This window comes from Tiliqua scincoides, chromosome 3, assembly GCF_035046505.1.
Source record: "Tiliqua scincoides isolate rTilSci1 chromosome 3, rTilSci1.hap2, whole genome shotgun sequence".
NCBI classification, from domain to species: Eukaryota; Metazoa; Chordata; class Lepidosauria; order Squamata; family Scincidae; genus Tiliqua; species Tiliqua scincoides.
Window position 1 is genome coordinate 177,721,012 of NC_089823.1, and position 72,089 is coordinate 177,793,100.

At 42.2% G+C, this 72,089-nt stretch overlaps 1 protein-coding gene across 4 annotated transcripts; it reads left to right on the forward strand.

Annotated features, from left to right (window-relative positions):
* Positions 1-3,405: 3,405 nt before the first annotated feature.
* Positions 3,406-58,862, forward strand: RAB11FIP2 (RAB11 family interacting protein 2). 4 transcript variants are annotated; one of them, XM_066622133.1, is made up of 5 exons: positions 3,406-4,279; positions 19,037-19,479; positions 25,273-25,735; positions 35,996-36,041; positions 58,411-58,862. In XM_066622133.1, the coding sequence occupies exons 1-5, from the start codon at positions 3,930-3,932 to the stop codon at positions 58,456-58,458; spliced, it is 1,350 nt and encodes a 449-aa protein (XP_066478230.1). In that variant the 5' UTR covers positions 3,406-3,929; the 3' UTR covers positions 58,459-58,862. The 4 variants fall into 4 exon arrangements, with proteins under 4 accessions (XP_066478230.1, XP_066478229.1, XP_066478228.1 ...); XM_066622132.1 differs by lacking the exon at positions 58,411-58,862 and adding an exon at positions 47,491-48,190; XM_066622131.1 differs by lacking the exon at positions 58,411-58,862 and adding an exon at positions 43,545-45,131.
* The last annotated feature ends 13,227 nt before the right edge of the window (positions 58,863-72,089 follow it).

Here is a 72,089-nt window from a genome sequence, read left to right on the forward strand (position 1 = left end):
ATCATGCTGTACAAGAACAAAGGCGACAGGGGTGACTGCAACAACTACCGTGGCATCTCTCTCCTTAGCGTTGTAGGAAAGTTGTTTGCCCGAGTTGCACTAAAGAGGCTCCAGGTACTTGCTGAGAGCGTTTATCCAGAATCACAGTGCGGATTCCGAGCCAACAGGTCCACCACTGATATGGTATTCTCCCTTAGACAACTGCAGGAGAAATGCAGGGAACAACGACAGCCACTCTTTATAGCCTTCATAGATCTCACGAAGGCTTTCAACCTGGTCAGCAGGGATGGCCTCTTCAAGATTCTCCCCAAGATTGGATGTCCACCCACGCTCCTCAGCATCATCAGATCCTTTCACAAGGACATGAAGGGCACTGTTGTCTTTGATGGCTCCACATCAGACCCCTTCGACATCCAAAGCGGCGTGAAGCAGGGCTGTGTTCTTGCACCAACCTTGTTTGGGATCTTCTTCGCTGTCCTGCTGAAGCAGGCCTTTGGAACTACAACAGAAGGCATCTATCTCCGGACCAGATCAGATGGAAAGCTCTTCAACCTCTCCAGACTGAGAGCAAAGTCCAAAGTCCAGCTAAAATGTCTGCGTGACTTCCTCTTTGCCGACGATGCAGCTATCACTACCCACTCTGCCAAAGATCTCCAGCAGCTCATGGATCGTTTTAGCAAGGCCTGCCAAGATTTTGGACTGACAATCAGCCTGAAGAAAACACAGGTCATGGTTCAGGATGTGGACTCACCTCCCTGCATTACAATCTCTGCACATGAACTGGAGGTTGTCCATGACTTTGTGTACCTTGGCTCAACGATCTCCGACACTCTTTCTCTCGATACCGAGCTAAACAAATGCATCGGTAAAGCAGCTACCACGTTTTCCAGACTCACAAAGAGAGTCTGGTCCAACAAGAAGCTGACAGAACATACCAAGATCCAGGTCTACAGAGCTTGCGTCCTGAGTACACTTCTGTACTGCAGCGAGTCATGGACTCTTCACTCACAACAGGAGAGGAAACTGAATGCTTTCCACATGTGCTGCCTCCGACGCATTCTCTGCATCACCTGGCAGGACAAAGTTCCAAACAACACAGTCCTGGAACGTGCTGGAATCCCTAGCATGTATGCACTACTGAAACAGAGACGCCTGTGTTGGCTCGGTCATGTTGTGAGAATGGATGATGGCCGGATCCCAAAGGATCTCCTCTATGGAGAACTCGTGCAAGGAAGGCGCCCTACAGGTAGACCACAGCTGCGATACAAGGACATCTGCAAGAGGGATCTGAAGGCCTTAGGAGTGGACCTCAACAAGTGGGAAACCCTGGCCTCTGAGCGGCCCGCTTGAAGGCAGGCTGTGCAACATGGCCTTTCCCAGTTTGAAGAGACACTTGGCCAACAGTCTGAGGCTAAGAGGCAAAGAAGGAAGGCCCATAGCCAGGGAGACAGGCCAGGGACAGACTGCACTTGCTCCCAGTGTGGAAGGGATTGTCACTCCCGAATCGGCCTTTTCAGCCACACTAGACGCTGTTCCAGAACCACCTTTCAGAGCGCGATACCATAGTCTTTCGAGACTGAAGGTTGCCAACTAAACTATATTCCCTTACCGAAGGGCTGCATTGCAGCTGCACCGGTGCTGGAATGTTATAGGATTGGGCCCTAAGGCTGCTGCAATCCTAACCACACTTTCCTGGGAGTAAGCCCCATTTAATATCATGGGACTTACTTCTGAGTAGACAGGCATAGGATTGGGCTGTCAGTCAGCTATTTTCAACCAGTGTGCCGTGAATGGTCCACAGGTGTGCTGCAGGAGTTTGGGGAAGGGCAATTTGTCAGTAGGGCTGTTGGGGATGTGAGTCCCTTTCCAGCAGTGTGGTGTGCCTTGACAATTGTCTAAAAATGGTGGTGTGCCATGAGATGAAAAAGGCTGAAAATCACTACACTAAGCAAAGAGGCATCTTTTAAGTCAGGGTTCTCTTATAATTAGCAGAAGGGGCAACTGGCTGGATTCATCTTACCTCTTTTCCAGTGGCTTTTTGCTAATTGTGTTTAAAACAGTTTGACCTCTGTAGGGACCCTTTTGTAAACTGTTGTTGATGAAAAGCAGTGCAGTATGTCAATATTCTGGATATGTAGGCCTGGGCCAGCGCCCTTACTAGGGAGTCAGAGCCCAAGCCTATGCATGTCTACTCAGAAGTAAGTCCCATCCTAGTCAATGGGGCTTCCTCCCAGGTAAGTGCGGATGGGGTTGCAGGCTCACAGCCCCAGCCTGGGCATGTCTACTCAGAAGCAAGCCTATCATAGTCAATGGGGCTTACTCCCAGGTAAGTGTGGATGGGGTTGCAGGCTCGCAGCCCAAGCCAAGGCATGTCTACTCAGAAGCAAGGCCCATCCTAGTCAATGGGGCTTCTTCCGAGGTAAGAGTGGATGGGGCTGCAGCTCAGCCCACTGGAACTCAGTGGGGTGACGTCGCAACGGAGGCGCAGAGACGGATCGTGCCCACTGGGGAGCCAGTGCCGGGGCGCCTGAGGAAGGGCTGGAGGGAGCTGCTGCCCATCGCAGACACCGCGTGAGCGCAGCCCCTGGCGGGCGGGTGGGCGGGCGAGCAGTCCGCAGATGCCTTCGCCGCGCCGAAGCCCCGCTGGCTTTCGGGGGACACAGCCGCTGCCTCTCCTCCGGCGAGGCCGGTCGCGGGCTCCGTGGCGGCAGGGCCGGGCCGGGCCGGGCAAGCGCGGCGTGAACCCTCCCCTCCGCCCTCTGACCGCCTCACGAAAGAGGCGGCGCCGCGCCTTCGCTCCCACTCAGCAGCGCCGGCTCGGGCAACATGGGGAAGGCGGAAGTGGTCGCCTCGGCGCGGCCGCTCTGCTGACTCTGCCCGGGAGGCGCTGGGCAGCCCCGAGTCCCCTCGCTCGCTCGCTCGGCAGGCCCCGCGGTAGGAGACCGCGCTGGTTCCTCCCCGCTTCCTTTCTCCCTCGGCCGCTCTAGTGAAGGGAGAGGCCTGGCGGAGGAGCCCCCCGGAGCAGGGACGCCCCTTCCCACCCTGAGGTGGCCTGAACTCCCCCCACCCTTTTTCTCACTCCCCCTCTAAGGGGGACACTGGAGCAGGGGGTGGGTTGACTCAGCAGGGACCCCCACCCTGAGGTGGCCTGAACTCCCCCCACCCATTTTCTTAACCCCCTTCCACGGGACCCACTCTAAGCAGGGACCCCCCAACCTGAGGAGGCCTGCTGCCCCCTCCCATTTTCTCACCACCCCTCTAAGGGGGTCCCTGGAGCAGGGGGTGGGTTCCCTTTGCAGGGACACCCCTTCCCACCCTGAGGTGGCCTGAACTCCCTCACTCATTTTGTCACCCTCGCCCCTGGGATGCTGGGTGGGTTACCTCAGTGGGTTACCTCATGCCCCTTCCCACTGTGAGGTGGCTTGAACTCTAGATCCCCTCCACTCAGTCTCACCCCCCCCCCCAAGGTACTCTGTGAGTGGTTGTCTCAAAGGATGTGGGGAAGACTGTGGGTGTTTACCAGAAATCAGGGGCAGCAATTTCTGGTGGTTTCCTTTATGATTTAAAGCTGATAATAATCTCTGCCATTCCTACCCCCCTAGTTTAGTGTGGGGAAATGAAAGTAGAGTCAGAGGCTTGGGGTTGAAAGCATTCTCTTTCTCTCTCTCTTCTGAGCAGAAGGGTAACATTGTAGGTCTGTGGCAGAAAAGTGAAAAAGGGGTTTTTTTGTGGTTAAATTTGAGCAAGATTAAGAAATCTGGCATGCTTTAGGCAGATGGCCAAGGAATAGCTGGGACCCCTGCACTTATATATACACGGGTTCTGCAAGGCTTTTTGGTGAGAGTCATCAGTGTTAAGTGTTTCCTGTAGCCCCAAACTTTTTCAGGCTTTGAGTTTGTTGCTGCCTGAACCCCTTTCCAGCCAAGACTATGTTGGCAGAGCAAGCCCAGAAGTGGTTTCCAACTCATGTGCAGGTCACAGTCGTCCAAGCCAGAAACCTGAAGCCCAAAGGCAAAAGTGGCACCAATGACACATACACTATCATACAACTGGGGAAGGAGAAGTACTCCACCTCGGTGGCAGAGAAGACCCTGGACCCTGTGTGGAAAGAAGAGGCCTCATTTGAGTTACCTGGATTGCTGATGGAAGGGAATCCAGAGAAGTACATCCTCTACCTGATAGTCATGCACAGGTCTCTGGTTGGGCTTGATAAATTTCTGGGACAAGTGGCAATAAATCTGAATGATATCTTTGAGGACAAGCTCAGAAGGAAAACAGAGTAAGTGTTGTTTTAATTGTTGTGTGCCAGAGATTTAAAATGTAACTTTCTTGTCTTGTAAGTTTATGCAAGTTGTCTGAATGTTTTACAGCGCTAGTTTGCAAGCAGGTGCATAATAAATGCTTGTAAGCGTGCATCATTTGTTCTTCTCTGTGGGCTTCTGGCTTGTAGTGAGCTCCAAGTGATGTGTATTTTGTAGGGTTCTGAGAGGTCACATGTAGAGTTCACTCCTGATATGCAGTTGTTTGTATAACTATTGCTTAGTGATATGGGTGATAACTATTACTTAGTGATAACTATTGCTTAGAGTCTGTTGTAGAAGATATTGGGACAAATGCAGAACAAGCTGTATGAGGAATTTCAATTTTAGTGTGGTGGTTGGAACTAATATGTAAAACCTAAATGAAGAATGAACTTCTTTTGGTGTATCCACATAGTTAAAAAAAAATAATTGTGATTCGCTGAATATATTGTGATTCTGAGAATAATAGTCGATTTGAAGAAACCATCAGTCTTTAAAATTTAATAGGTTTAGGTCTGGTGTGTAGGCTTTCTACTCCTTTCCTGTTACAAGGTATCTGATCTTCTGCTTCTCCATAATATGAAATACCTCAGAGTGTATGGCTTGTTGTATGCATCTGCACTGTAATCTTCTATGCACTGTTTCAGGAAATCTATTAATTTCACTACCAGTACAAATTAAACATGTGATCTTATAGCAAGCACAGTATGTTTGTTGTAACTACTTTTGCACCGCACACATCTTCTACTTCACTGGGATGATCTGAAATCTCAGTTTCTGATTTTCCTTGGTTTGGTAACCATGACCCCCAGACTGCAAAGTACAAGCAATGCTCAGAAGTATTACCATTTCAGATGTGTGCACTTATTTTACTAATATTGGAGCCATATATTCAAAAGTCGTTTCTGTCTAGCATCATCCTCATCCAATATTTGAAAGTAATAAAATTCCCTTGTATAGTACAGTAGTGTGTTTAAATTGAGACAACTGCATTCTTATTCGTTGATCTCTGCACAGTATAGTTAATGAAGGACAATGGAATGAAATATTCAAGAATATGTAACATATAATAAAGTAAATGAAAATGATTATGAAAAGTACTTCATTAAGGAAGGTCGTGCTATTTTTGTGAAGTGAAATTGCAACATTTTTCTGATCTATATTGAAAAGAAATGATAAGTAAAGCACCGAGAGTCCCACTTTACAATGTTTTACCTCATTACCATCCCACCTATGAAAAACAGGTATGAATTTCAAAATGGTGTTTGAACTTCAAGTGGAGAATTATGTCTTAAGTGTATTCTAAGTTTCATTTTGATTTTTCAGTGTTCCAGTGAGAGACGGAAAAATTGCATCTTTTTTGGGCCCCTGAAAATAAATGGATAGGTCATCTTGGTGTTTTAAACTGAAACATAGAATTGTGTTCTGAAAATATAGTGCAGACTGAACTTCACTATGTATTCCAGCATCTCAGTATTCAAGGGAGATCTCTTTCTCACACACACACAAACACAAACACACAAAATACCAAAACCTAAAGGCCTCACTGCACTTGGCCAATAAGCTTAGTATTCATGATTTTCAAACTGTGTTTCAGGAATCCCTGGGGTCCTTTAGAAGCTTTTCAAGGGTTCCTAATCAAAAAAAGATTGGTAGTAGTATGCAAGCTTTTAAAAAAGATAACTTGCCTACCACTACTGATCTTCCTCTGCTAAATTTAGCCACAGAAGATTACTATATATTGGTTATGTTGTAATTGCACTCACTGTTCACGTGTTGCAATGTGTGGTGCCTAACAGGCTTTCTCAGTGCCCTGTATGAGTGTTCCTGTTCAAGACATTGGGCTTCTGTGGCAGATGTGCAGGGGCTCCTCAACAGGGGCAGATGTTGCAGGGGCTCAGGAAAACTCCTGTGCAGGGGCAGATGTGCAGGGGCTCAGGAAAATCTATGTGAGAAGAATTCTCTGAAGGTAGAAAACATTACAATTTGTTTTTTTCTCCAGAAGTGTGTTACCACCTTGATATTCACAATTGCATGCTCTGAAATAATTTAATGGCTTAGAGTAATGTTTGAACTATTTTATTTATTTTTCACATTTTTATACCATCCTTCCGCCAAGGAGCTCAGGGTGGTGTACGTAGTTCCTTCTCTACTTTTTTTTTCTCACAACAACTTGGTGAGGTAGGTTAGGCTGAGAGATAGTGACTGGCCCAACATCATCCAGGAAGCTACATGTCTGAGCTGGGATTTAAACCTGAGTCTTCCAAGTCCAGAACCAGTGCATGTTAGCTTATGGTTAACATGCTGACAGATTTTTTTGCCTGCTAATCTCTTAGGAACTACAGATCCAGTCTTCCTATTTTAACTAGCCAAGTTGGTTGTTGCGACCATAACACTTTCAGTTGTGTTTGTCAATGAATGTGAAATTATTGCTAGTTGCTGTATCTGGAACCAAAATATCTTCTACCTCATTTACTGAACAGAAACAATACTTTCCAAACAGTATTTTGTTGTGAAAAAATGTAATCTGTCATCTCCCTAATAGGTTCATTGAAGTCTAGAATGCTGTTTGTTTAATGGCTGCCTTTCTTCATACCCAAAAAGACATCCCAAGTAAAAACCAACAAGGCTACTTACCCTTGTCATGCAACTATTTTGTGACTCCCTCGCTCCCCTTTTTAAATTCTTTCTCTGCATTGGAATACTTGTGTGTTTTGTTCAATGAAAGAAAGGGAGAGAAATTAAAAAAAGTAGTCTCAGAGGAAGGCTATTTGCTTTGGGATAGCCCAGTGGTACTCAAATGTTTCCAGCCAGTGGCTCCCTTGACCCCTGTGGCTGTTGGCCATGACTCCCCATCGTGTTCCTGAGGGCTGGAAGTGACATCATGAAACAGGAAGTGGCCAGAAATATTAACTATATTAATATTAATTATGTTAATCATATCATTAATTAAATTCAGATCTTAAAAATATATTAATACACAGCAATATACATGCTTTATAAATGATCAGCTGCTGATCACTGTTGGAGACAGGATGCTGGAGTAGGTAGATTTTGTCTGGTCCAGGAAGACTCATTTTTTAACTTTGTAAGCATACCAATAGAATTGTTTTTTCAAATGAACTTTGTGAACAACCAGTTTGACCAACATTACACACACACACACACACACACACACACACACCCTATGGACCCCAATCCAACTAGTCATTTCTCCCATTCTCCTTGGATAGGATTGAACCCTTTATTAATTTAATGAAATTAAATTTTTCCAGCAGCTGGTGGGGAAAACAAAAATAGACCATGAAAATATATCAGAGCTGATAAGGGTTTGGTTAGGAAGCTGATTTGTCTCCTATACTAGGAGATGCACCGCTCAAGCCTATGCATGTCCACTCAGAAGTAAGTCCCATTAGAGTCAATGGCTAGGATTGGGCTGGCAATCACTTCATCAATGGCTGATAAGTATTCCTTTCAAATAGCAAGATTCATCACTTTAACATTACAGCCTTTCCTCTTCAGTCAATCAACAAGATTAAGAAATCACTTTAAAAACAGTACCCTTTTTCTGCTCCTGGCCAAGTAAAGTGTGTGCTTGCCTCTCCCCTCCCCCTTTGCCAACTGCATGAAAACAACTTTAAGACCCCTGGGAAGTGTTTTATTTGGGGAGGGGGAGGAAAGCGGGAAGTTTGAAAGGGGAAAGCGGGAGGAAAGGGGAGATTGAAAGGGGTGAGTGGAAGAGGGAGGGGGTTGAAAAGAGAGATTTCACTTTGATGAGAAGCAATCCCAGGCTGGGAACTAGGAACCAACCAGAAAAGGATCAAGGAGGTTTTCTTTCTGATGGTCAGCAAGGGCAAGGATTGCAAAATGACATGCTTGGTACTTGCCGGGTGGGGGTTGGAGTCAAAGAGCTTTGGAAACAACATGCAGCGAACACAGAAAGCGGCAGCCTTGGAGTAGAGAGAGAAGAGGGCGGGGCGGCAGTCACTCTAGGAGGGAGCAGCTGAGGAACTCCCGTTTCTTCTGCTTTAAAAAAAGCGCAGAAGATGGGCTCGTATTCTGCCCAGTGGTGTGACTGTATCGCTGCGAGAGGACATCCTGTGCCTCCCCTTTGGGTTCCTGGCGCCTCCCTAAAGAGCAGCACCTCATAGTTTGAATAACACTGGGATAACCTGTGATCATTTACCATTTTTATATTAGACTTAACATTTATTATTAGTATTTATATACTGCTTTTCAGCAAAAAATAGTTAACAAAGTGGTTCATTTAGAAAAATTAAGTCAAGGTCTACAACCACCAGTGTTTGTAGGCTCAATATGTTTGTCATGCTTTCATGGTGTACCATTGAACAGTTACCTATGTACTATATCCTCTACATCAGTGGTTCTCAAGCTCTTATCACCAGGACCCACTTTTTAGACTGTGAATCCTGAAGCCTCCAATGTATACGTAATTAAGTTTTGTCTACATATTGCTATATGCATGATCTGTAACTACAGTGGACTACTATGATAATACTTCTGCAGTGCTTAGACGTATTGTAATTGTGACATATTTAATGGTTGTGCTTTTAAACATTTATAGTGCACACAAGAGAAAACTATGTGCTAGAATTCTGTGTAGTGGCCAACAATGACACAGCCCAGTGGTTTCTGAAAGCCTCTGCAGTTGATACTTCTCATACATGACTTGGAGACAATGAATAAAAGTGTTGTGTTCATTCATTGAGATCAGACTTCATCCTGTATGAAGCTTCAACACCAGGCTAAAGCCCCCTTGCAAGACTCGTTTCATATGGACAGTTTCAACTCCTTGGTACCTACCTTTAACCCTTATAAACCCTCACTTTATAAGCATCTCAAGCTTTGATACTGAGCTGTGGTCTCTGTGTCTAGCTTCTTTGATATGGTATCTTTGCCTAGCCTATAACTACATGTATCCTCAGTACTTAACTCTTGATTCAAAGAGGCTCAACCTTGATACCAAGGAATAATCTCCATATTGCACTCCCTTGATACGAACAGCCCAAAACCATTGTATCTACCTTGTACCTCTGTATATACATTTCATACAAACCACCCAAGCTTTGATACCAAGCCATACTGAACCTTCATACCACGCTCTTTGGTACAGACAGATTGAATTCAATAAAATACCAAAGCATACTAGTACCTGTTCACGCACAGTAGTGCCTGCCAGGCTACAGAACTCCAGGACAACCTGAGCTGCTTGAATAAAGTTGCTGCAGTAAAGAGGAGCTTGAACAGGGAAATCCTGGCTCAGTGCAGGTTACAGAAGTTGGGGACAACCCAAGTGGCTGGAATGTAAATACTTGTGACTACAGAAATGACGACACTAGAGACCAGCAAGGGCAGGATAGTTCCTCCTGATCGTTCAGGATAACCGGTTATCCAGCACCAATTAGGGCCCAAAGGTCCCAGAATAATGGATGTTTATCATACCTAGCTTTTGTGTCAGTATAGTTGTGCCCCGGTATCCACAGGGGTTCTGTTCCAGAACCCCACATGGATATCTGAATCTGTGGATATCGGGGATGCCCCTTCCCTGGCTTCTAGCTCTGCTCCCCTTACCTGTGGAGGGTCTTCTGAGCCCCATAGAAGCCGCACACAACCACCTGCGGCTTGTGAGCATTTCAGAATGGCTAATTAGGCCAAAAAATGGCCACTTCAGTTCTGTAAAACCGGAAGTGTTTTTTTAATACCTTTAAAGGGCATTAGAAGGATCCGGGAAGTTCAGAGGACCCTCTGGAGGAGAGGACAGCACAGCTCCCCTTGCCTCCCGATGTGGGGCACCCACATCTGTGGTAAACGGAAACTGTGGATATGCCCCACCCTTACCTGTTTTGCTGCTGAGTAGCTTGGTTCGATACCAGCAAGGGTCTCCATACTGAACTTTCTGGATGTGAGGTGAGTTGAGGTGAGGTGCTCTTTAGGTACATAGTTTGCAGGAGGTTTCCCCTAAAAGTGCTATTGAAATTATCAGTATTCAGGCTGATGTGTTGCAGTCAAATAAAACAGTTCCTACCTAACGTTTTGCCTACTGCTATGGTAGGCATTCTCAAAGGATACAGCTACAACAAGTAGCTCTATCCAGTATAATCAATATTCTGATCTTAAAGTTCCAAGTACCTATGGTTCTGCCTTATTTCTTAGTCCAGGATACTTGTACAGTATTTTTGAGCACTGGTAACCAAGAGTAGTTTATACTCAACATCTCCTCTCTCCTGTTCATGTTGTTCCAATGTTTATGGCATCTCTATCAATTTGAGTGAGCGTGATAGTGATTGGTCGTGGAAAATGCCTGTGTTCATTCTGTGCCCCGTCTCAACTACATGTTCTGCAGTGGCCAATTTTTCAACTTGTACTGGCAGTGTCTCTCATGTTCTGCTATCCTTGTGTTTTTATGCCTCATGGTGGTGCCAACGTATACTCGTCCACAACTGCGTGGGACTCAATATACTGGTGCCATAGAGAGAGGATCTTTTGAATCCTTAGCTAATTGCAGACCTTGTTGTACTTTGGTGTTGGGTTTATAAATTGACCTGATGTTTGAGTTCTCCAACAGTCTTCCAGTGCTGAGTATTTATTTCCCCTTTCAAGGTTTCCCGGGGCAGAACACTCAGCAAAGCTGTGGAAGCTTCTGATGTTGTCTCTGTTCGTGCACAGAACTCTGTTACATGTGATTGTTTAGATGGCCCCTCAAAAAGCTGTAGTTTCAGTTAAGAAACAAATCCTTTCTAGAAAAATGCAGTCTAATTTGAGTTACTTAAATGTGAATTAAAAACTGACAGCTATTTTGAGCCATGATCCCATAGTTTTAAAACAAGAATTGGTACCTAACCATCTAATCTTTATTTCTTTTACAATGACTAAATATAAATCTGGTTGATACGGCTTTTTTGCTTTCCGCTGCATTTTCACAGACCTGGAGTATTACAGTATATTGAAAGTGAATTCCTAATGTTGATATAACTTTAACATTGCTTAGTTGTAGGATAAATGAGATCCAAGTATTTGATGAAGTGTCATTATTGGTAATTTTTTAGTTTTTAATATATTTAATAACTTCTTCCTTCCAACACAGCTGTACATATGGTTCTGAGACAGACTTCACAGTCACTTGTGTATTACAAAAAAGATATTTAATATTCTGCACAATGCTGAACCTTGTCAGCAATTCCCCTGTGTGTGTGTTCTTATAAGAAAAAAAATGAAGGCTACCAGTTCTGAGAAAGTCTTCATGGCATGCTACATGCACAGTTCTTTTATTTATTGGGGAGAAGTGTGGGTACCAACCCACTGTAACTATAACAATGTATTAGGCCACAGATGTCTTGTTTCTTGAATATAGCACTTCAATATAGTATAACTATAGAATATAGTTACTAGTGGTTACAAATTTAAAAAGTGTATGCCTTTAAAAATAACCTGAGTGATAAAAGTTTCTTCAGGCAGTGCTGTTGTGAGAGGGCCTCCCCTATCATGTAATTTCATCATTCTGGCACAAGATTTAAGAAACTAAAAACAATGGCTTGGGATATAAATATTTGGGATATAAATAATTATATTTATATAAATATAAAAAACTTGGGATAGAAATATTTTTATTATCATTTTTCCAGAATCTTTTTCCCTTTCATGAGTGTGAAAAATAATTAGAAACAAGTTATTGAAATTGTTAGCTCAGATTTGGAGCAGGTGATGATCTTCAAGGCATCATTGATAGTCCTTGTGTTATTACACCAGAAACACCTCTTGTATTCATGTTGTCTTTTGTTTTTATTAGATGTTGCTGGGCATGGCAATATGTGGTGATATAAGACCTGTTTCACTACTTACAATACTTTCCGGGAAGTAATCTCAACCTGTTTTTAAGTGTTGAGTCTTGTTTCTCTTACCTTCGACATGGAGAAAAATGAGTGAAATTTATGTTTGTTTGCTAGTCTCAGAGAGATTCCATCCCAGTCCTATCCCCCCCTCACTGGTGTAGCTGCACCCAAAAGGAGCACACTGTATCTAGTGGGAAGGGGGATAATTGAGAGGGTATTTAAATTCCCTTCGTAAGCTTCCTGCTCTCAGTGGGTCTTCTCAGTATGTGCCATTGCTGCCTGATCCATTTGCAGCCTTCTGCCCTCCCCATTCCTCCCCCTTTCCAACCCCTTTCCAACCCACTTCGCTCCCTCCCTGCCCGCTCCACAACTGTGGCGTCCACAAACAGGTACAGTGATAAATGGGGAGTGCTAAACTCACTTGTCCCGTATCAGTCTATATTATCATTATTTTTTACTTAACTGAACATGAAGGGCACAACTTCATACATCTTATGGAGGGGGGAATCAAATCAGGTACAGAGGACTAGTGATCCTTCAACCACTGTGCATACAGTGGCATATTCTTTATAATATATTTTCTGTATTAATTATTGGCAATACTCACATCTGAGCTCTCATACATTTTTTTTCCTGTCAGGCTCAGTTGCATCATTTTCCAGTTCATGCATTTGGGTCATTTTCCCACAGAGATATTGGTCTGATTTCAGCTGAGGTACAATGTGTTGCACTATCCCTTTTCTGCAATTCCATCCCTTGCAGTATTCCATGGTGCTTTGTAATAGTGTATTAACTAGAGCTATAAGGCAATCTAGAGACTATATTCAAAACTTCCAGTATTCTTAACCACTTGAAGATAAATTCTGTGATCACCATGCATATTGTTAATACATCAAGACATTGGTATTGTGTACTGCAGCATCTGCCAAGGATATCTCATTTCAGTGGGGTAATGTGCATTGGACTTGCGCGTTGGAATATTGGTCTGTTGCTCTTGGTGTTATATTAATAACATCTTGATTGCTGTTATTTTGTTCATAAGGATAAGCTGCTCATGTTTCCTTGCAAAATGTATAGAGATGGAGGTTGATCTTGTCTTCAAAAACTTGCTATAATGATTCTGGCTGTTATAATCAAATTCATTGTTAACATGCACTTATCTCCTAATAAATAGATCAGTGGCATTTGGGAGTTACACGCCATACTGCATTATTGATAGTTGCAGTTACATACTCCTAAAAGTTGCGTATATGACTACAAGCCCAACAAGTCTGCATGAATGTACAGTGAGCCCGCCATATCTGTGGTCTCAACATCCATGGATTTAACCAACCATGGATAAGAAAATAATGTATTTGGAAAAAAAATTGTCCAACTCTGTTTGCTCTAGTCTTTGCTTTCCCTTTACAGAGTCAGAAGAAATTTTTTTAAACACATATTTTTCTATGGTGGTGACCAACAAGACTCACCTGCTTTCAGATGGGTCAGAGTAGCAGCAGCCATTCTGAGGAGGAGGCGTCGTCGTCGTCAGAGTCCCAATAGGCAGGCAGCCAGGGAGGTGGAGGGTGCTTGCTGATATTGCTGAAGAGGAAGCTGGCCTGGGAGAGGCTCCTGCAGCCACTACTTTCAGTAAAGGGAAAGCAAAGAGCAGGTGAAGGACAGTGGCCAGAGGAGCTTCTTCCTGGCTGACTTCTTCTTAGGCAACATCAGCTAGCAAGGCCAACTGGAGAGCAAAGGGCTGCTTGACCAGGTGGGTGGCGAGCCATGGGCAATGCACTGACTGGTGGCCGCTCCCGAGGCTCCGCATGGCTCACCCCACTGCCTTCAGTGCTTCCACCAAACTCTCCACTTTCCACATGCTCACCTATGCTGGTCTCACAGTAGCTCCAGAGACAGGTTGCATGTTCAAAATTGCATGTCCAGTGCTGTTCCACTGCTACTGCATCCCATAATATTCAGCAGCAGGACCACCCTGACAACCAGCATCATGTCACCTGCCAAGAAAGATTTATTTATTTATTTTATTTGATCTTTCATGTTTTTCTATGTGAAAATTTCAATATTCATGTATTACAGCTGCATGTATTATACTTTGTAGACAAGGTTAACATAAGAACAGCTCCACTGGATCAGGCCATAGGCCCATCTAGTCCAGCTTCCTGTATCTCACAGCGGCCCACCAAATGCCCCAGGGAGCACACCAGATAACAAGAGACCTCATCCTGGTGCCCTCCCATGCACCTGGCATTCTGACATAACCCATTTCTAAAATCAGGAGGTTGTGCATACACATCATGGCTTGTACCCCATAATGGATTTTTCCTCCAGAAACTTGTCCAATCCCCTTTTAAAGGCGTCCAGGCCAGACGCCAGCACCACATCCTGTGGCAAGGAGTTCCACAGACCGACCACACGCTGAGTAAAGAAATATTTTCTTTTGTCTGTCCTAACCCGCCCAACACTCAATTTTAGTGGATGTCCCCTGGTTCTGGTATTATGTGAGAGTGTAAAGAGCATCTCCCTATCCACTCTGTCCATTCCCTGCATAATTTTGTATGTCTCAATCATGTCCCCCCTCAGGCATCTCTTTTCTAGGCTGAAGAGGCCTAAACGCCGTAGCCTTTCCTCATAAGGAAGGTGCCCCAGCCCAGTAATCATCTTAGTCGCTCTCTTTTGCACCTTTTCCATTTCCACTATGTCTTTTTTGAGATGTGGCAACCAGAACTGGACACAATTCTCCAGGTGTGGCCTTACCATAGATTTGTACAACGGCATTATAATACTAGCTGTTTTGTTCTCAATACCTTTCCTAATGATCCCAAGCATAGAATTGGCCTTCTTCACTGCCGCCGCACATTGGGTCGACACTTTCATCGACCTGTCCACCACCACCCCAAGATCTCTCTCCTGATCTGTCACAGACAGCTCAGAACCCATCAGCCTATATCTAAAGTTTTTTTTTGCCCCAATGTGCATGACTTTACACTTACTGACATTGAAGCGCATCTGCCATTTTGCTGCCCATTCTGCCAGTCTGGAGAGATCCTTCTGGTCACCTCACAATCACTTCTGGTCTTCACCACTCGGAAAAGTTTGGTGTCGTCTGCAAACTTAGCCACTTCACTGCTCAACCCTGTCTCCAGGTCATTTATGAAGAGGTTGAAAAGCACCGGTCCCAGGACAGATCCTTGGGGCACACCGCTTTTCACCTCTCTCCATTGTGAAAATTGCCCATTGACACCCACTCTCTGCTTCCTGGCCTCCAACCAGTTCTCAATCCATGAGAGGACATGTCCTCTAATTCCCTGACTGTGGAGTTTTTTCAGTAGCCTTTGGTGAGGGACCGCGTCAAACGCCTTCTGAAAGACCAGATATATAATGTCCACGGATTCTCCCACATCCACATGCCTATTGACCTTTTCAAAGAATTCTATAAGGTTCGTGAGGCAAGACTTACCCTTACAGAAGCCATGCTGATTCTCCCTCAGCAAGGCCTGTTCATCTATGTGTTTTGAGATCCTATCTTTGATGAGGCATTCCACCATCTTACCCGGTATAGATGTTAGGCTGACCGGCCTACAGTTTCCCGGGTCCCCCCTCTTTCCCTTTTTAAAAATAGGCGTGACATTTGCTATCCTCCAATCTTCTGGCACTGTGGCCGTTTTGAGGGACAAGTTGCATACCTTAGTCAAGAGATCTGCAACTTCATTCTTCAATTCCTTAATAACTCTTGGGTGGATGCCATCAGGGCCTGGTGACTTATTGATCTTTAATTTATCAATGAGATCTGAAACATCTTCTCTTTTAACCTCTATCTGACTTAACTCCTCGGTCAGGAGGGGCCATTTGGGCAGCGGTATCTGCCCGAGGTCTTCTGCCGTGAAGACAGATGCAAAGAACTCATTTAATTTTTCTGCCATCTCTAAGTCTCCTTTGATCTCCCCTTTCCCTCCCTCACCATCCAGAGGGCCAACCACTTCTCTGGCGGGTTTCCTGCTTCTAACATATTTGAAGAAGCTTTTATTATTCCCCTTAATGTTGCTGGCCATGCGTTCCTCATAGTCTCGCTTGGCCTCCCGTATCACCTTCTTACATTTCTTTTGCCACAGTTTATGTTCCTTTTTATTCTCCTCATTAGGACAAGACTTCCATTTACGGAAGGAAGCTTCCTTGCCCTTCACAGCCTCTCTAACTTGGCTGGTTAGCCATGTGGGCACCCTCCTGGATTTAGTGGAACCCTTCTTTCTTTGCGGTATACACCTCTGCTGGGCCTCTATTACTGTTGTTTTAAGCAGCCTCCATGCACTCTGGAGAGATTGGACTCTTTTTACCCTCCCTTTCAACCTCCTTCTAACCAGCCTCCTCATTTGGGGGAAGTCTGCCCGTCGGAAGTCAAGGGTTTTTGTTTGCCTGGTATTCTCCCCCCAACGTGCATGTCAAAACGGATCGCAGCATGATCACTGTTCCCCAATGGCTCAGTAACGTTTACATCTCTAACCAGGTCCTGCATACCGCACAATATTAAATCCAGAGTCACCTGTCCTCTGGTGGGCTCCGTGACTAGCTGCTCTAAGCCACAGTCATTTAGCACGTCAAGAAATCCGGTTTCCTTATCATGACCAGAACACAAATTGACCCAGTCAATATGAGGATAATTGAAGTCCCCCATGATTACAACCCTGTCCCTCCTTGTCACCTCCCTGATCTGTTTCCTCATTTCAAGGCCCCCATCCGATTTCTGGTCTGGAGGACGATAGCACGCCCCCAGTATTACATCGCTGCACAAGCCTGGTAATTTAACCCACAGAGATTCTATGGTGGAGTTGGACCCACCTTCAATCTCTACTTTGCTGGATTCTATCCCTTCCTTAACATAAAGGGCCACCCCACCTCCAACACGCCCCTGCCTGTCCCTCCTGTAGAGTTTATAGCCCAGGATTGCTGCTTTACAGGTTGCTGCTGTAATGTGATGGCTCTTTTGTTTAATTTAGATTTAGGCATTTTTGTTTGAAAAAAAGTTCATTATTTCTAGCTGTAAAAAAAAACAACCCTGCTGAAAGCAATATTGATTTTCTAAATCATCTTGTAACTAGAAGCTTCATATGATTGTTTTGTATTTAAGGGTAGTTAGTTGTTGAAAACCTTTTCAGTTTCCCTGCACCACAAAGGAACAGGTTGAGACTAATTATTCGAATGGGTTCTGTTCCAAGCACTCATGTGGATAACAAAAAATGCACTATAGCAAATCAATTTAAAAAACAAAGTTTCTTTGCTCCAGTGATTGAAAAACAGCCTTGCTGACCTTTTGACTCAGATAAGAGTCATTAAGAAGACAATCCATCAGCACTTCACTCAGCCCCTCTCTTCACCAATGCAAAATGATCACCTTTCTTTCACTGCTCAGGGGGAAGGGAGGGGTCCTCAGGCAAGAGAAGGATTGATGCATTGTCAGCCAGCTGCCCTCTCTCTCATTAAGGAGGCTATTGTTAAAGGACTGTTCAGTTTTTAAAACTGATTTTAAAGGAATGCATTTTTCCCCTTCTCCAGGGATCAGCTCATTACTTCTCATTTGCAGGGGCCATTCGTGTTGAGTCAAATCCGTGTATAAAAAATCCGTGTATAAATAGGCTGGACATGTAATGTGTAAAGTTTAAACTTTGTTCTAACTGCTCGCTCCTTAAAGCGGGTAAAGTGGGTATCATGTCACTGTTGTTTGCTGTGTAAGCTATTACTAAGGTGTTGCTAATAGTGAAACTTACTATTGGCCAGCTCTCAATGACTATTAGCAATCAGTAGACAGAAAGTTCTGTTAAGCAAGATAAATGTTTATATTAGCAGCAAAAGGATACATTTTAAATCTTATGTTCTGTGTTAGTGCTATGCATTCAGTATAGTAAGCATTGGATGTCACTTTAAATAGTACTTAACTTACAAATCCATAATTAAAAACACATTAAATACATGAGTATATTTAACTTGGAGACTGAATTCTAAGTTTACTCATTGCTGATACAGAGCTTTTAAGCACGTCTGGATAATTTCATTTCTTGATATTCTCAACTTGCAATTATTACTGAATTCTGTGTATTACTGTCAACTCTCATCATTTGCACATTTTACTTGTGTGAATTTAAGTATATGCACTCAGGGGAAAAAAGAAACAGTTCAAACAATGCTGGTAATTCTGCCTACTATTCCATTCACGAAGTATATGCCCCAGATTGAGCATGAGATGGGAGAGTGAATCTGCTGTTCCTTCAGTTGTCTCGGTTCCCACCTGTCTCTTGTAGTGTGAGTTTAAAGAGATGGTACATAGTTTTTGAGATATAGGGTTATTTTGACTGTGTGATTTTTCTGTTATGTAATGACTGGAACCTAACCCTTGCATAAGATGCAAGCTAACTATATGTCGAGATACCAATGGAACTTCCAGTCTTTTTAAAAACTGAAAGAATACAGCTTTACAGCTCTATCATTCCTGTTATCAGAACTTTGATCTGGTGACACTCCAAGCCTGCAATCCTGTGCACACTTGAGAATGAGTCTCATTGACGTAAAATACATATTAATGCTAAGTAGTATTTGTTGGAACATGCTAGCTTTCACCAACTTAATTAAAAATCCTTGGGCTGCAGACACAGTGAAAATAAACTTTTAAAATTTTAACACTGTATGTCAAGGGATTAGATTGTAAAATTTATGTTTAAACTTTATGCAAACTACTGGTATTCATACATCATTTTTATTCATGATGAATTATCAGCTTTTATAGTTTTACATTTTTCCTAGTAGGATTAAATTGAGATATAAGATGTAGCATAAATGCACTGGTTTTTTTTTTTAATGCAATACTGTGTAAGTTACAGTGTGTTATCTTCTCTTTAGGTGGTTTAGCCTAGAGTCAAAACAAGGGAAAAGAACTAAAGACAGAGGAGAGATAAAGGTCAATATTCAGTTTATGAGAAACAACATGACAGCTAGTATGTTTGATCTCTCAATGAAGGACAAAACCAAATCTCCGTTTGCTAAACTAAAGGACAAAATGAAGGGCCGCAAGACCGATGGGGCATTTTTGGATACATCTTCTGCAATCATTCCAAGCACTCGTACACCAGAAACTAATGCTGTAACTTCCCTTAGTGAAGTACAATTGAAATCGAAACCAAAAAAGCCTTTCCTTTTGGGACCTCAACGACTATCTTCAGCTCATTCAATGTCTGATTTAACTGGGCCTCAGGTCACTTTGGAAAAGATTAAATCTGGCACAGTTGGCAACACATACCTCTTTAGACGTCATCTTGAGTCTGTTGGTTCTGTGGATGAAAGTGGTAAGTGAAAACTTTTTTCAAGCAGTAGCAATTTGTTTGCGCTTAATATGAAAAACTTTAGTATCTTCTTCCAGGTTCAAAAGCTCATAAAGCAGTATATTTTGATGCTGGTACAGTGGCAGCATAGATTAGGTCTATATAATGCGTTCTCATATGCACGCACATAAACACTTAAACAGGCAACAGTCCTGTTTCAGGTAGCTTACTATCAGATATTATGAACATTTATGACAACTTTGCTTTAGGAAGCTGCATAGATTATTGGGTCCCACCTATGCCACATCACAAGTCTCTCAATTTTGTGCTTTATACCAATCGCCCAACTACAGCAAGATCGGAGTTTGTATGGCCTGGCCGGAACACACAAGCCCCTACCCCTGAGGGGTTTGGCGGAGGGCTGTGGCTGGATGGAGCAGAGGTAATTTAAGGACGCAGCAACAGCCCCCCTTCCTTCTTTGCTCAGGATCCTCCTCATAGTTTGGTGAGACAGGCCGTGTGGTGCCAGGGTGGGGGTAAGGGAAGGGGAGGCTTTTGGAAAAGGGCTTGGCCCCCCCACCCTGTCCCCACTGAGGCTGGTGGGGCGGCCTGCCACTCTGGCTGTCTGCCTTCCGGCCAGCTAGGCAACCCGCTCCCCCGTTGGGAGCATGGCTGGCTCTGGCGGTCACAGCAGCAGGCTTCCCCCCCATCTGGGGCACGGGTGAGCAGCTTGCCCCTCCTGGCAGGAGCCGGTAGGCACCGCAGGCGTTAGGGACGGCTGTGGGTGTCACCGAGGCGAGCCCCCCCATCGGGCGGCAGCGGCCCCTCCCGTCCCTCCCCCAGCTCAAGTTCTTTTACGCTGCGGGAGACAGCATTGCAGGTGGGCAGAGGGTCGCCCCCCTCCCCACATCCCCTTCTGAGGGTGGCGCTTCGGCCCCACGACGAGGTTGGTGTGGCCCGGGTGCATTGCACAGCCTGGGCCCAGGCTCGTGTGTCGCCCCTCCCTGGGTGGGTGGGGGTGGGGCACTGTCCGTGCTGCAGCTTGTATGGCCCGGGCAGACGGCGACCTGGTGCGGCGAGTGCCGTGGCTGGTGTGGCCTGAGCGCATGGGTTGGTCCTCTCCCCATCCCTGCCGAGGGCAGGCAGCCGCGTAGCCGGGTGAGTGCTGTGGGCGCGCTTTGTCCCCCAGCCCCGACGAGCTGCGGGGCGTGCGGGCTGCGGTAGGGCTCGGCCCGTGCTGCAGCTGGAGCGGCCCGGGTGCACGCAGCCCCCCCACCCTGTGTGTGGGGCTGGGGGATGGCTGAGGGGCCCTGGGCGTGGTCAGCCCCCCCTTCTGGGGGCAGGGCCTAGGGCTGGCGGCGGGGACTTGGGGCTCTGGCCGCAATCATAGACACACTTGGGAGTAAGCTCCATAGTCTGTAATGGGCCTTGCTTCTGAATAGGCAGGCAGAGCCTGAACTCTGGCCGCATCCTAGACATGCTTCCTGGGAGTAAGCCCCATAGTCTATAAGGGGCCTTGCTTCGGAGCAGGCATGCAGAACCTTGGGCTTTGGCCAAAATCCTAGCCACGCTTTCCTGGTAGTAAGCCCCATGGACCATAAAGGGCCTTGCTTCAGAATGGGCATGCAGGCCGGGATCATAGGGCTGCAGTCCTCACCCCACTTTCCAAGGAGTAAGCCCATTGGGCTATAAGGGGACTTGCTTCCGAATAGGCACACGGAGGCTTGGTCATAGGGCTGCAGTCCTCATCCACTTTCCAGGAAGTAAGCCCCGTGGGGTCTATAATGGGGCTTCCTTCCGAGAGGGCATGCAGAGTCTTGGAACGTGGGGCTCAGATCCTTGCGCCACCAACCAGGGCATAAGCCCCGTAGGGGCTACGATGGGGCTTGCCTCTAAGTTGGCATGCAGAGGCTTGGAACATGGTAGAGAAACTCCCAGTATGTTACAGGTATATTGCCCCCCCCCTTGGTTGGAGAGGGGAGGGAATTGTAAGTATCGGAAAATTTGGCTAAAGGGATTTTGATTTACGCCTCAGCTGTAATTTAGATGTGCCCTCTGGGGCCAGCCGGTTCGGAATATGGGGACATAAGACACCATGCCCATCAGGGCTATGGTGTATTGTGCTCAGCAGGGCTATGCTTGCGAGCAGCATTTCTAGATTTGCTGGCAACTTCACTAGGGGCAATTGTTTACGAGCACATGCCTGCTGGCTCTGCAGCATAACATGAGCGGTCTCCACACAACTTAGGGTGGAGTTAGCCCCGTTCTGGACCCTGCAAGTGAACACAGGATAGTGGCAGAAGATGCACTGCCTCCACCAGCAGCCAGAAAGGGGAGCGGCACCAGTTAGATCTCCCCCCCCCCCGGCACTTCATTGGTTGAAGCCTTCAACCCGACCGTAGGTCACCATTAAATCAATGCAGCAGTGTAGTTGCTAGTTTCTTGCCATGGGACAAAAGGTATTTAGTTAGTTTTGTAAGTTTGAAGTTGCAACCAGCATTGGGGCTCTGCAAGCATCTGGAGAGAGCTTCACTTCTCTAGGCATTTTGAAATGAGCATGCAGAAACTTTTGAACAGCATGTCTCTTGAATAAATAAGGACAGAGCTGAGGTTCTTCCCCCTTTTAGGCAGAGCACCCTGGCAGACGGCTCAGGGGCATACCTGGACTCTGAGCGCAGTCCTCCAAGACCTTGGCTCAACATCGACCAGTATGCCCCTGGAGCATGGGTGGAATAACCTTTCAGATCCAGCTGACGGTGGAAGACATGCATGGGAAGGATAAAGTGGATAGAGAGATGCTCTTTAAACTCTCTAATAGCACCAGAATCGGGACATCCACTAAAATTGAGGGTTAGGACAGACAAACGAAAATATTTCGTTACTCGGTGTGTGGTTGGTCTGTGGAACTCCTTGCCACAGGATGTGGTGACAGCATCTGGCCTGGATGCCTTTAAAAGGGGATTGGACAAGTTTCTGGAGGAAAAATCCATTATGGGTTACAAGCCATGATGTGTATGTGCAACCTCCTGATTTTAGAAAGGGGTTATGTCAGAATACCAGATGCAAGGGAGGGCACCAGGATGCAGGTCACTTCTTATCTGGTGTGCTCCCTGGGGCATTTGGTGGGCCGCTGTGAGATACAGTTAGCTGGACTAGATGGGCCTATGGCCGGATCCAATAGGGCTGTTCTTCATGTTCTTATGTACATGCAGGTTCAGCAGATTTGGCAGGTCAGCTCACTTCCCAAAGGAAGGTCCTCCCTCCCCCCTTTTGTCTCATGCCTTCACTACTGGTGCTAGATAACGAGGCCTTTCAGTTAGACCCAGGAGCGGATGGCGGGATTACGCTAGGGACTTGCAAAATATTGAAGATACCTGCGGGTTTTAGTAAAGCCGCCTTTATAGTTGCTGATGGGCACAAGCCAGCTACCCCCAGCATCAGGTGCGAGGATTAACATGAAATTTGCTTACGTTGCCCTTTGGCTTGTGAGGCTTCACTGGGCAGCCTAGTATCTCGGTATCTTTAAGGGGGCGCATTCCCCCCTCAATGAGCTGCTTGCCAAATCCAGGTTTGCGTCCCCCCTTAACAAGTATTGTGGCATGATGTTTGCAGGCTGAGTCTTGACACAACATACTGACGCCTGCAGATGAATGAGACTGACCAGAAGGGGCATGGACAATGGTGCTCCCCTAACTGTCGCATCTGCCCAGCTTACACTAGTCCAACCACCCGCAACGATCTCCTTCCAGGCACCTGACCTCCTCCTCGTTAATACTTCATCAGTTTCAGAGGATATTTAGAGGCACGTGGGGAGCCTCTGACTATCTCAGATTGCTTACAACATGCACTCTATTTATGTGGGAGCCACTTTGAAAGCTGCCTGGCCAGGCTTCAGCACCCAAGGAATTGAGCAGAGTGGATGGGGACTCCACTCTGGCGCATTTAATACTATTGAGCAGAGTGGATGGGGACGCGCCGGCACATTTAATACTGTTTTCTCTGGGCGTCAGCAGGGCATTTAGCAACTCACTTGGTGGGCATGCTGCCCTTGCTCCTTGAGAGAGGAGATATGTCCCATAGCACCCTGCTTAACGGGTGCGCCGCCCCCTACGCCTTTAAGGGTAGAGTTTGGGTTTGCAAGTGGGCGGCCGCAAGGCAGTTTTGAACGCAGCTCGGGCTCGGCCTCGCCATGCAAGTTGGCTGGCTGGCCAAGTGGGGGATGCGGTGAGGTCAGCTGCTGTCCGCAGTGGTGGAGTAATTGAAGGAGAACGTGTCGCCTGACATATTGGTGATCCACCGGCGTGAAAATGATCTGTTTTGGATGTCCGGGCTGCTGCTCAGGCCCAGAGCAGGCAAGGAGATTGCCATCCTTCAAGGTTGGCTACCCAGCATCATGGTGGTCTGGTTGGACTTCCTACAGCGGTGGGTGTGGCGTGGTGCCAGCCGCTGTGCTAAGGTGGAGAGGATGAGGAAGGTGGCCAAAGAGATTGTGAAGGTGGCCACAGTCCGGGCATGGACTGGTGGTTGGGTCATTGTGCATCTAGCCGTTGCCTTCTTGATGCCTGCTCTCTACAGATGAGAAGGGGGCACTTGTCTGAGCAGGGGTTGGGCATCTTTCTGAGAGACCTGCAGGATGGCCTTAAGGCGCTTCTCTCCCTGTTTGAAAGCGGGGGGGTCAAGTGCTAGGCTGACCTCTCCTTGTGGCAGGTGGTGCAGTAGAGGCGTGCTTGGGACTGTGGTGTGCACCTTCAGACAGCATAGGCAGGGCAGAATTCAATAGCAGTCCTCAGTGGCTCAGCAGCACGAGGACATGGACTGCGGCCTTGGCCGGGACCATGGGGATCCTCTTCAGAGGCTCAGCAGCTCAAGGAGGCACAGCCTGCGGTCCGGCTGCCTTCCCCTTATGGGACAGACCTGGATGAGCTGCATCGCCCATGAACGGGGTGCAGCTTGGAGTTGGGTGCATATCCTGCCTGGGGGACAGAGTTGGTTCTGGGGCTGCCCAGTGGTCCCGTCTCCGCACCACGCAGGGTTTCGCTGCCCCTGCAACTGCAGGTCTCGGCCTCCTTTTCTGTATTAAAATGCTAATAAAGTGGCCCTTTCTCCAACGTGTGTCGTCTGGAGTGTTCATTGGACTGTGCCCAGACAATCTGTTGATGCTGGTTGTAAGTGTCCATTTTCACTGATATAATGAATACTAGGTTGTGTTGCCTGTGCAATACAGAGGGGTAGTTTATTGACCATTTTGCTTGCATTCTAGAGACTTTGATATGGTGGCTCACTAAGTCTTAGATTCTTATCACATTATTTTTCTGTAGTTTCGCAGGAGATGCAGAAGCTTATACTGCATATTATCTAAATTTTTTAATAACAAAACTTTTTTCCCATTTGGTAATTGCACCCACTTTTTTCTTAAATGGCTTTATGATGGAGACCCAGACACAGCACACTGCAGTGCATATAGAGTCTTCAGTCAAGAAATTCTCAGGCAGTTGGACTTAAAAGTTCCTACTTTTGCCTGGATGATGTTCCATAGTTTTAAAACAGTTATTAAACTCAGAGCCATCCCTAGAAGGGTGCAAGCGCAGGGCAACTTAGCCAGTATGGGACCCCACTATTGTGGCTGTATGTTGATCATAAAAGTGCGGGGCCCAGGGTGACAACCCCAGTTGCCCTACCCAAGAGATTATCCATTTTAAGGATTGATTGCTGAACTTACAAAAAATAGTAATGCAAGGTGTTTGGGGGTGAGTTTTTTTGTCTTGCAAGTTTGATGGCATATTTCTGTTTATATACTAATGATAAGATTGTTTTCAGGAAATCTGAAATCTCCACACAGACGGACATTAAGTGCAGATACAACTAAAGTGAATCAGCTTGGCAGCACAGCTGGTGAAAGTGACTCGGCTTTTGGAGCACAAAGTGACCCTTTTATGAATGTGAGTGCTTCTTTGCCTCAGAAGTTTGCAACGTTGCCAAGGCAGAAGAATCCATTTGAAGAAAGCTCTGTGTCATGGGACCAAAATATAGGTCTGTTTTCCAAACCTGAAATAAAAAAGGAGATCAAGAAAGAGAAAAAGGAAAAGGTTAGTCTTTTTGAAAGAGTCACTGGGAAAAAAGATAGTAAACGGTCAGATAGACTTAGCAATGGATCAGACGGCTCAACTGACTTGAAATCGCCTAGTGCTTTTGGCGAAAATCATCAGGACAGTTTCGATTTTGATTCAACTAATCCCTTTACAACAAGCTTTAAGCCAACAAGTGTACTGCCATCTTCTAGGTAAGTTTTACTGTATTTAGCTATCTTTGAATCAGTCGTCCCAAACCCATGATGTTGAAAGTTTTTTTGTATTGTATTCTGTCAGGCTATAAATTTTAATGATCAAAAGAATTTCAATAGTATTTTAGCCCTATTTGGATACTGGTATACTTGTATGGGAGCTATCTCAGTTATTGTGTAGGCAGCACAAGTCCCTCATTCGCTCAATAAAAAACAGCTAGCACTTATGGCATTCACCGTTAACTGATTGGTGTGAACAACAAAGGATCATCTCTCTTATGTTGTGTCCACCTTGTGATTTAAGGCTATTAGGAGAAGCATGGTTTGGATAGTGGTTTCAAGATTCAGAGCCCTTTTCAGTGGTGTCCACCCTATGGAACTTCCTGATCAGGGAAACCAACAGATCCTGATGTGGAAAAAAAGACTGATAACACTGCCTCCCAATTATATAGGAAGGCATCTGGGTTGCTCAGCTTGATATAGTTTGTTTTATTGAATATGGAATATTTGGTTTTTTTCTGAAGCAGTGAGGGCTTGTATAATTTTTATAATGTGGGATTTTTGTTATTTTAAATTGCCTGGCACTTTGAGAATCTTGGGTGATATAAATAGAATGTGGAATTTAAATCTAAACAACAAAACACCACTTCTTCCTCAGTGACCTTGATTCTGGTCTGCTTTAGGGTGGGAACTTTAAGAAAGGCAGACTTCCATCATCCCAAGGAAGGGAAAACTGGTTCTCAGGGTAAAAAAATAATTACTGCTACTTGAAGCAGTAGTTTTCCACTTGAAGGTGCTCAAAATTGTGTGCAGCAACTTCACCAATATTTGTTAAGCAAAAACAACCCCAAAATACCATCAAATCACTACCCAAAGACCAACATTTCCCCAAATGCCATATATTCACAACAAAATGGGGTAGGGTTTAATGAGTTTCCATGACTCTTCTTACCTTCTTTCTCTTTTAATTTGAGCTGGTTTTACTGGGAACAGGCCAGAATTTGGTTTTACTGCTGGTAGTTTGTCTGAGAACATGTCAAAACAATAGATGGCTCCTGAACATTAGTTAACTACACTCTCCTCTGCTTTTCTGCTCGGAAATAAGCCCCACTGAGTTCAACAGAACCTACTTCCACATGAGTATGTATTTCATTGCAACCCAAGTGACTTTTTCACCCAGGGTAACCATAAGAAGTATTGCATAGCCCTTATATAAATTTTTATCAAAAAACAGTTTCCTGATCAAACTGGTGCAGGTGTATGAGCAGGTTTTCAAATGTTCAGTCTTTATCTCAATTTGCTGGGTCTTTATTGGCCTCAAAAAGGATTCCAAGAGCTGAGTTCTTTGCAGAAGGTCTTGCAAGTAGCTTCTGCCTCAACTTAGAAATCAACAAGTTCCATCTGTATAGTGTGTCATTGTTTGGTTGATTTTTTTTCCCCACTTAGATTTTGAAGGGCAAGATCGTAGTGCGGGTCAGAGTGTTGTAACCTGGGGGCTCTAAGTCATTGTCTAGTCACCAGGCAATTTCTCATCACTAGTGCCAACACACTTCCTGTCAATACCAATCATGAATTAGGCACTTAGTCTCTCCCTTATTGGTAATGGAGACTTAAAAAATCTTCATCTACTCTGCTGCATGTGTTCTTTTACAAACTGTTTGGTTGCTTTCATTAGTCTAATTGCACCCATTCATTGTAGGAGCTCTTGAGGGCTTAATCTTTAGCTATTGTCACAAAAGTCCTGTACAGTGAACATTCCTAAAGACACATGTCAACATAAATATAAAAATCATCTATAAAACAACTAGTTTTATGTGCAACATTCCTATAAAATCTGTTTGTTTTTTTAAGCTACACTACAGTAGGCTAATACACTGATGTGAAAATTTCTCAATTTACAGCACTTGACAGGTGCTAAAAGAAAAGCATCTTTAATTTTAATGTGTTGTTAGGCCCTCTTTAGAGGGATTGTGCAAGTTATTAACAAGGTCCTCTGAGACAGGAGACGGGTAATTAACAAGACCTACAGAAAGAGAGTTTGGGTAATTAACAAGCTCTTAGGCACTGGACACAGGGTAACAAATAGTCCAGTAGTTAAAGGCGACAGGTTGTTACTAGCATGATCAAATGCCACATTTGAGAATGTGAATAGATAGGTGACTCAGTGAGGTGTCTAATTAGTATTTTTTATTATATATAAATGCTTTTTTAGATTGCATTGCTGTGATAGAACAGTCATGATAATAGCAACACTCATCAGTTTCCTTTAAAATTGAAATTTAATTTTAAAATTGGCAATACATTATGGCTTTAATGAAAATTACTAGGCAGAAAAGGAGAAAATGAAAATGGCATATTAGGAAAATAGCATTTTAATGAGGTAAATAATCTTTGATAGGTGAATATATAATTCTGATAATAGTCTGATAATAGTTAAGCAGTTGGTTGAACCTAATAAGAGTGATCAAAAGTTTTGAGTAGATAAATAAATGTTGGTGGCATGATCAGAATCTGGTATTTAGGTAGCCTTTGTTCTCTACTGTAGGATGCTGGTGGACAAAAGCTAATTTTGGGCAGTCCATAGGAGCACAAGAAAACCCATTCATTATTTTCCATAACATATAGCCTTTTCTTAGTCTTAAAGAGGGATACTTCATTCTACCCTGGGTAAGAATCCAATGCCCTTTAGACCTGTGAAAGAACTTCCTCTGTCCACAGCCACCCTAAAAATGATTATCATTAAATAATCCATCCAAGTAAACAAATTTAGGATTGGGTTATGACTAGAGGTTGGTGACAATGTGTTTTATTTTTTCACAGATTTCGGTGTTTTCCTAAGTTAGAAGTGCAGAAAACAGTGTTATGTGTTTTTATTCCAAGGGTGCATTTTTATAAATTACAATCACTTTTAAAATGTACAAGGGAGGCGATATAGGTGGTATAGTGTCAGCAGATGCAGTCACATGCATGTAGAGATGTTAGAGAATATGTAGAGATGTTAGAGGTTTCATTTTTTCACAGATTTTACAGATTTCAGGGTTGTTTTTTTTTTTTTACAAAAATGAGAAGTGCTGAAAGCAGTTATATGTTTTTATTTTGTTATCACTGAAAAACCCACCACTAGTTATGACTGAATTATGTGCCCAAAGGTCATACATTAAGATGTGTTGCAAATGTGCAATATTTATTCAGAATAATTCACATTAGAGAGAAGAAAATCCATGTCTGTTGCTTTGGTTTCAACTGTGACAAATATTTTGCATTTTTATTTGTTTATGAAACTGTGTATTTCAGTGTAAATTGTAAGGTACAGAGAAAAATAAGTAGCAACTTCCACCAGAAAGGTGACTGTTCAGAATACTAACCTACAGTATGTCCAACATGCTTACGTTGCTCCCCATCTCCTATTTGTTACCTTCCACAGAAGAAGAACAGGTGCCCATCTAGGGGTGTGCTAATTAAAGTGTGACAGTTTAACCCTGTAGTATACCTGGAGTAAGTTGTATTATCCAAGCAGTGGAACAGAACAGTTACCTCAATAAGCTGTGTCACATATATATTCGGGAAGTTAGCCCTTAGTTCAGGGGTGTCAGACTTCATTCACATAGTAGCTTAAACAGTCATGGCACTTGCTGAAGGCCAGAAGTGACATTATTAAGCAAGAATTGATTTCATTAAGCAGATGATGGCCAGAAATAAGCACTTGGTTCTCACATTACCCATTAGCTACAAAGGATAAAAGAAAAAATATGCAAATCTTGATCATATTTTCATGATATGGGAGAACCCAATTATCACATGGGCCACCTTTACAGCAGTGCCACTTCTGCTATGTCACTTTGCAGCTCAGCAGCTGAATAGTGCTCTGTGAAGTGATGTCACAACAGAAACAGCACTGCTGAAAGGACAGCCCACATTGGGCTCTCCAAGCACTATGGCAGCATCTCCTTACCTCACCCCCTTTCTCTGCCCTTTCCCAGTAGCATTCCTACCTTTGGAGGCTTCCTTCCACTTTCCCAGAACCTCAGCCGAAGTGGTGTTGCTGAAAGGGTGATGCTGGGAGAGCTTAATTATCATGGGGACTGGATAAAGAGCTTCTGGGGCCACATCTGGCTTGCATGTCTTGTGTTTGACACCCTTGCTTTACAGCCCAATCCTAGGCTGCCTGGCACCCAGAGGAGCAGCAGTACCAAAATGGCTACTGCTGCATCCTATGGGAACTGCGGCAGCGGCCAGACTCTTCTCGGGCGAATGGCACAGACCTCCTTAAGTCTGCACCAACTATTTTGCCAGTCTCCTCCCACCCGCTCTTGTTCCTCTCCACTGCCTTCCCCCCTGCCCCAACAAACCTTACTGCTGCCATGAGCTCTTCCCTTGCTGTGGATGGCATCTGTGTGGTGCTGGGCCCAGCACTGAGTGGTGCTAGGCTGGCGCCAGCGGCCCCTACACAGAAGGTACCATAAATGTGCTTTATGGCACATTTATGACACCAGGTGCTGGTGATACGCTCATACTGCTGGTGCTAAAGAGCTCAGGGTTGGGCTCTTAATCAAGGCTCTGAAGTTAAATTACACATTTATTGATAGGTGAGAAATTAACTGCTTACAAATTACCTTTTTTAAAAATTTGCAACCTCCAATGGTATAAATAGCTCTTATGTTAGCATAGTGTTTGACAAGTCAGCCAATTTGAAATGAACTAATGAGGAACTTATTCTTCTGTTTTCTTTTTCTTTTCTCTGAACCATAGTTTAACATTTTAAAAGTATCTTTGGAACATCCGTATCTTATTGGAAAGTAGTTATTGTATTATTTAGCTTTTGTTTAGGCTCAGTTGCCTTGCTTGAAGGAAACACTATAATTGAATTAAAAATCTGCCAACTCTTAATGGGGAGCTTGATGGAGACAAAACTAATATAAACCCTGAAGACATCAAAAGTTTTTCCTAATAAAAAAATAGAAAAAAAATTTGTTTGCAGATTGAAATGTATTTCAGTGTGCTATATCATGTATTATTGTGATATTGGCAGCTTATGTTATGAAATGTTCTGTTGCTACTTCAAACATTTTTAAAAATCATGGTTTGAGGTCAAATGAATTAAATTCTTAAGTAATCTCCATCTGTTTTATTTATCTTTCTGTTTTTTGTTGTCTGCCAGTCTCAGCTATAATATTTGCCTCATCTTTGAATGAGGTGTGCTTCTGCATATCACTATTGAGATATAGTGTTCAGGCTGGGCTGCTATAGGATGGCATACCTTAACTTGGCAGACCTGTTGTTGTCAATACAAGGTGTTTGTGACATTTTTAAAAGCCATGTTTGCTTTTAGTGGAAAGTCAACACAGGTTTTTAGAATCAATTTTAAGACCTAAATTTTTCAACTTATACATGTGTGTATGTATATGGAACTGTGGAGTTCCATATACACATTATTAAGATGGTTCAAAAAGCACTAATACTATAGTGAGACTCAGTGTTGTGCTACAATCTGAAAAGTTGCAATCATTAAAAAAAATCCCAATATTGTATTACAAATACAAAGTTAATAGTTACATAAAGCTTCAGTCTCTGCTCAGGACAGATGTAAAAACCTGGTGAAACATCCACTGGTTGGCTAAAAGAATAGAGGGAAGTGTCAACTCTCAGGGTAAGGGTTTCCTCAGTATTAACAAAGTCACAGAGAAGACCTGTTTTCGGGCCCTCAGTGACATAACGTACAAGGAAGGGAATTCCCAGCCTACCTCAGAAATCATGTGAGGAAGAAGGTAGCATTCGGTCAGATATGTGTTAGCTGTGCCATGTAGGGCTTTAAAGAATAAAAATAGCATTTTTTAATTTTGGGGCTGTAAATCTGATCAGTTCAGGTGGAGCCAGTGCTGAAGAATCATTTATTCTCGGGACCCATCCAGTTACATGGCAGGCTTCAAACTTCTGTACTAGTTGTAACTTCCAAACCTTTTGCAAAGTCACAGATGAGGACATTGTAAATTATCTAAATGATAAATAACAAAATATGAACGATAGTGGAAAAATCAACACTCAGAAAAGGGAGCTCAGCTAGTAGAGAAATATCTCTCTTAACATTGTGGCTAGAAAATAGTGCTGTGTGAAAAAGCACTCTAGGAGGTACAGTGAAAGTTGTGATATCCAACATCTCTAGGACCAGAAGGTTGCCAGATATTGTAATTTTCTGGACATTAGAAGATCTCTGCTGTTGTAGCTGTCCGTTTCATTGGGGACACTGTTGGCGCACTCAGTTCCACTCAAAATGCTTTCAGTTTCACTGCAGAGCCACTCAGAATACTCCTGAGCTATTCCTGCAGTTCTCATAAGGCTGGAAACCAGAAGTTGAAGCTGGTGCTAGTAAGTGGAGCTTTCTGGATTACTAAGTGTCGGATATAACAACTTTTACTGTTTAGAACTTTGTTCTAATGTATTTCTAATGAACTTAGATTCCAATTCTAATTAGAATTTAATTCTAATTCTTAAAACTTTGTTCTAATGTAATTGAGTCCCATTTGCCCAGCTTCCCTGGATGGGCTCAGGGCAGAGGAAGGAAAATCGAGGCAGCCCATTGGTTACCCGATCGATTGGGGGTGTGACACAGCTGTTTCTGGGGTTGGCAAGGTCTCCCTGGCTTCAGATCATGTGGTGTTACAGATATCATTAAAGGTTTCCCTGAGTGGGGCAGGTGGCGTGCTGGCTGGGTAGCCAGAAATGGGGTGGATGCATGCTGAGGTAAGCAAGGTTGGGTTGAGCCAGGGCCACTCTGACAACATTTGTCTGGGTTGGTGAGGCTGGCTGGCTAGCCCCCTAACTGGTTAAGCAAGGACCAGTTCAAAGTTTAATCTACAGGTCAGTGCTGGCCAGCTGCCTCGACTCCTTGAGGTTGGCTGGGATAGGCTAACCCAGTCTCTGTTTGGGTGACATCTGGAGCCAGGATTTCACATCCATGGGGTCTGGGGGAAGGTGAACTGCTAAATCCATTTTTCCCCAGGCTGTTAGTGGCCAGCATGCTTTGGGTTTTTACTAGTTTAATTTTTCCCTATTTCAGATAACTACTATTAATTCAATAAATTACAATCATCCCCAGTCTCTGCTTTGTGTCTGGGGGAGGGTGCCTGACCATTGCATTAGGTCCAAGTGTGCTGTTACATGGTCAATATTTTATTTCTGTTTATTCCCTCCAATTCAAGGCGTGCAGAAGATGCTCCAAATGTGTACTTGGTGCTAGGTGAGGGAGCAAAGGGCCAGACCAGTAGCATGGCTATTAAAAGGGCTGGTGGCAAGTGGTCACAGATCCCTAGTTCAAGAAGGTTACACTGTTGATTCAAAGGCAATGTAATCAACCCCCTTCCTTGATCCATTGAGTTCAACACACCAAAACTGAATGGAAATCTGTTTACTTCTTAAATGCTAAGGGAATGTTCATGCCTCTGAAATTCAAATGGTCTTCAGCCCTAAGACCAGCAGGAACAGTATATTTAATGCAGAGGTCCTAAACTGGGTGTTACAATGCATCATGGGACCTACGCTGACTGGGCCACTCAGCAGAGCAAGGGCAACGTGACCTGCTGGAGTGCCGCATAGCAGTTGGAGCAGTGGACTGGGCTCTCTGCAGAGCTGCAAAAGGGCCCACTTGCCTTGCCTGGACCATTTTTTTGCTGTTTTCAGGCATTGGTTTCCAGTGCAACTTGGACATGTCACTGACATGAGCATTAATGGCACTTACTGCCAGGTCTGGAGCTCGATTAGGGTGTTGTGGACTGGGTGAGTTTGGAAACCACTGATTTAATGGTATATAACCCTAGCCACTTCCCTGGACTCCTGACTTTGGGGAAAACAACTTTTGTAAGACAAAGGAAGAGTTTCACACCTCCAGCATGGTGTGAAAAAAAATATATATATCCCCTTTCCCTCTTTCTAGGTAAGTACATACTGTATATTCTAGCCACAGATAACACTGGCCCACAAAAGCTTATGCTAAAATTTTCACATTCTGTCAAAAGTGTAATTGTTGTCACCCCCCACCCCCACCTCATAGCAGCTGTAAGGGGGAGTCAGCTGCTCTGGAATGGGACCATGGTGTGGGGGAAGAAGGCACTAATGAAGGCTCTTTGCTCCATATCAGCCGCAATCTGGATTGCCCCCTTTCCATGGTTTGCCCCAGGAGAAAAGCTGCAGTTGGCACCAATTGTGGATTTTTTACTCTGGGACAAATAACAGCTATGGTTGTGGAGAGCAATCTGGGTTGGGGTAAAAAATTATTGTGTCTCTGCTTGTACTTAAGAGGAGAAAAAACAAACAGTGTCGTGTTCAACATAACACATTGTTTGCACCTGAGTTTAACTTGCAAACCTATTCTTTTTGGTTTTGTTCTAACATGAGTACCCTTCCAGAATTCATGAACATTAGATACTTGATTGGGTACCAATGACTTTCAGAAAAAAATATCAACTTTGATGAAAGAATATGAGCTTCCATCACAACCAAATATTTCTTTTTTATTTCGTTTTTCATTTTGTAGAAAACCTGGAACACTACATATGGTTATTTTGGGTGAAGTGGGGTAAAACTGCTTGCATATGGTCTGCAAATTGGTTTATATTAAGTCTATTTTTAATACACTTTTCCATAGACATACACAATCCAAAGGTATCAACAGTTGCCAGGAGGATATACATACAACTGAAGGACTGTGAATTTGCATATCCTATGTGTGATCTTTTAGTTCTCTTGCAGATCAGCCACTGTCAAAGTTTAGCAAGCAGTGGCCCATGAGAGGGCTTTCTCTGTTGTAGTCTCCATGCTTGTTCAACTTCTTGCAACTTGAAGTTTAGTTGGCCCCTTCTTTATACGTTCTGCATTGTCAGCTCAAGGCTGGACATTATTGTTAGACCTTCAGAAATTTCTTATAATTGTGCTCCCTCAATAAGTTTTGGCAGTCCTCTCTCTGGTTGCTTGTTTTCTTGTCGTGTCAACTATTGTTCCACCATTTCAGTTTTATAAGTGTATTAAAAAAAACAAAAACTAAGCCTCCCTGATTCCATATTGAGAAGGGTGGGATGGATGGAGATGTAGGTACAATATAAAAATTGCTGTCCATTCTTGGGCTAAATGTTTTTTAGCATTTTTGTTTTTTGGACTGGGAGGGTATCTCTGTTACATCTATCAGGCTTCTCAAGACAATGTGCATACACTTTAATATGTCAAATTTATTATGCTGTAATCACACATATACTACGTATGGTGCACACCATAGTTCTGAAACTTCTCAGGATGAGACTGGAAATTTCACTTCCAGTTTTGTTGCATTTGCAACTTTCATTATTTAGAAGCTGCGGGGAACCCTGCAAGTGCTCTGCGGGGCTCCCCACACCCCCCAGACCCTGAGAGCACATATGTTTAAAAATAGCCCCCCTTTTCTTCTCAGGGGCACAATCCTGGGGATGGCTTCACTGCTTTCCCCCCTGCCCCTTAAAGGGAACAGGGTATTGTTACACAAGCTGGTGGTTTGTGACGCATCAGTTTGAGCACCACTGGTGTACACGGTTTCTTGTACAATTAATTAATTTTAAGCGGTTTCTTGGCGCAATTAATTAATTAGACCAGAGGCCTCCAAACTGCGACCCACAGTGTAGCAGCATAACAATCTTGGGTGCAATGGTGGCAAAGCCTTACCTTTCTGTGCCACAGCCTCTTATCTTTGCACCTGATCTTTGCAGAAACTCACGCTGGGTGGCTGCGTCTGTTGCATATCGCTCCATAAGGCTCTGCGCCTCAATTTCCCAGGACAAGCAGCAGCCCAGCACAAGTTCCTGCAAAGATCAGGCCTGAAATAGGAATGATATGAAAGATAGGATCAGGCATGAAAATAGCTGCGGCATGGAGTGGTAAGGCTTTTTCACTGCCATGCCATGCCCAGGATTGTTATGCTGGGGCACTGTAACCAGCCCATAAATTGGAGTTTGGAGACTCAAGAATTAGGTATTAGGGTTGAAATGTTCTCCTTTCGCATCTGTACACCACTGGACATCGTTGATTAAGCAATCTGCAGGCATTCACTGAAGTGGATGGGATGATTCCACACATCTCTTCAGTTGCTTTCCTTAGATATTCGAGTGTTGCAAGTTTTCTACAGTGAAGTGTGTACATTTTTTTAGACATCCTGTATAAGAAAAAGTAAAGTAACATAACTTGTTTTGAGATTGTATATTTCACTAATATATGTATATTATGTATTTTTCATTGCTTCCATAGTCTTAATGTGAATCCAGCAAACATTGAAGATCTCAGGAAAACAATGGTAAGTGATACTATAGTAGTTATTGTGTTATGTCTCAGTATATCCCTTTTCAAAAACTTGCCATTTTTATTCATTGTAATGACACTGGAAAGATTATCTTGGCTATATCCTGTTCGTGTTAACATAAGAACATAAGAACAGCCCCACTGGATCAGGCCATAGGCCCATCTAGTCCAGCTTCCTGTATCTCACAGCGGCCCACCAAATGCCCCAGGGAGCACACCAGATAACAAGAGACCTCATCCTGGTGCCCTCCCTTGCATCTGGCATTCTGACATAACCCATTTCTAAAATCAGGAGGTTGCGCATACACACCATGGCTTATACCCCATAATGGATTTTTCCTCCAGAAACTTGTCCAATCCCCTTTTAAAGGAGTCTAGGCCAGACGCCATCACCACATCCTGTGGCAAGGAGTTCCACAGACCGACCACACGCTGAGTAAAGAAATATTTTCTTTTGTCTGTCCTAACCCGCCCAACACTCAATTTTAGTGGATGTCCCCTGGTTCTGGTATTATGTGAGAGTGTAAAGAGCATCTCCCTATCCACTCTGTCCAACCCCTGCATAATTTTGTATGTCTCAATCATGTCCCCCCTCAGGCGTCTCTTTTCTAGGCTGAAGAGGCCCAAACGCCGTAGCCTTTCCTCATAAGGAAGGTGCCCCAGCCCCGTAATAATCTTAGTCGCTCTCTTTTGCACCTTTTCCATTTCCACTATGTCTTTTTTGAGATGCGGCGACCAGAACTAGACACAATACTCCAGGTGTGGCCTTACCATCGATTTGTACAACGGCATTATAATACTAGCCGTTTTGTTCATAAGAATTAATTTGCCAGTTTAGAGCAGCAAAGTATCTCCCAGTGTTTTGTCTAATGGTGACTAGCCAGATGACCTAGGAAGCCAGGGCCACCTTGTTGGCTGTGCACTGCTTAAGGGCATCATTCAGACATCTGAGCTGAGGGAAGGAGAAGGATGCCAGCAGAATGTCACTTCTGGCAGGAGAAAGGGCTGCCTTTTTTACTGTGCACAAAGGCACTTTTTTTTCTAATGCACACAAAGATGCCATAGGACTAGGGGCAGCCTTGTAGGAAGCTTACAATCACATAATGGTGTCATCTTCCCCACACCTCAGAACAACTAAAAATAGTGATTGCGATCCACTTCCTGGTTCACAATCTATACAGCATGACCCTCTGCGCAGTAGTGTTTGCCAAGAAGTCCAGGTGCAAAGCCTGCTAGGGAGTGAGCTACAGACACTGCAGCCCAAAGTGCCACTCTGTACAGATTGGGAGGGCAGATTGTGAGCAGCACAATGAAATGGTAAGTGCCACTCAAACGGGGTTGGCTTTTTCAGAATGCAGTGGTCGCAAGTTTGGTGACCACTGCATTAGCTACTGCAATAGACCTTTATTCACTTGGTTCTGTGGAATATGCATTCTAAGTAACAGATTTATTGAAAAAGAATGAACTCAGCAAGTCTTTCCCAAATCTAAATCCTGTGAATCTATATTGGATATTTTAGGAAGGATAACCAAATTGAGGGCTGCTAAGCTGATAAATAAATAAAGCAAGATTGGCAATACAAATAACAAACAAACTCATGAACAATAAAAGGTCATCAGAGGGTTGAACCTGTTTTTGTTGGAATATTCATCTGACCCTAAAAAGCCAGAAGAACAGCCAGCGTGGTGAGAACTTTAAAAACAAACTCACTCTCTATCCAGTTGGTAACGTAGTAGGGTCATTATTATTATTATTATTAACAGTATTTATATACCGCTTTTCAACTAAAAGTTCACAAAGCGGTTTACAGAGAAAAATCAAATAACCAAATGGCTCCCTGTCCCAAAAGGGCTCACAATCTAAAAATATGCAAAGGAATACCAGCAGACAGCCACTAGAACAGACAGTGCTGGGGTGAGGTGGGCCAGTTACTCTCCCCCTGCTAAAAAAAGGAGCACCCACTTGAAAAAGTGCCTCTTACCCAATTAGCAGGGGTCAGAGTATGTTCTACAAATAGTTAAAATTTTTGGTTTTTGTTAATTTAAATAAGATTCTGTTGCTGCAGTTCTGTGCATAGACTTCATGCTTTCATGAGAGTAGATCCCATTGAACTTAGTGGGACTTGGTTATGTGTAAACACAGATAAGATCTTGTTGCATATACCATTGAATCTGCGATTTAAACTGCAGAATTGCTGCAAGTGTTTTACTTGTAGTTATATAAAATGTAATGCTTTTTTGCTTATTCATAAGTGTCCAACCCAGCCCTTGGGGAGCCCCCACTCTCCAATGAGCCTCTGGCGCTCCAGCGACTTGCTGGAGCCCATGCTGGCCCGATGCAACTGCTCTCAGCATGAGGATGACTGTTCAGCCTCTCTCCTGAGCTGTGAGATGAGGGCTCCCTCCACTACTTGCTGTTTCATGTCTGTGATGCAGCAGTGGCAGTGAATGAAAGGCTGGTCTTGCTTTGTGCAAGACCTTTTATAAGCCTTGAGCTACTGCAAGACCTTCATTCATTCATATTAGTTCCATCTCTAATAAATTCATTTATGTAAATTTATTCAAATTTGAAATGTAAGTTAATTCTTTTTTTTCCTGGCAGTGTCAGAGAGATGATGTGGCCCTCCTGCCAAAATGTTTGGACACCCCTGATTTAGTAGAACATTCTGCCCAATCCTATGCTTAGTTATTTATAAAAGTCCCATTGAGTTCACTAGGTTTTCTCAGGGTGGGTGTTTATAGGATTGCTTCTTTAGACATATAACTGTCAACAGATTGCACCCTTTGTAAAATAAGTTTGATTTTAAAAATAATATCCCCAGCTATGCAATTGATTGGTAGCAAGAACTGTGTTAAATTTTTGAATAGTAATTACTTTATTTAAATAAAGCAACATGTTCTCTTTTTGGAATGAGTTTTCCATATGTTACTTGAAGAGTTATCAAATTCATTTTAATCAAGATACAAGTAGAAGGCACTATTTTTATATACTGGGTTTAAAATACAACTACTGTATTGTAAAAATTCAGAAGTTACAAAATTACTCTTAAGTAGTTTGAGGTAATTTATATGATGTTCCTGCAATGAATTATTTCTTTTCTTCCCTTCGATGCAGTGTTTGGTAATTAAGTTTATATGCCTTGTGCTCTGGTGGTGCCAACACCTGTCTCTGAATGAACAGTGTTTAAACAGGATCAGTAGCCAGTTGAAAGGGCAGCAAGAGCTCTTTAAAGCCTAATTAAGAAATGAAAGGGAGATGAAGCAAGTAGGACAAGAGATGTGAAAGTGGCTTAGATGATATTCCCAGAGCAAAGTTCCTCATTAGAACAATAAACAGATGATCAAAGAATGCCAAGTTGTCATTTTATCTTTCCCTTTTTCAGTAGTTGTGACTATCCGTTTGTACCCAAATAATATTTGGTTATCAAGGCAGTCTCTGCATGTTTACATATTTTAAATCTTACCTTTTCTTTGTCTTTCATTAATTTTGGATATGGTAGCTGTATTATTGGGAAGGAATAATGACATATTTGTTTTAGGGTTAGATTTTTTCCTCAGTTCTTGAACACATTTGAGAATTTACATCATATTTCCATTTAATTCTAAATACAAAAGTCTTATTGGTTTCAATAACTGTAAGCATTTGCATACACACATGGTTATTTTACTTGAAATTGTACATATGGTCTAAGCATAAATGAACATCTTAAGGATATATCACAGAAAACCATCTGGGTGCAATATATTATAATTAAAATGCTATGATTGCTGCTGCCAGCTTTTTTGTTTTGTTATGTTAGAAATCTGACAGATTTTTATTCTCTTACACACAGACACACACAGAGAGCATGCACATTTAGGGGGTATGTGTTTGTACTTGTATACAAATGCATCAGTTTTTAGATTGCTGAAACCATCTCTTTTGTACCATTGAGAGAAAGTAAGTATGAATTATCATAAAGTTGTCTTTAAGCTATGCAGACAGAGATATACCACTTTCTGAACATTTCTCCAAAAGAGATACATCAGTAAAGTGTTATCCTCTGATGTGGGCATTTTTGAATTAAGATGAGAAAAACTGGTTAACAGAAATAAAATCTCCTGAATTTAAACCAGTCAAAACCATGACTGCATCCAGTTATTATCAAGAGATCAAAAAATTAAACAGGTGATTGGGTGCCGAACTTGTAGCATTTATTCTGGCTTGCTAACTGGCCCTTTCTAATTAGCCTGATTACAACTTTGCCGCCTGCACATTTTAAAGATGAGATAGATGCCAAAGTGTAGATAAAGATTGGTGAAATCAGAGGGAGTGAATTTGAATTTTTGCATATTTAATGTCTGCTTCCTAAACCATTAGTGTTTGTTCTCCTTAATTATTGGCTTCAGGTGTAAACAGAAGGCATCAATTTACATCACCTTCCCAAAGTATAAAGTCTGACTAGACTAAATGCACCCATCAGTGTTCAATGACTCATCAGAAATAACTATGTTTTGTTAGATTTTATTTGCTAGATTTAAAATTCTGTATACAGTATAGGTCAGTTTGAATAGGTTCTTCTTTCCTGTGTTGTTCTATGTTACAATTGTAATATATTTCTTTGCTAAAAATATAAATGTTACAACACACATTCAGCAGTCTGGAAGAAGAACATAAACAGCCTGATCCATAGAATATTTAGTCCCATTGAAATCTGCTTAAATCCAAGTGCTCTGATTTTTGTATCACAGCCACGGGAGGACTAGAATGAGTAATTAGACAAACAAGGCTTAAGAAGCTACATAAATCCTTGGCTGCATTCCTAAAGGTTGACTTGTAAAAGAAAGGCAGTTCAAACAGTAGTTTTTTGATATGCTTTGGTTATACAATTCTGTTCTCCACATTCCCATGGTAGGCAAAGCTTGGCATGCAAAGTGGCAGAGATGAGCCACTAGAAAAAGACAGCAAAGAGAAATTCTACTCTCTCTTCCCTAGTATTGAACTAGAGCAGGGGATCAGAGTTTTAAAGGCCCATAAAACAGATAAAGATAATAGGGTGGCAGTCAGTGTGTTCTGTAAGCTTTCAAACAGCATAATGATTTTTTAGCCATCAATTGTTCAGTAACTGAATTGCTTGGGATGTGACTGGGATGTAGCAGATGTTTGTAGAACCATTGTTCAGTTCTGTTTGTCTAGTGCTGCTGATGACTATAAGTCAGTGTTTCCCAAACTGGGTAGGGACCCACTAGGTGAGTCGCAAGCCAATTTCAGATGACTCCCCTTTCATTTCAATGTGTATTTTATTTTTAATGTATTAGACTTGATGCTACCATGGTATGTGACTGCACTTGGGGAAATGTTACATATTTGAACTTTCAACAGGCTGCTATTTATTTTCTCGTATATGCTTTTAACAATGGTCAATGGGGCTTATTCCAGGGTAACTGTGGATAGGATTGCAGCCTTTGGGATGTTTGGGGAAATTTTTTTTTTTAACAGATCAGCTACTGCTTGGAAGGGTTAGGAAGGTTCTTTTTTATTTTAAATTAGTTTTAAACTTATTATAAACTTTTACTTTTTTATTTAATTGGTTTGATTTGGGGCGTGTTTAAAAGTTTTCCTGTTTAATGAGTCACTTCTGGCCATAACATCACTCCCAAGCTAATGACATCACTTCCAGTGGGTCCTGACAGATTGTCATCTATAAAGGGAGCCCTAGTGCTAAAAAGTTTAAGAACTATGGCTCTAGGTATTTTAATTTATCTTTCTATTGCCATATTTTATATTTTTCCTATCTGTTTAAACCTGTTCCTAGAATGACTGCTTCAGGAGGCAAAAAAAGAAGACATTCACACATGTTCAGTGACTTGCAACAACACAAAATGACTTACATTTATGAAATGACCACCACCAGTCCAATTATCAGGCAGAGATTTCCAATTGCCAGACATCATCTCAGATATTTTTTTTCAAATGAGGAAGTTGATGGACTCAGCTGAATTCAGATTCAGTTACTAGGTATTATTGGTATGTGCATGTATGAGTTAGACTTAGCTTGTTTTTAAATATAGAAAGTGGTAGATGTAGATGAAATCTTAAAATAGAGTATACATTCATTAAAAACCAAGACTGCAGAAGAATTATCTCACTGTTGGGAAGCAACCAAGAAATGTTTTTGAACCACATCTATTATCCATTTTAATCGTTTTGGATTCTTTTCAAATATAGACTTGGTTCCCTTGCAGCATCTTCTGCCAGGAAAGTGGGAAATATTCCAGAGAAATGTTCACTTAATAATGCTGCACTGTGGGTCCCAGATGGAGGTCTGTTTCCCTTAGATCTCAATTACAATCTGCTCCTGCTTTTGCTACAGACCAACAGTGAGAGCTTGAAAAGTTGGTGTACAGTAAATTCCTCAGTATTTATATTTTGCTGCAACTTCTCATTCCTTTCTTATTGAAGTGCTGCCAGAATTAATCAGCAAAATCATTCTAATGGTTGCAGTCTTCTCTTGGGACCCTGATTGCTTTCTAATTTGGACTATGTGTAAGTAAATGCTCACATATCAGAAATGATCTTGTTAAGGATGAACTTCTTTTTAGGAAAAACCAGCAATAGTAACCAGTGGTTTATACCAACTCTTCCTGTGTAATGGCTAACTGGCTAAGAGAAAAACAGGTTTAGTCAACTATGTTGTCATTCTTAGCACAGTATATCCCAGTTAAACAGTACTTGCTCGTACAAGACAAACATTTGTAATAGCTTCCATGTATTTTGCATGCTAAAGCAAGTCACCAGGAAAACTTCCATGGAAAATCCAACCGCAATAGGAGATCCACATAGTGAACAGCTCTCAAACTTTATGTGGCTGCTTGCCATGCAGAAGAATTTTGAGCAGCTTCCACATAGCAGTTGTAACGAAGAAGCCCTTGGTTTGTATCAATCCTTAGCGAAACTGTATCCTGGAGCTCTTTCAGCATTTCTTTCCATCATGGATCTTAAGAATTTGGGATTCTGTTACAGCAAGCTATTCACTAATTCATGATGTTTTTGAGCCACTAAACATTGCCCTCAAGCTCCATGAACATCAGAGTTTCACAGGAATTATGCTTCATGTATTATTGTCAGGTGTTTCATTAAGGGGGGCGGGAGAGTTTGATTAGACAAACATTTTGCTATACTTGCTACACCTTTTGATGAATTTGGCATATTGCAGCTTCAAGTCCGCAATGAATCTTGAACACTGTAAAATGCATTTACAGTATATACACAAAGTTGTTTGACTCATCCAGCCACAAATTACCTGAACCAGATAAATAACTTGTCTAATTCCATAAGTGATTTTATCTGTTCTTTTTTAGATTTTTTAAAAATGCTGTTATCTTGCATAACCTACTATAATCTGATACAGTGATGGGATGGGGGAGGATGCTCTTTTCGTGATACTATACTGGAAAAATGTAATTTAAGTATTACAAGTTATATAACTATAATTAAAACAAACTGCTCTTTATTTGAGGATGGAAATCCTTTTGATGCTGCTGCAGGATACCGTAATCTTACTTATGAAGAGGTCGTGCAGGAATTATTGAAACATAAAGAACAACTTAAGAAGAAGGACACCCATATTCGTGAACTTGAGGACTATATTGACAATCTTCTCGTGAGAGTAATGGAAGAAACTCCCAGTATTCTCAGAGTGCCATATGAGCCTTCTCGACGAGCTGGCAAATTTTCCAAAAGCTAAGCCACTAGCAACACTCCATGACATTTCTTTTCATAGGAAGGACTGCTTATTTGCAGTTTTGATATCTTAATTGCCGTTATCCACTTTGTTCATCCTGAGAGATAGTTTGACTCCAAATATGGACAGGTATTGTCAGAACTGTTGTTTGTATATTAGTTGCATAACATTTTACATAAATGTAAGTTCCATTTGCCATAAGACATTCCTTTTAGTTTAAACTTTTAAATGCAGGGTTTTTAAAAAAACACAACATTATAACTAATTTGTACTCCGCTCTACAACTATGATCTCATACACTTACTTGAATATTTACTTTGCACTTCAATCAGTCTCTTTGATGTTACAGCATGCTGTCAAAGTGAATGTGCACAAGTCCAAGCAGATGTGTTTTGCAGCTCTAAATATGAAGGAAAATGTGATAATGTGAGATTTCATTGTTAGCATTTTATGGCTAGGAATCACCAATACAGGCTTAATAAAGAGAATGCTTCCTATCATGTGTTTGCACAAGGATGTTGGCAGTATTGATTCTAAAATGGAATTTATTTGAAATGGTTAAATTTGTGTTTCTGAATCTTAAGAAATTTGGGCTTTTGTACTGAGAGATAGCAAGTTATTAAAAATTCTGTAGAATGTAACGGGAGCCTTTTTGGTGCATAATGATACAGCATACCACTTGTTCAAGCATACATTAAAATTAAGTAAAATAGAACAAAGTAGTGAATTATACCTCATTTGCTTAAATGTCTATATGAATTAGGGGAGAGAACTCTGATAAGGACATAGTAATCAGAAAACTGTATGTCAGCATATATATTGTTCCTTCTCTTTTGCTAAATTGAGACAGAATATACAAATTGTATATTTGCTTGTCTTTACTAATCTAGGCAGTTGCTTTTTTAAAGGAAGTTGGATGATTTATTAAAGTATGACACTGTGTGATAATCTAATATTCTCCTTTCCTTAAATGACTTGAATGTATTTGGTTTAGCATGTCTAGGATACATTTGTGTGTCATGTCTCTTATTTCATAGTGGCAAAATGCAATTTCTGAAGGAAAACACTGCTATGAGGGTAAAGATTATTTACTGTACCAAGTAATCAGAAGGTTTATTTATTTTAATTAACTTTATATAAGACTACAGTCGTATAATACTTATCTGGGAGTAAGTTCCATTGAAATGAGTTGGGCTTCTTTCTGAGTAGACATGTCTAGGATTGTACTAAGTCGAGTGTTAGGTTAAGATGTTAGGCACATGGTGTGTTTAGAAGATGGAGGAGTTTCTTTTGATGCATTTTTCTTGCTTGTTTACCATGCATTTTTCAAATGAAGAAAACTTCTCTGAGAAAGTAAAACTGAAGAGTAAGATTTTTTTCTTTTATAAGAATTATAAAGAGTAATACTAACTATTTGGTTTATATTGAATATAAGAGTTTTAGTCAAAATGCTCTTCTAACTAAATGCTGTAGAACAGAGTTCTTGTCAAATGATATGAGCAGAGGAAATGCTTCTGTTGTTAAATGTCCTCTGCCATATTACTCAGAATGTTGTGCTGTGGACAAAGATCTGTTTTGCTTCCATGAATCTCCACCAATTACCTCTGTAGTGGTGTGGTGGATCCCAATCCATGAGTACATCTTAATTACTGGTATATAGAAGACCATGTCCATCTATATCTATATCAAGTCCACATGCTTTCACTCTGTTCGAACGTATTGAGTGCCAAAGGATTCATTCTAAGCTGCTGTTCGTGTTTTAAGGTTAACTTCTACATTTGAAGTAGATGTTTACCTTCAGTGTTTATACCAGAATGTGTTTTCAAAAACATTGTGTGTTTAAAGTTTGCAGATGTTTCACAGTACTGCAGTTAATGACTTCCACTCATGATGCTTGAAGTTATTAGGCCACTGATGTTTAGTTTGAACTTCCATTATATGAGAGTTCATCATGCCTCTTGAATGAGAGTTCAAGTAAAACAGAACAGCATAAACCACAGAATTCAAAATTCATATAGTTGCTAGAATCTTGTGAAAGATCAAAATGCATACTTGACCATAGAACTTTTGATATACATAGCAAAACTAATAAGAACATCAGTTAAAAACTAGACAGCACTATGTGCTCTCTAGCCGTGTTCTTCTATCTGCTCTACAAGTCAATTAAAGCACCTTTTTGTTTATAGTATTTGTGTGGAAGAAAACAGGAACGGAATGTGTTTCTGAGAAAATTTGCAGTAACTAAAATCAGCACAACGAAATGCACATATACATTTCAAACCCTTCGAAATTTGTGTCAAAACTACAAGTAGGTTGTCATTATCTAATACACAAGCATTGAGGTATAGGAGCACCTTTTACAAAAATATTCTTGTAGGAGCAGCAACCAAGTCTCTGCTACAGTCAAGATGAGATTACCTATGATAGTAGAGTGGCTGAGCACAGTGTACAAGCCCACTCTGTCCTGAGTAAACCTTGATGGGATCACACACCAGTATTAGAACATCTTTAGACTATGTGTTTAAATCATGTACAATATTCATTTGAGAATGTTTTTTAGAACATTGCTTTCCATACCTACCCTCAGTGTAAAATAGCTTCTACTAAGTAGTTTCAGTGCTTCAAAATCTTCATGCCACATACAGTCCATCTCCCAGATGCTTGAAGAATTAGCATGAAGGGCTTACTGGCAATCACACTTACTTTAAAATAATTCTTTTGAAACAGCACCTCCTAACTGCAGAATGTCTAATACTTTTATAAAGCATATGAAGATCATTTTTCAAATTATAAAAATCAAATGAAAAGTTACTGTTGTCAGAATGTTTGATATTTATATTACTTCTTGCTGCTGCATTTTATATTGAGCTTTATTGTCACTTACCAATGAATGTAGAATTAACTATAGATTATACTTAGCTATACCTATTGTCGTTGGCTGTAAATCAAGGGCTAGTTGTAATGTTCCAGCTATGAAAAACTTGCCTTGTATTTGACAGTTTTATGAATGGGGTCATTTTCTCCATTAAGCATTCAAATATTTAGTTGTCATCCCCCACCCCTACCCCATGCTCTTAAGAACTAGATTCTTAAAAGAAATAGTGTATGTCTTATATTTACTACGGTACTGGGATATTATTTACATTTTAACATTTTAATGTAGACCAGTGGTTCTCACACATTTAGTAGCAGGACCCACTTTGTAGAATGAGAATCTGTCAGGACCCACTGGAAATGATGTCATGGCTGGAAGTGACATCATCAAGCAGGAAAATTTTTCACAATTCTAGGCTGCAATCCTACCCACACTTACCCAGGAGTAAGCCCCATTTACTATCATTGTTAAAAGAATATACATAGTAGCTTGTTAAAAGTACAGGTCTGTAACATTTCCCCAAATGCAGTCACATACCATGGTAGCATCAAGTTTAATTTATTAAAAATAAAATATTGAAATGAATGAAGACCCACCTGAAATTGGCTTGCAACCCGCCTATTGGGTCCTGACCCACAGTTTGAGAAACACTGATGTAGACTGTTTTCTCCACAAGCTGAACTCCAATATCCTAACTGTTGTAGAAGTGATAGAATTGAAGATATGTGTGTTTCAAAAGATGTTTAACATATGTTAAGTTCCTTGTGCTCTGAAAGCAGCTGACAAACTATAAGACCACTGCTAGCTGAAATAACTTGTAGGTTCTGTTAATTGTTTTTTTCCCAGGTATTCAAAGGGCCAAATTTCATGAGCAGAAGAAGCAGGTTGTGCAGAAGCAAAAGTTGCATTCCTGAATCTTCATTTCTCTGCATCCTAACAGTCTCCAAATTTAGCTATAGTTACTGACAGTATTTAATATGCAATTGTTAAAGCACTTTAGTTGGCTGATTTTTTTGGTAATGGTTTTCAGAGTCATTTGTGTCTGAAACGTTGGCCCTGACTTGAACTTTGAGACTACATTCAGGGGATCTGCTGAATATAGAATTCATAAGAAACATAAGAACAGCCCCACTGGATCAGGCCATAGGCCCATCTAGTCCAGCTTCCTGTAGCTCACAGCGGCCCACCAAATGCCCCAGGGAGCACACCAGATAACAATGGTGCAATCACTTCACTCAGCATAGATGGTTTCAGATTATATTTATTTGGTACGATAAAAACTGTACATTGTAGAATCATATAGCAAATCTGCAAAATATATGAGCATGTATTAGGGGCAAAAGGGGAAGGTTATTTTGTTCTTGTGCAATGACTGATAATTTGTACCCCTTTCCCCCCAAAATAGAGTCTCAACTTATAGGCATATGTGGCACCTGTATGTGTAGAATGATGAAATGCATGAACTATTTTTCTTTCATTTGTATCTTTAACACTTTTTACTTGATAAAATTGTAAGCTAAATTTTAGGTTCTTTCCCAATTGTTGTTGCATGTCAGACATCAATAAAAAAGTCACTGTGCACTTCGGTCACTTGTCCTGTCATTCTAACATATGAGTGAAGTACTATAAAATTCAAATCAAGATTTATCTCATATGAGGAAGGCAATGCTCATCCTGTGAGGAGCAGTTAACCCTATGCCTTGGAGGACTGCAGGAGGATCACACAAACAATCAGGTTGGTCATATGGTGCCAGCAGCTGCTCCCCCACCAGGATTGTGGTGGGACAGCTAGAGGCTCCAAGTTAGTGGGCCAAGTCTGGAAGCGAACCTTCTCTTCCAACATAGAAAGTCTCGGTTAGATCCAGACAACCACAACTGGTGCTGTGTTTTGTAGAACAGAGATTTCCATCTCCTCCATTCTGCAGTCCCCTACAATCCCAGAAAAGCAGGTCCCCATGTCCAGGCTTTCCTCAGGAATAGCATGACTTTATGGTTGTAACTTCTTTCTTGCTGTGCTAAGCCTTTGGCAAACGCATGGAGGCTTAACATCATTTTCAATAGCAGCTTCTTTGTGCCATATTTTTAAAACATGAGTGTGTTGAATGTGCAGCTTCAGCTCCAGCCTACATTACTGGCCCCAAATTTTATTCTGTCAGAACTACCATGATCTCACAAGTTCTCTCTACTGCAAGGCTGTAGTCCTTAACTAATGATTCAAATGGAATTTATGTGCAAATAGTCAAGTGCAAGATGGTAGCCAACTTTTTATGCCTTTTCTGTGAATATGCTTATTTAGTGTGGTTCACTTGTTTGCTTTAACATATCTTCACAGAATATTCACAGAAAAGGCATAAAAAGTTTCTTTGTGGAATATATAGCTGCTTTTAAGTAATCCCAAAACATTTGGTGCTTTCGGGCCCAATCCTATCCGACCTTCCAGCACTAATGTTGGTGTATGCAGTATCCTGCAGTGGGAGAATAGTCATGGAGGCCTACTCAAGGTAAGGGAATGTTTGTACCCTTACCTTGGGCCTACTTCAGTGGACAAAAGGAGGTTATCTTACAATATTGAATGTTCTGTGCTTCTCCAGAGTTGGAGGTTATTCAAAACTGGTTTATTCTTCCACTTGCTTCAGAGGCAGGGCTATGCAAACAGAATTGTGTTGGTTTGCCTTCAATGGATGGAGCCTCCCACAGTTCCAGTCCGACCTATTCCAAGGCAACAAAGCTGCCAACAGAAAGCTCTAGCAATATGGCATCTTACTAGCAGCTAGATTCAATGTTTTAACTGCTGATATATCAGCCTGCTGAGGGAATCTTCTGCCACATATCTGCTGTATACCATATTAAGAAGACAGTCTTTGGCCACAGAGAAGAGCATTGTATCTAGTCTAACTCATGATAAGGATGGCAGGCATCCTAGGTAGAGGGCTGCTTTCAGTCTGCAGTAGGATCAATTCACTAGCATCAAGCAGAAATCCCATTCTAGACACAAAGATGGCATTGACCCCAGGCTGGTTCTGACAACAAGAGATCACAAGTAAGGAGCGTTCTTTTGGCTGCCAGTAAGGCTAGGATTTCTGAGGAATTCCTTTACCATGTCAGAACCCTTCCTAGCAGAGCAGTCATATGAGGGCAGCACTATTTAGCCACAGCAAAATGGCAAGAAGGGCCAAGCATGAGAAGTGGGGACACCTTTGCTTCCTACTTCACTAGATAAAACTGAATTGGAAACTGAATTTAAGCAACCCAGGTGTCAAACCCAAGTTATTCATTTGGGGGGGGGGGGAATCTTCTTTTTCATGCACTCCTGATCCGTTCAGCTGGAGAAGGGGAGCTGTTCAGTTTTGTGTAGAACAGCATGTAAACTGAGTAGAAGTCCTAGTGGCTCTAGTGGACAGCCCTAAAGCTGCACCCCTTAGCCAGAAACTGACCCTGTGGTTCCAAATGTTGCGAATGAGACAAAAGAAATGAGTTTATGCAAGTCTCCTTTTTATTTATTTATTTTTAATTAACACCCACAGACATACAAACATGTTACATACATTTGGAGTGCTAAATACCATATACCATTACTCATTAATCATACTATATCTCCTAATCTACTACTCATCTACTTCTGCCTCTTATTAGTTTATCTATTTATATAATATATACTAAATTTTCCCTAATGCCCTGTACTATATTTTCTAAATTTTCACTTTCTATCAAACATAAACTTACTTCAATTACTCATTAATATTAAAACAAAAATTCCCTATAATATCTTTTCTAAATATTCACTTTTTATCATCTCAACTAGTTCAATTACTCATTAATATCAAATAATAATCTAATTTCCAAATTATAATAAAACCAACAATCTCTTATAATATGTTCTTTACCATTCTCCAGTCTAATTCTCCAATCTGATTACATTTTTTTCTTTAACATAATAACCACCTATAAAACAATTCATCTACATGCTAACATTTTCAGCTATTTTTTCTAATTCATATATATCAATTTTGTATATATTTATTTTTTAAGCAAATTTAAACCAGTTATTAACTAAATAAAATCCTCCAATTTTCTTTAACCCTCAGGTTTCTTTTTCTTTCCTTTCCATTTTTTCTCCTGTAATATCTTTAATAATTTATCTCCATAACAGAATCCAATAAGCCCATACTTTCTTGTATAAGGTATGTTCATTCTTCCAATTAACTGGGATATGTTTTCTTCTTGTTCCAACAAATTTTGTATTTTGTGCACCCATATTACTCTGTCCATCTTCTCTATTTCAATCTCCATCAGCGTCCCCTCTAGTTCCTGTTGATTTTCCACTCTTCTAATTTCTGTATCCACTCTTCTGATGATGATTTCATCCCTCACCATCACCTTTTCCGCTTTCTCCTTCTGTTTTCTTCACATCTTCCAATTGCTCCTTGCACACATCTATCTGTTGAGAGAGAGTCTTTAAACTGGCTTGAATCTGCAAGGACTAATTCAACTGCTGTCTTCTTGTTGTGAGCAATTTTTCCAAATTTTTGAGGATCATTTGAGTCCAAATATCCGGAACAGGCTCCATCTTGCAATTTCTCTCTAATACACAAGATGTCCACAGCATATTATTCTCCTTACTTCCAACACATGTTTTTTCAGTCAGGCATTTTTTGAATTTTTCTTACAGATAACAGTGTGATTAATGGAGAAAAACAAAACGAAAGAAACAGTCTCAAGGAGACAAAACTCAAGTCTAATAAAAATTATGTCCACAAGTAATTCTGGATTTTAGTCAACACACCAAATTATATTTATAATCCATGACGGATTTATTCCACTACAAAGATAAAGAGCACTTTCAACATCCTTAAAAAGTTTCTCATTAATGCTTTCAGTGTATCCAGGGCTTTTAGCCAAATCAGTCAATCAAAGCCGGGGACAATATTAACACATACTTATCTTAAATTTCCAACTTAAACTTTACGCTTCATGCTTTTTCTTCCATATGGTATCTTAGCACGGAGCCAGCAGCTTGATTGCAGATACTGCACCTCCCCCAATACTGTCCCTGACGTTTAGGTTTCCGAGAAGAAAGCCCCCCCCCCCCGGTTGGGCTTTCAAAATCTCTGGTACCTGCACCGTGGAAAGATCTTACCTCTCCTGATAAAGATCTTCAGATCCTCTTCAGACCTGCAGTTTTTTGGGGGAAAACAGACTGTCTCTCAGGAGACCCTGGAGACATGTCTGTTCATCCACTGTTGGCTCCTCCTCCTCAGTTTATGCAGGAGGCCTTTGCCTACTCACTTCCATTTTAACCTGATATTTGGTTGTTTGGTCTAAGGAATTTCTGAAATATATACTGATGTGGTGGATATACATATACTGGAGGATGTAGTCCTCTATAAGATTTACATAAATTTGCCAAGGCAGTTGCTTTGATGTACACATTTACATATTATACATTATTATACCTGCATGGTGGCAGCAAATATTCTTACAGGACCTCAGAAAATGCAAATATTTTGCTAGATATAGGACAGGATTCTAGAGTTCCACCGGGCTAGGAAACTGAAAATTCAAATCATGCAAAAAGTTGTATAATCAAGATCTCATTTGTGTTCCTTTCCCAAGAAGAAAAATCTAAGGTATTTACTCTTGTTTAAAACCAAGTGGATCAAGGAAACTCAGGAAAATAGCAGCAGCTCCCTCAAAAAAGCTCTTAAGCTTTTATGATTTTCATGCAATATCTATTATCTCCATACACCAGAAGCTCCACAAATGCTTCAAACCTGCTCAACTTGTCTGCAGAATTCACTAGAGTAAAACTTACATAGTGCAGCCACCAAATCTCATGATTTTCTGCATAGATATTGTTCCAAGGCTCCTCACAGTTCTCTGTAGTGGTTCACTATCCCTGCAATCCAATATTATCTTCACATACCGTATCCTTCAGGTGGTGGCTCTGAAGTCATCTATCCCTGGAAGTCGCTGTCAGAGATCGCTCAGACCAAGCAACAATACACACAAGTTTATTGGACAGAGAAGCCTGCTTCAAGAGTCTCCTTACTCAAGGCTGATGCAAAGTCCCAGCAACAATTTTATCAGAACTGAGTTGAGTGTAAATGGTTTGGCTCTATAAGATTTCAGGGGAACATTTCAGGTGCAACATGATGGTCCAAACCATGGCAAATAATACCATGGCAAAAGCACATTAGACAAGGAGAGACAAGATACAGATAACTAGTTCTGGAGGTATCTTTACTGGGTGATATGCTCCTTACAGTTTTTTACAGTAATTCCTGTTAAGAGGAATTCACAGCAGCAAAGCAGATGGACTGAACTGAGGGAACTGAGATGAGGGAAGTGGAGACTAAATGCTCAAGTATTTTTTTTTTTTTCTCTGACCACTAAGTTCTGACAGCAGAATGCCTCTCAAGCGAACAACATAGTTCACAGATGCTTTGCAGCACTGCTGTGATGAAGTGGAAATGTTAAATGCACAGTGACCTCAAGGTGTCCTATATGTTTTTTCATTATTTGCTTCGTTCCAAGGTTCTTTGAAACTGTACAGTACAGAGAGCAGCTTTGATTCTGATAGCTGTTCATGAACCAGCATTCAGGCCTCTTGAAGTTTGTACAGGCTTATACAGATTTCAAATCCATGATTCCATTCTTCTGATCTGTGAATTGTTCATCTATTGGGAAGGGAAATCAAAATAGATAGCCATCACGGTGTCTGATCAACTGGGTTTCTATTGGCTAAGATGGATAAGGTTTGGCCAGCTAACAGTATGAGATTTCATTATTTTTTTTAATGGCAAAACCCTATTTTGGCAGACAGTAATGTAACCAGTGTCAAGAGTTCCAATCTAGACCGCATGCATCCCTGGAGGTTCTTCAGGTGAAAAGCTCCCATGACAGCTCATACACCATTATATGACAGTAATGGCAAGTAAAAGATGTCAGCAATTCTGGAAATCTTACCTACAATAATAGCAAAAGTTGCTGATAATGGCAAAAGCCTTATTTGGCTTGGAATAGGAAAACACAATGCCTTTGGTGCTGTTGCTACTTCATCTTTGGTGTCCATCACAAGAGGCTCCAGAGCTGTAGTTTAGTCACTCTTTGTAATAATTTCTTATTATACTATATCCCACCTCATCATCAGATTACATTATATCCCACTTTCCATTATATCCCATCATAGAACTTATGTGGTCTCCCACCTAGGCTCCCACCTAGGCTCTGATCAGAACCAGACCTATTTAGCTTCAGCAAAGTGCTTCCCTTCTATGTGCCTTCAACCCAGGCCTTGGTTTGAGAACACAATTTTTTTTTTCCAGTAAATTAAATTGGAATGCATTTAATATGCTATAATTATGAGATGCTGCTCACAATTAAGAGTTTTGGAAACCATTTACGTGAACACCTGTGTGTTTAAGTATAATTTTGCTTATTGAGGGGAAAAAATGATATGTGTTAAACTTCTCTGATTTCCAGTGCAAGACAATAGCAAATGTTAGGAAGTTTAGCAGATGGAACTAGTAACTAAGGAGCTGTCTGAAAGACATATGTCAACGACAATGTATTGCTTCAGCCTGCTGTCACCTCCATTTTCTAGGTCTCTGGGACACTGTTTTATAAACCTTTAGGGATTAAACTAACCAATATCAGCAGGGAATGTCTTAAGAAATCTGGTGTCACAGGCTGACTGTGGCAGACCAGATTGCGTCTATTGTTGCCCCACGTAGGTGCCTGTCGCATGGTGCCAATCGCTTTAACAAGGAAAAACACTGCAATGTGTCATGTCACCTCCTCCTCTAAATGATTCATGCAGGCCTTGTTAAGGTGATGAGGGCCTCGTTCTCAGATATCTGTGGTTTCCATTAGGAATTCCTTGAAAATTGACTCCCCGGGACACCTTTAGAGGTAACTTCAAAAGGCCTCATTAATGAATATCATGCCATTTATACAAGAGCTCTAACAATGGCATTAGAAAAACCTGTGTTCTCCTTAGTTTGCAGTTAAGTCAGTATATTAGCTCCATAGCAAAGACAAAAAATACAAAACAGAAATCTGCTTTAACAGATGTGGGCTCGGGACAGTTATCAGTAGTGCTGACATTCTTCAGTAGTAAGCTTTACCTCTAGAATAGCACAATTAACCAACAGCTAATTGACAGAGTTCACCTAAATGCAATGCTATCATTTTGCATGTAGGAGTGATAGTCTAAATTCTTTCCAAAGTGGTGTGTGGGCAAGATGTTATATAATTTCTGAAATTATGTGATTCACTAGAAGCACAAAGCACCTACACCTGTATGTGTGACATACAACACAAAAATTTAACAACCACAGTAATAACAATGTATTAAAAACAGATAATTTTCTGAATGCTACCTTTTTTTAGTACATCAGCATATAACAAACCAGGAAAACTGAAACTTAAAAAAAAAGTCTTTGCTATAAAGATATGCATTTTTAATGAGTTCTGTGATTAAGGGCGCAATCCTAACCCCGGGTTAGGCTCGCACAAGCCATGTGCAAGCGTGTTGTAAGGCATGTTTGCGCCGCCTTAGGAGTTGGGGAGGCCAGTACATGCTGGCCTTCCTGCACTGGATCCAGGCCTGGCAGAGTAAGTTTGCGTCAGCCAATCATAGCCAACACAGGGGTGTGGGGATGGTGGGGAGGAGGTGTTTCAGGGTGGGGAGAGGGTGGGAAGCAGGCGTTCCCGGGGGCAGGCAGGTGGGGAGCGGGAGGTGGAACCAGGATCCTGACCCCGTTATGCTGGATCCTGACCCTGTTCCCCAGCAGCACACTGTGGCCTCTGGCCGCTCTGTTCTGCTCAGATCTGCACCACCTCGTCAGGTGGTGGAGATCCAAGTCGACCCATTGGAGCCACTGCAGCACAACATGGGGTTTCAGCAGGTAAAGGGGAAACTTGCTCCAGCACAAGTTAGGATTGGGCTGTAAGTATCCTATCCTCACATCTCAAACCAGTTGTACATATATTAATTGGAACTTAGAGGTGCTGGGTACTTGCTAAATTCTTGTATTTCTTTTTAATGGAGGAATAAGCATTTTTATTTCTTAATCCCTGTAGCGTTCAGAAAAATCAGAAATCTCCTATATCTGATCCTGCACTCCATTTTAATATTGATAGGCAGCAATCCTATACACACTTGCCTAGGAGTAAGCCTTACTGAACATAGTGGATCTTACTTCTGAGCAAACAAGTATAGGCTCTGTTTTTAGAAACTGCACACTTTGGGGCTCTTCTATGCCCTACTTTGTTCCTCCCATCTCATTGTTTTGCTTAACATCCAGTCTGATAAAGAGTCCTGAAGAACTCAAAGGGTAGCCCACTTCCTTGTGCCATTTTCTTAATTAGTCCTAATCAATAAGCAGTTCTCAAACTGTGGGTCGTGATCCACTACTGGGTTGCAACCCAATTTTCAGTGAGTTGCGAAACTGACATGGTCATGGCTGACAAGACAAATGTATTGAGCTCTACGGAAACTGAAACAAAGCAACATGTGGCAACCATGGAGGCAACCTTGGCTTGGTCCACTTTGAAAGCAAGCTGAGGGGAACACAACACCACCAGAATGGTTCTGATCCAATGAACATAGGTCCCAACAAAAAAAAGAAAACAAGAAGGAAGACCCTCCCTCCACCAGTTGACAAGGAAAATGAATCCTATGGAAAGTGCAACTAAGCCCCATGTGTGTTTACTTGTGAGGAGGTGAACATGTTTTGGCTCTTATCGAAGGCCAGGAAAAGGAACGAGGCCCCCAGAATGGTTCCCATCCAATGAACATGGAGCTCAACAAGCTCTCCAGAAGGTGGTCCCTGGGCTATCGCCACCCCTCCCCATGCTGAAATCTGCCCCCCTACTCACCAGAGGCTCACGGAGCCTCGCACAACCTCCTCCCACACTGGGGAAACCTCTGTGAGGTTCCCTGGCGCTATAAACTGTGCTTCTGGCAAAAAGGTACCACAGTTTCCGCCCCTGTCGGGAGCCTCAGAGAGGCTTCCACAGGGTCCTGGCGGCCAGTGCCTGGGACATTTGCCCCAGGGAGCTCTATGGCAGGCACGCAACTGATGGTAAGCTCTGTTCACCCAGGGGAACGACCAACAGGTGTCAGATCAGGCCCATGGTTTGGCACCTGCTGTGATAAAGGATCTTTTAAAAAGTGGGTTCTGGTGCTAAAACATTTGGGAACTGCTGTAATAAAGACATAAACCTGTTTTTTTTTTGTTTTTTTACCCCTTAACACAGCTATGTTCAATTATTGTTAAGAACTACGCTTAAAGTTTGCAGCTTGTAGTATATATAAGTTTCTAAATCCATAAAATAATGCATTTTGGGATTTTTTTTTAAGTGTATGAAGCATATATTTCAAATGTATAAAACCAAATATTTCAGTCCAAGCATTATGTACTGACATAACTTTGTTCTCCAACTAACAAAATTATCACCTTCTTACCAGTGTTCTGCCTGAAAAGTGAACCAAACAGAACATAATAATATATAATATGAAGAAGCAAGCAAGCATTTTGGAAATGAGAAAAGATACGTACTGACTTGCAACCTAGGTACTTGGATGAACAGGTGTTCATATGTTGTGTTCATATGTTATGTTCCTTCCTGCAACCTGGATGCTTTCCTATTTAGAAACTGTCAGAAATGTTGCATGTTGTCAGTTAAATGTGAGTTTGAGGATCACATCTTTGTAATTTTCAATGTATTTGGATTATTTTCTTAATATGGGAAATGAATGATTTTCTTGATGGCAGATGTACAGCCTTGAATGTGCTGAAACATGTTTTTTTCTTCATTGATAAATAAAACTACTGAACCTCACTTTCAACCACTATAAAAAAAAAAAAAAAGCCATCCGTGCTGCTGAAGAATTCATACAATGCTCAGGGCAAGTTACAGCTGGCTTAAAGAGCAAAATCTTTTCTAGTTAAATGACTTGTAAAACCATTACATCAGTGAGCTTTTCAGCAAATGTATTCAATTAAAGGGGATTTGTGCCATTTCAACAGCTATTGGATTACAGCACACAAATTCTTGCAATTTCCAAAATTTAAAGAAAATTGAAACCATAGATTATCTGCATTGCTTCTTTCTTCCCCAAGTTAAGTGGCGGGAGCTAAGATGGCGGCTGCACCAGTGTAATGAGTTGATGTCCTCCCAGCAGCAATATTAAAATGATACCAGTAGAAAACAGCAATCCTACCAATGGAAATAACCACTCCCACAGAATCCCTCCCAACACTATCACTGCACACCAATCGCAATATTGCTCCTGATTATTACCTACTATAGCCATGTTTGCAAGGCGCCAATCAAGATGCGAGAATCCCAGTCATCACAATGACAATGTCACTTAACCCATCCAGTATGCCTTTCCCACACGCAAGAGCACAATCAGGCTGCCAGAAAAGAGTTTGTAGAGTCTTCTTCAGTAAACCTAATGCCATAGCTCAGTAGTTAAGAGAGCAGCAGATCTACCACCAAGATTTCCCCAGGCAGGGGTTTGCATTCCTTAAAGAGCCATCCTTCCATCAGCAAGCCACCAGCACTATATAAAGACAGGCTACCATTCCCACTATGATACACAGTAACCTCATATAGGGAGAACTTATGAAAAAGAATGTAAAGGTGTTTTGTAGGAACAATTCCTTCATGGGGAGGGGTTGAGAAAGATTTATACAATCTTATATGTTATTACTTTAAAATGTTTTCATTCCATCTTTTTCCCTTGTTTCCAAGGTGCCCAATGCAGCTGACATCATAATGAAAAGCATAAAAATGCAATAAAAAGAAAACATAATCAACAAGATAACAGCAACACAATCAATTAATGGAGACTAAAATGACGAAGCAAGGCAGAACAAAGATGTTTGTAACCCCAGCTGGGAGCTAAGAAAAAAACAAAACCCTGCAACTGTGTGAAGTTCTCAGCCACAAAAGGAGGGAATTCCGTAACTGTGGCACTGCCCAAGAAGCTCTAATCCTTGCTGCTGCCAACCTATCTATAACTTGTATAAGAGTTCTGAGACATTGTGTTGCATTTCTGCATGTTGTTTGTTATTCTCTGGGTGCGTTTTGTTGATTGTGTAAAGTGCCTCTTCACCAAAATTCCACCATTTTATGCTCATAGTACTTACTTTTGGTGTTGGATTTAATAGCAACCCTATTTTATCCAATTGGCAAAATGCAAGCATAGGGTTGTCTGTTAAGTGCTTCAAAACGAACACATTTCTGTACCAATGCCAATTATAAATGTTTTGGGGAAGAGATAAGACACTAAACTCTGCCCTGTCCAGACATATGATTCACTCATTCCCCTGATTTGTAAAAGCAGCTGTGCGTTGGAGAGATTTGTGAGGAGAACCAAAATGTCTGAAAGCAATTTATATCATTGATTAGAAAACAGACACCATAGAGACACTCATCAACCTGTCTGAGATAATGCTGTCTCTTCACTGGGTCTTTTTAAATACGTACATAAGAACTTACTCCGCGTGAAGGCAAACATGTTGATCTTAATCTTTCAAGCCCGCATTATGTTGAAAACTGTTGCATTAAATTCCAGACCAGGCTTTGCCAGGTAGGGTTGACGCTAACATAAAGAGGAATGGATTTCAAAGAACTTGGCTACACAGGCATCAAGCATTGTCTGACAGCTTTCTCTTCAGCAATGCCCCCTGACAAAAAACCAAAACTGCTTTTGAAACTCCCCTTGTTCCCTTTATAAAAAAGGAAAACAGAGAGGAAATTTAGATATGGAAACAATAGAAATCTCTTTATCTGAGGAAATGCTATTTGTGATTTATTCTTTGATTTTTAGTGAGATCCAGAGAGAGCTCAGAAAATGTGTGTAAAAAGGTGTGACCACCCTTGTTTAATTCAAAGTATTTTACCAGTGCGTGTGCTAGTCAAAATGTTATCTTTTCAGTTTCATATCTAGAAACGAATGTCATACAAAGACAGCCTTTAATCTGGAATATCGCTTTGGCTGCTTGATTTGCAGGTGGTGGTGTCCTTGAAGAACATAAAGATTGCTTAAAGTCCTACTGTGGCCTCGCAGATGACTCTGGGAAACTCACTGAAACTGAGCTGGCTGGAACTCTTCCTCTCAGACTGGAATCTTGTCACTGTAATCCAAACATTGTTAACTTCCAGATTTAATGGCTGAAATGTGTTCTACTTGTAACTGCCCTTGAGTGGTAAAAAGACTTCAGCTGCAATCCTAACAAACATTCCCTTACCTTGAGGAGGCCTCCATCACTGCCACCCAACTGCAGGATGCCACCAAGAAAGCTCTTCCTCTAGCCATAGCTCCCCTCACATCTCAGGATTGGCACCTGCAAGAGGCTAGTGCCTAGTTTTGGAGCTCTAAACACCCTGTGTCATGTGTACCTTAGAAAACACATCATCTCATACATTCCTGTTCACCCTCTTCTCTCAAGAAATAAGGCTTTGTTCCATTTACCTTCTTTCTCAGATGTATGGATAGTGAGTACATGGAACACCCATGCTTCAGAATGATCTTCCTCAGGAAATGCAGCATGTATGCTACTCCCTTACTTAAGTCTCCCTGCAAAGTGAAGTAGTGTTGCCAATCCTCCAGGAGTAAGTGTCCTGGAGTGTCCAGGAATCAGCATGAATCTCCAGGCGAGTACTGAAAGCAGTTTGAAGGTTTTGATAGGCCCTCCAGGAATTTCCATTCCATCACCTTGGAAAAAGAAAAAGAAAATCTTCAGGAATACTTTCAGTCAGAGTTGACAACTCTAAGGCAGTGTGTGTCAACCAGTGGTACAGGAACCACCAATGATACTTGAGGTGGTGTCTCGTGGTGCTCACCAGACCCCCGGACCCCAGGCACCTGGCAGTGAAAGCAGGAATGTGACACAGCAAGCAGTGCTAGCAGGTTTGGCTCAGGAGGCAGAGCTCCAAAGCCTGCTTTTCCATGCTTGAAAAAGCCCTCCTGCCCACCCTGAGCCTCATGTTTGTACTATTGCAGCTGGCCTCCCAACCCAGAAGTAACTGGTGATGATGTCATTGCCAGTTACTTCATGTGGTACTTTGAATAGGTGGACCGTGTGAAGTGGTACAGTGGAGGACAAACATTGAGAAACACTGCTCTAAGGTTAAGATGTTTTTTGCTAACTACACCATCCTCTAGTCGTTAGTGTTGCTGCTGTTTCATTGTTTAAACTTTTGCTGTCTAATTAAATATTTTTATGTCGGTTGTTTTATTTATTTACTTATTGGATTTGTATTCCGCCTTTCTCCCAAGGCGGCACCCAAGACGGAAGTGTTTTCAGTGTTTGCCCCTGAAGGGCACCCAAGGTTTTCAGTGTTTGAAATGTTGATGTTTTGTAAGTTAGCCTGTAGTTCATTCAGATTTCTTCTCTGATATTTTCTCTGATATTCTGCCTAAAACAGAAATTATTACTGTTAAGTTCCATTGACAAGCCATTCCTGCTATCTTGCTGTATATAAAAATATAGCAAGAATATGGATTTGAAAACACACCAACCTTCTAATGCTAGCTAATACCAATATAAACTATACATGAATGTTTTTTAGATGATATTTTTAATTAGATTTTTAAAAGTTCTTGATACGATGCACACTATCTTTTCATACACTATGTTGAAATCATGATGAGTCCATCTTTAATATTTCGATACTAAATTCATCATTTAAACAGCTTTCAAAATATCACTGATTCTGGAAGTAGAATTCAGTCATGATGGCAGCACATTTGGTAACTATGTAGAAAAGTATTGCCCATACAGAAGTGTTAAGCTGGCACTTAAGAATGTGTTCACACAATTGTAGAGATGGTTTTTCAGTGTCTTCTTTATCATTCTTTGAGAGTTAAAGTCTATGGTTGAGTGATTCTAAGAAATATATTGAACAATCTCTTGCTATAACTCAGTCACAGTTCTTTATGCAAGATCATACGTTAAGCAGGGCCATTCCTGGAACTTTTCAAAACATACCTTACTCTTGGGGGATATCAAGCTGAAAAATACAAACTTATGGTAAGAATGTTTGAAGAAAAGAATCAGGATCATATATAGCATATTGTGGGTCATGTGAGAACCAAAAATCAAATTTTGGTGATCCAGATAATTAAGAACAAAGTGAGGATCTGCTGAGGCTCTGCCTCAAATGTTCATTAGGAGCTCCACCCACTTTCACTATTCCAGCTTGAAAGGTAATGGAACCGGCTGAGGATTCCCATTTGATCTCTAACATGCATTCTTTTGTATGGAACTTATCATACGCAGTTGAATCAATACAGCTGTTTGAAGAAAAACTGGGGAGAAAATGTAGCGTGCACTTTAATGAGAGTCAGTGGGACAAGGTCTGTTCTCTTTCTGTGGAAGCACTTCTGTAGCAATTATGCAAGAAGTTTGATACTGATGGTAGCTGAAAACATGCAGTTGGTTGATGTTAAAGAAAGTCTACTTGTTAAAATCAAGATGCTATAACAAAGTTATAATGCCTCAAATATATGGTTGTAGGTACTCAGTTAGAGGTCTTGTAAATGTGTCCTTGATTATATCTGCTGAGCAGTTGAAACAGTGTGTGAAATTAAGCCCGGGCATCAGTGCCCCTGCAAAGTACCAGGTACAAAGAAACTAGTGATATTCTACTCTTGTCCATCAAGGCTCAAGTTGTGAAGTCTCTATTAAAACAAGAAGGTGGAATAGTCTGTTTTCCAGACTGTTTTTAAAAGTGAGAAACAAATGGCAGAAGAAAGAGTAAATGCAGATGAAATGTTACTGCACATTTTCCCCCTGGCTGCTCCTGGTGTGCAGTGAAATCCAAATTACCCCTGGCAGAATTATGGATGACCAAAGTAACCTGGCGAAAGAGTATCACCATTTGTGCTACACAAGATTTTCACACTCCTAATATTTAGATCACCTCTAAGCAACTTACAACACAGTCATAAGCATGTCTACTGAGTTCAATGGGACTTACTCCCTAGAAAGTGTGTATAGGATGGCAGTTATAGACTACAATCCTAGGCATGTCAACTTAGAAGAAAGCTCCACTGAGTGTAATGGTACTTATTCCCAGGTAACTGTGTATAGGATTTTAGCCTTGGATATCCAAAAGGAGTGAAACTTACTGTGGATGATATGTACCTCTCACTGCTCTGGTGGGTTCAGGCTCAAGGTATAGCATGACAATGAATTTGTATCAATAACTCAAGAGACAGATGTTCTACTGTACAACTAGCTTACTCTCGCTAGATAGAAAAAGTAGCATACATGTTACATAGAACAAGAATTATAACACAACACAAATGTCATCAAACTCAAGTTTCAAGAATCCTACTGCCTAATCCTATGTGGCAATTGCCACCACTGGAACCAGCATTGCAGCAGTGAAATACACCTTATGACTGTTGCAAATGGTTATCCACAAGTGTGCAGAGCTGTATGCTTCTAGGCTATCGCTGCAGCTAGTGGGATGGTCCTGCACAAGACAGTGGCAAGAAGAACCTTGGTAAGTTGGCAGGGTGGAAGGAATGGAGTGGGAGGGTAGGTGGAACAGGAAAAGGGCTGGAGGCATTTTGGAGATGAGAGTGAAACCTGGTGTGAAACCTGGTGTGAACAACTTGTGCCAGATGCTATCCCCTCCAGAGCGAGCCTTTTCCCCCTTTGTGTCCTTGGACATGCACCAGCTGGCACAGGTCCATGGAGATCCAAAATATTTTCCCTGTCCCAATCAGCCCCACCACAGCATGCAATGCATTCGATTTTGGTGTGTCTGCATACAATGGTGGGTGAAAAGCACAGGATTGGACCCTTAGTTCTATAGATCAAGGAGAGTTTTTAAAGGGCATTGTCTCAATCATTGTCAAGTTTCATCACAGACTTTACCGCAAATTTTTGGCAGGAAGCTGCCCCTCAGGAGAAGGCTGAGGAGCTCCATCGTGGTTCCCATCAGACTCAGGTGAAGAGTAGTGAGCACTTTCATTCCAATCCATCCACTGATTGCCAATGGCTCACAATTTTATGTTTACCAATATTTATCACTAGTTGGTAAAATTAAAAACACGTCTCAGCAACATTATAAAATTCTTTCCTAAGCTTCCAGCACTAAAGGTGATATTTGCATCTTTTCCTCAATCTAAAGTCCTGCTTATTATTGACCTCTTTGATTATCACATGTCCCAATCACTGTCTTCAAGCCAGAATATCTATATTGTTTAGAATATCTTCAATAGCTAGCTGTCCTTTTTAATTACTTTCACATTTTAAAATCCTGTTTAATTACAGTAAGATACAATAAGACACAGGGGAACAAATGTATTGGTTTTCCTAGTGAATGACCCTTGAGTTTGTTTTGCTTGCAGGGAGACAACCATAAGGTGATTCAAATTTAAAAAGATTGGTGTTGAATCAAAAGCAACAGGTGAATCAAACACATTTCTTTATAGTTAAAGCTGTTTTCTCTTCATATTCTTGATAAAAGGGCTTCCACTGTGGTCATTTGGCTATTTACACGGGCTCCAGAAAGGCTTGAATCACAGGAACCTTCATCTCATTTTGAGGTGCTAGAAAAAAGATGTTATTTTGTTCAGCTAAAGCATATTTTTAACCTAGTCATCAATTAAAATTAGGCAATTAAAGTGCCTAACCGATGCCAAGTTTATGATTAGTGACGGGGAAAATCTCAAAATGTAAAGGGAAAGAAAGATGTCTTCTTGTATGATTCCATTGACTGACTTGATTTTTTCCCCCCAGGAAATGATCAAATCATGTCTCCAAAAAGCCAGCAATTTATGAAATGAAGATGAATATGATTCATAAATTCATTTCAATAGCATTTTTAAAAATCACATTTCTACCTGGCCTTCCCATAAACATTTAAGGAGGTAGGTCATGATTATGTTTATTATATATAGATAAGGCTGAGAGGCAGTGGCTTTCCAAGGTCAACCAGGGAATTCCTGGCTTTAAAAAGATCTGAACCCACATCCAAAGGCATTGCATTGCCCCTTCATTGAACCAGTCTTGGTCCCTTAAAGTCTTGGTCCCTTGGACTACTTGTTTGGTCCATTTGTATTTGGATCCAAACTTTTTGTAAACACTATGAAGCGTTGGAGATTATGGTGGGGCAGGTAGGCTAGAAACATTTTACTGGTACAATTCAGTGACATGACTATTCCGTGGATCACTCCAGAAGACAGTTAATTGCAAGAGGCACAGGACATTCCAGGATGATTTCCGTGTTTATTACCATACTGTAGAATTGAGAGTCAAGAGGAAGTTAGGTGGGAACTTCTGCACACCTAGGATATGTAGTACTTAGTCTCAAGAAGGGCACTGAGGTGAACCAAGGTAAAGGGGAAGGTCTGCTGTTGTGGCCAAGGTGATTTGGCTTTTGCAACTGAGTGCATCCCTTACTTCTCCCCTGCCCAGCTTTATAAATGCAAGTCTTCCTTCAGGGGCTGGCACTAGTACTATATACTTATGTGATATTTCAACTTGCCTGTACAAAAGCGTAGGGTTGAAGAGCTATGCCTAAAGGTTAATTCTGAGTTACATGAAATTATGCCAGACTCACCTTAAAGCTGAGTTCAGAAAGTGCAACTGATGCACATTAGGAGCAATGCTACTTTCAAGTACGTCATATTGCTGAGCACTCTCCAAAATAAATGTTTGCAAAGGTAGTTCCCCTACATGGAGCCTATGATTTGCCAAGCGGCTCTGACAGAGATGTCCAACTCCAGTCTTGGTTGCGTGATGTGCTTGCTCGTTGCTGCCAGATTTTATTTGTGTGCTGTAAGAATTAAGATAGTATGCATCAGTGTTGAAAATCCCACATCAAGGTGTCACTGCTTGGCAGCCAGATGAAAATCTCATGAAGTATAATTTGGGAAGCCCTGTTCTTTCCGCAGTGATGTGCATGATCTGGCATGTAGTATATTTGTCTTTGAGGCATCTTGTCTATAGCAATGTACTCAGGTGAATTCTTTGGACATTTCCACCTGTATCTTTTTTGTTGTTGTTGCAGCCTGCTTCTTTGCAGAATCTAGCACCTTATTCCCAGGACTTGCCTTCCATATAAGGACATATGGATTGGCATCCTTTCATATTCTGCAACATTCTTGTGGTGCAGCCAAACATGAGCATGGATAGAAAGATTCAACCAGGATAGTTTCAACAACAACAACAGCAGCAAAAAACAACCACAAACATTTGAGTAAACTATTTTTTCAGTAATGAGTGTAAAAATTAATAGAGGAATGACTTCAACAGAGGGAAAGGTGACACATTGTGATCCCTTCAGTTGGCTCCTTCTCTTCCAGGACTTTTGCTACTAAGCTGTCTACCAGGCTGCAATACATGGAGAGATGAGACAGCATAGTTCCTCTTCTTGTCCTCTCCCTTTGTCCTTGCTGAAGAGGTTCCTTCCCTGATTTGGTAGTCTTGATCAACAAGCATGAACTCTCAAACTCATGTTCTTCCCTCAGCACCAAGTTATCTCAGAGTGTGACAACACTGAACAAGCTCACCAAATGAAAGACAGCATGTATCGGATCAAGGTTAGCCTTAGGCACTCTGTTCATTGGTCTGGGAGTTGGAGGAAGGGCTGGGTCCTCTTCGTACAAATCAGATAAAAGACAGCTTGAGAAAAATATCTCACTTCCACCCTACATTGGTGAAACATACACTACTGCTTTGACTACGAGCAAGAGACAGACAGATGGTGTAGATAGAAAAAGGAGGCAGATAGATGGATCTGCCCAGAAAGGTGGAAGACAAGCTAGCTAAGCAAAATACCTTCTCTTGCACCTGCTGATTGGCACATCATCAAGGATGCTGAGCAAGCATCTGTTGCGTGAGCTGGGCCTTAGGGGCTGAGATCTCAGAGTAATTTAATCTGTTGGGAAGGACACTGAATACTGCTTTCCTTACTGAACACTGCTTTCCTTAAAGGGCAACAGCACAATTCAGGTTTATAGCAACTGGCTAGAATATGGAGTTTTGCTGGAGATATTTCAATGAAGCAGAACATGAGCATCTAAATGAGTTCTTTGCATCTGTCTTCACGGCAGAAGACCTCGGGCAGATACCGCTGCCCGAACGGCCCCTCCTGACCGAGGAGTTAAGTCAGATAGAGGTTAAAAGAGAAGATGTTTCAGACCTCATTGATAAATTAAAGATCAATAAGTCACCGGGCCCTGATGGCATACACCCAAGGGTTATTAAGGAATTGAAGAATGAAGTTGCAGATCTCTTGACTAAGGTATGCAACTTGTCCCTCAAAACGGCCACGGTGCCAGAAGATTGGAGGATAGCAAATGTCACGCCTATTTTTAAAAAGGGAAAGAGGGGGGACCCGGGAAACTATAGGCCGGTCAGCCTAACATCTATACCGGGTAAGATGGTGGAATGCCTCATCAAAGATAGGATCTCAAAACACATAGACGAACAGGCCTTGCTGAGGGAGAGTCAGCATGGCTTCTGTAAGGGTAAGTCTTGCCTCACCAACCTTATAGAATTCTTTGAAAAGGTCAACAGGCATGTGGATGCGGGAGAACCCGTGGACATTATATATCTGGACTTTCAGAAGGCGTTTGACACGGTCCCTCACCAAAGGCTACTGAAAAAACTCCACAGTCAGGGAATTAGAGGACAGGTCCTCTCGTGGATTGAGAACTGGTTGGAGGCCAGGAAGCAGAGAGTGGGTGTCAATGGGCAATTTTCACAATGGAGAGAGGTGAAAAGCGGTGTGCCCCAAGGATCTGTCCTGGGACCGGTGCTTTTCAACCTCTTCATAAATGACCTGGAGACAGGGTTGAGCAGTGAAGTGGCTAAGTTTGCAGACGACACCAAACTTTTCCGAGTGGTAAAGACCAGAAGTGATTGTGAGGAGCTCCAGAAGGATCTCTCCAGACTAGCAGAATGGGCAGCAAAATGGCAGATGCGCTTCAATGTCAGTAAGTGTAAAGTCATGCACATTGGGGCAAAAAATCAAAACTTTAGATATAGGCTGATGGGTTCTGAACTGTCTGTGACAGATCAGGAGAGAGATCTTGGGGTGGTGGTGGACAGGTCGATGAAAGTGTCGACCCAATGTGCGGTGGCAGTGAAGAAGGCCAATTCTATGCTTGGGATCATTAGGAAGGGTATTGAGAACAAAACGGTTAGTATTATAATGCCGTTGTACAAATCTATGGTAAGGCCACACCTGGAGTATTGTGTCCAGTTCTGGTCGCCACATCTCAAAAAAGACATAGTGGAAATGGAAAAGGTGCAAAAGAGAGCGACTAAGATGATTACGGGGCTGGGGCACCTTCCTTATGAGGAAAGGCTACGGCGTTTGGGCCTCTTCAGCCTAGAAAAGAGACGCTTGAGGGGGGACATGATTGAGACATACAAAATTATGCAGGGGATGGACAGAGTGGATAGGGAGATGCTCTTTACACTCTCACATAATACCAGAACCAGGGGACATCCACTCAAATTGAGTGTTGGGCGGGTTAGGACAGACAAAAGAAAATATTTCTTTACTCAGCACGTGGTCGGTCTGTGGAATTCCTTGCCACAGGATGTGGTGCTGGCGTCTAGCCTAGACGCCTTTAAAAGGGGATTGGATGAGTTTCTGGAGGAAAAATTCATTATGGGGTACAAGCCATGATGTGTATGCGCAACCTCCTGATTTTAGGAATGGGTTAAGTCAGAATGCCAGATGTAGGGGAGAGCACCAGGATGAGGTCTCTTGTTATCTGGTGTGCTCCCTGGGGCGTTTGGTGGGCCGCTGTGAGATACAGGAAGCTGGACTAGATGGGCCTATGGCCTGATCCAGTGGGGCTGTTCTTATGTTCTTATGTTCTTATGAGCATCACACAAGTACTTGAGACTCACTCAGTGCCAGATACTGGGTTTCTCCCATGACTTACCAAACCAGCAGAAAGCTCTTTCTCCTCATCTCCAGGGCTAACCCACCTATAAGCTGACTGAGGAGACTGCCTCAGGTAGCTGATTTTTTTTTTTGGGGGGGGGGGAGCATTTCCATCCAGCCACTTGGCTCTGCTGCTGCACCTCCTCCTTGCACTCCCTTGTTTGGAAAAGAAAGATGGAGAGGGCATGGAAGAGGAAGTGTGGAGGAGAGGTGTGGTGGACTAGAGTGTCTTCTGGGCAGGAGATCTGGTCTAGAGGGTAGATCATCCGTTAGCCCGAAGATAACATCAGAGGGTCGCCAGTTCGAGGACACCGGCAGCTCCCTGAACGGCTGAGAATGGCGAGACCTTGAAGCAGCTGACAAGCCCAGCTGAGTGATTCCACCTGCTCTTGGTGTGAGCAAGAAGCATCTTGGCTGCCCTCCATGTGAGACATGGAGCTGCTTGTCAACCTGCATGGGAGAACTGGAGGCCAGAAGTGAGACCAAACCAGGAAGATCCATTCTGAAATGTGGTTGGTTCTTGAAAGAGAGAACCTCTATGATTGTAAAAATCCCCTTGAGGGATTTAGAAACGCCTGCCTATGTAAACCGCCTTGAATAAAGTCAGAGGAGTAATCCGATGACCAGAAAGGTGGTATATAAATACCTAGTTATCATTTAGTTATTATTATTCTGTTCTAATCCAGATAGTGGGAGGAGCATAGGGTGGTAGATCTTCAAGTAAAGGGGGGAGCAGCATTTGGCATCCTCATCAGGTACATCATGGCCCAGGCCTGTTTATCCCCCTCCCACAAGCCAATTACTTTCTTCCAAAGACCCTTGAGTTTTTGCTTAGGCCTAGGAAGAAGTTCACTGGCTGGTGGGGAGGGCAGATGAAGGCAAGTCACATGTAGAAGTACAAGAAAATATAGCTTCATGGTGACTCTGTTATCTTTGAATGTAAGGCAGATCCAAGCTAAAAGAGCCTACTGCAGCCAGGTGTAGTTAGGGCCTAAAATGGGAGATGTTGATTGCTATTGAAATGCCAGACTCACCTTTTCTGGTGATTTGTTGTAGTTTTTCAACTTTCTGTTGCAAACAGGTAGGGATGCAAAATTTCCATGCAGGAGATCCTTTTACAGAGCTCTATATAGGCTGGTGGTGGTACACAACAAATGATTAAAATTCTACAGTTCCCATGGTTTCATTATCAGCTCAGCATGTGATAGGATGAAAGTGGTGCCATCTGACAAACCTGCTTCTTAATCATGTTTAGAAGTTCTTAAACATGTCAGGGAGAATATTCAGTTCTGTTTTACAAAATCTTCCTTGGGGCTCCCACCGTGAAAGTCAAAGGCCTCACATACTAGTGGGCTGGAGAGATTTTTATTAGTGTCTTGGTTCAAAATGTTGATGTTGATTACCTCTGTGGTCAATATGAATCTTTAGCCCTATGGAGATGTTATCTTATGTGTGGAGAAAACTATGTGGGGGGGGAGGGCTGAGAGTTGACCATTTAGCCTGACCCCCATGCATGCACCATGCGTCTTCATAGTCCAGTGATTCCCATGCACAGCATTTGTCTATGCAGACAAACACTATGGACATGGGGAGATGGGTCTTCAGAAGCATGTTGGTGTAGGGTTGGAGTTATGATGTAAGGTCATAATAGAGCTTCTGATTACACTGCATAGTGCCTGAAGAGCAACAGGCCACAATAATATTCATTGTATAACTCTGGGCAAAGGATGTACGACATCTCTCTCTCTAGAACTATGGGATCAAGCTGAAAAGCTGAAATTCAAGGAAAAAAGAATTGCATTTTGTGGAATTGCAGGTTTAGGAACTTCATCTTTAGGTTTAGGAACTTCAATTTAGAACTGTGGCTATAAAATTCTAAAATGACCTTTTACTACCAAAGTAATTCTGTACAGGTTAGCTATGAGATACCCAAGCTAATCTCTGAGTTCTCACAGGGGCTCTTGAATGCTTCTTGTCACTGTAATTTTGCTTGCAGAGCCTGTCATTTGAAAATGATTCACTTGATGTACGTATTTATGCAAAATCAGTTGCATAATAGATGCTACAGCCTTGGAGTTTACAAAGCTGAGGGTCTGTTGGTTTGTAGCACAGTGTTGAAATAGAGTCCTTGTGATCACCTGCCATTTGGCAGTAGAGGCCCTTTCTGCTGGAGTGAAGTGTTTCTCACATTTCATCTGGCAATAAATGTTGAATTTCAGAGTGTGATCAAGGCTTGGGTTGCAGGTAAATGTAAAAAGTTTGCTCCCAGTGGCACGTGCCAAACCTTTAGTACTCTTTTGATGCTGTTCAGCATGTTTGCAAATGTTGTTGCTCTTTCCTGATCCCGCTGGGGTTTGATATACTGCAGGATTTTCCAGGTTCAGGACATGTTAATAATGATCTGTTGCTGTTCAAACAAAACTAAAAGCCTCGAAAAACGAAAGTGACAGAGGCTATTTTTCATTCCCTGCATTGTCTCTGGTGTGCTGGGAAGTGCGGGAGTGGGATGGTGTGAGTTGTGGGACCAGTTAGCCATCATATACCATAAGGATAGAGTTCAGTTTGTTTTGACTCCAGGGCAATAACTGAAGTGCACAGGAAGCTGTCAGGGACAGATCTTTAAGCCAGTCCCACTTTATAAATGTAACCTAGGGCTGAATTTTGTTGCAGGCTGTCACTGGGTCAATCCTTACCATGGACATAGGTGAAGACAGGGAGAGAGTGACCTCTAGGCAATGAGCTCATGCTCACTGTGCGGCCCTCTCCCCCAGTACTGGTCCTTCATGGTTACTTGAAGGAAAGGCTGTTTTCACGCTTGCAGAATGCTTTTCTTGAGAGTTGAAAGTGAGTTTGAAGGTAAAGTCTGAACTGGTTCCTGGGTTCCCAGGCTCTCATCACTCTCCTCCCTGCCTCTTAAAAGAGGAGCCTTTCCAAAACATAAGGAAGCTTCCACTATGGCCTGTATCAAAGCAACCAAGTAGCCTATAGGTGTCTCCAGATGATGAAATTCAAGGGGGGAGATCTGGAGGCTTCAGAAGGGGCCTTCAGATTTCCTTGCCCATTTCCTCACCATATAATTTCCTCTCCCATTCAGTTGTGTACCTCCCATAAACTTCCCTGGGGCAAATACCCCAGGTGCCGGCCGCTAGGATCCCATGGAAACCTCTCTGAGGCTCCTGATGGGGGCGGAAACTGTGCTTCTGGTTTGCCAGAAGCACAGTTTATAGTGTCGGGGAACCTCAGAGAAGTTTCCCCAACACGGGAGCAGATTGGGCAAGGCAGGGGGGATTTCTACCCGGGGGGGGGCTCCATCGCGGAGCTTTGCCGCATGGCTGCGGGGCTGCAGAGGTCCGTGGCTGCGCCCATCCCACAATTGATCTTCTCAGACCTGCACCAGCTTTAACTGTACCTAGTGCAAGTCTGAGGAGAAAAAGGGAGGCTGCTGCTGGAAGGTATAGTACCCAGCATGCATCATTGCTGCCCGATCCATCCCACCCACA

What these genes read in the sequence shown, in the direction of transcription:
- RAB11FIP2 (XM_066622131.1), top strand. Translation starts at nt 3,930, where the DNA reads ATGTTGGCAGAGCAAGCCCAGAAGTGGTTTCCAACTCATGTGCAGGTC. An exon ending in TGGTTCTGTGGATGAAAGTG is followed by an intron (nt 19,480 to 25,272) that starts GTAAGTGAAAAC and finishes GATTGTTTTCAG; the next exon opens with GAAATCTGAAATCTCCACAC. An exon ending in AAGATCTCAGGAAAACAATG is followed by an intron (nt 36,042 to 43,544) that starts GTAAGTGATACT and finishes TCTTTATTTGAG; the next exon opens with GATGGAAATCCTTTTGATGC.